This window comes from Ipomoea nil, unplaced genomic scaffold (genome assembly GCF_001879475.1).
Source record: "Ipomoea nil cultivar Tokyo-kokei standard unplaced genomic scaffold, Asagao_1.1 scaffold1574, whole genome shotgun sequence".
NCBI classification, from domain to species: domain Eukaryota; kingdom Viridiplantae; phylum Streptophyta; class Magnoliopsida; order Solanales; family Convolvulaceae; genus Ipomoea; species Ipomoea nil.
The window spans coordinates 401,079-473,167 of record NW_017618002.1 but is presented as its reverse complement, the minus strand read 5'-3'; the positions used below and the strand labels follow the sequence as shown (position 1 = coordinate 473,167).

Sequence of the window (72,089 nt, the reverse complement as noted above, 5' to 3'; positions counted from 1 at the left end):
TTAGTGTAAACAATTAACTCAATTGATACTATCTTGAATTTTGTCAAAAAAAAAAAATGATATATAGAGTCAATTTAGTGTAAACAATTAACTCAATTGATGCTATCTTGAATTTTGTCAAAAAAAAAAAAAATGATAGAGCTAGTGGAATGTTAATTTGATAATCATAAATTTTTAAGTTTGAGTTCATGTGGGAATTATTATATATTGACCTTATCGAGTTGTTTTGATTTACCTCATGGTGGCTTCATAAAGAGCACACTTTTAAATAGCGATTGCTAACATTTTTACAAATCAAGGCAAAAATGTGTGGTGATGTATTATATTTTAATTTGTACATTTAATTCCCTTTTAATCATATTGATGGATTTAATTAATTAACTTGAGTGGTCTGAATTATTAAACCCGATAAATAAAGAAAAATGATAAATGGAAAACGGATAATGTGATGAACAAAATAGATGTATATCACAGAGATAATCATGTATTGTTGATAAACTGGTTACAAGCAAGATGTAATGCTATTACAATGGTTGTGTGTTTAGGACATAGATGAAGATGTCCTTAATAGACATGCAAGGATTTTCATATTAGCCAAAACCCCTTAACCGCCCCCCTAAAGAGGAGGGGACGGTTGTAACAACCTTTGACTGTGCTAGGTTTCGTGATCGGGCCCCCGGGCTAGCCAACCGAGACCCCTAGTCGAGATTCCTGGCTGAGGGCTTTGGCCGAGGCCGAGCCCCCAGGCAAGGCCAAGCCCTAGGCCGAGCACGAGACTCTACCCTGGAGCCCAAGGTCCAACTCGATCCGTCTTGCTCCGCTCCACCAGGTCGAATTACTCTGGTCCAATTCCCAATATACCCATCATCAGTCTCCTACTCTCCAAGCTGCGAGAAGTCGTCAGTGAGAGAGTAGATCTAAGCCGTGTTCCGACCTGGTCTCTCAAAATTTTCCATTCCATTTAGCTTCATTGTTTTGCTTTCAAGGTACCCCCTCTCAAAGTTGGGACCTCTCCTTGGCTCGGGTTTTCCGCGACCAAGTTCCAACCCCACGCTTCAAACTGGTCAAGCTTGAACTCGGCATAGCTCGACTCCGTTGGGCCCGAGTTCGAGTCCCCCATGCCCTGTGTGGCCAAGATCGGTCTTGGCATATCTTGGTTTTGGCTTGCTCCCGAGTTTTGTTGGAGCACCTTCATTTCCTGGAGAACATGGATGAGCTCGTCGAGAAGGCCATGGCTGCTCCTGCTGCCTCCGAGATCACACGACCACCCACCCGGACCTCAATGAGTAGAGTTAAGTTGTAGCTTGTCTACATACTTGGAACTATTTGTTAGGAATATATTGTAATAGATTTTGATATGCCAAATTGTATTTTAGAATCCCCAATTTTATTTGTTAAGTTTAGGTTTGTCATAGACCATGAAAGGAAAATTAACAAACATAGAAAAAGCGAGAAATACGAAGAAGAAGATGTATGCATATGATATGTATACTTAAACAAGCCCGCGCGCCCCAACTCAAAGAAGAAGTCATACTGATAATCTCATACGAAAAAACAAGAAGCAAACGAGATTGCATGAAGTTATCTTGGAGATCAAGCATTTGTGGAAAGAAAGAAGTACATCAAGGAGAATGCTACAATGACCAATAATCCGTACAGACAAGATGGTTAGAAGCTTGATAAATAAACCTTAAGGTCATAAATCACTTCTATGAGATGAAGTATAAGCAGAGGTTTCGAAAGATGAAGTTAGAGATGAGGTCACAAGTCAAAGGCTATATATAAGATCCAAAATAGAAAGGGATTAGATTGGAGCACATATTCAGAAGATAAAAGTCTCAGAAGGCATGATCTACATCAGAATTATTTTAAGAGCCTCTTCACGTGGACTACTAGCTGGAAAGCATGATCTACATCAGAATTATTTTAAGAGCCTACCCACATTGGACCAAGAGCTAAAAGCAACGGCTAAAATATCTCAAATGTCAAAGACATTATTTCTGAGATAAGATCTTTTGAAAAAGCTACAGATCCTCTAAAAAGGCTACAAGAATTCAAATTTGAGATTGCCTTTTTCCAATGGACAAAATATCAAAACCATCTATAAAAAGATGAAGATTGAAGCAGAGAAAAAGCACTTCCACTTCCAACAACAAGAACATACGAATCCAATCTGCTAGAGAAAGCTTACAGAGAAAAATATTCAAGTGAGATAAACACTCAGAGATTCAAAGCTCACAGAGAAAATATTCAAGAGTGTTTTAAAATCTTCATCATTGAGAGACTTGCTGCATATTGAAGATCCATCAAGAAGTCTCAAAGTTGGAAGCAAGAGAAAACTTGTTTTTTCTACAAACAAGTAACATCCCTACGGGAGTATAGGAAGAAGATTGTCACACGGAGCTGTGAAGTATTGGAAGAAGGGAGGAAAGTAACACGGAGCTGTGAAATCCTGTGAAAGTAGCACGGAGTTGTGAAATCCGAAACAGCAGTGTTGGAGGCACTAGGCGTGATTAGTGTGGGCTTGGTGATCAAAGCACTAGAACACGTGATACGTCTACCGGAGCGTGGAAGACGGGGGGAAAATAACACGGAGTTGTGAAATTCGAAGCAGCAGTGTCGGAGGCACTGGGCGTGATTAGTGTTGGCTTAGTGATCAAATCACTAGATCACGGAATTCATTGTATCTAGAAACCAAGAAGTGGTGGATATAGTGAATTGCTCTTGGAGGATAAGAGCAAGTGGAGTAGGAGGATTACAACACCTTCGAACCACTATAAATTGCCTTGTGTCATCTACTACTTTATTTACTTACTGCTTCTTGTTTGCCCTCACATGGATATACCTGACACAATCACACAACACTTATTTATTTATTCCGCTGTGCACACGACTCTAACAATCTAGTTAAGAGTTTTGGTTTCTCTGTTGCCTCAACAATTGTTCTATTTGCGAAAACGGTTTAAAAGTCTATTCACACCCCCTCTAGACTTTTACCATACCTCTTTTGGGACCAACACTATTTGATTTTGAATGAAGTATTTCGCTCTTCTTGTCATTGCTTGAGCTTGTGTCTTTTTTTGTCTTTTCATCTCAAAGCACCTTCTGTATGTTTCGTCAATCCCATGCTCGGTGAAGAGAGGGGGGGGGGGGGTCGTGTCTGAGCTACTGGTAGGTTGGTCTTGATCGAGCTTGTAAGCATTGAAAATTTAAATGCTATTATTGGAAGTGGTGGATATTTAATTACTAAATTAATTACTTTGATTGGGCTAATTGGACTAATATTTATTTAATTGGGTTAATTAAATGGCCCATTGAATAATTAATTAGTTTAATTACTTAATTAAATGTAATTGGATGTTGGATTGTTCGGCCCGAGATGATGAAATATTTAATCGAGTTGGACCAGACTGCTTGGATGAATTGGGTTGCTTAATTAGTGGGCTTGACTTGGTCTTGGCCCACTAAAATTATATGTGGATTACATAATTTTGAGGAAATTGGATTATTTGATATTATTTGAAATTTAATGAAATGATGAACCTGGACACAATGGTGTCCCGATACGTTCCTTAATTTAATTAAAATAATTAAATTAAATTAGGAATTAAGAGTTGGTTGGAGATTTTCTCTCACCCTCACCACTATAAATAGTGGTTTCATTTTCAAAGAATGAGCTCTGGAAATTTGCATACTGAAGCTCTGCCGAAGTCTCGCCAGGATATCGTCTGGAACACGCCCGCAGTTGTACTGTGTATACCGCGCTGAGGAACACGCCACTTGAACACCGAAAGCCCTTCTTTGAAGATCAAGCTGCATATTAGCCCTTCATTGAGGAACAAGCTACCAACTCCGGAGGCCCTTCAGCAAGGAACTACTCCAGTTCGGCATACTCCCGAACTCGGCATACTTCCAGTTCGGCCATACTCCCGAACTTGACATACTTCCAGTTCAGCATACTCTGAACTCAGCACACTTCCAACAAGGAACTCAGCATACTTCCAGTTCGCCATACTCCCGAACTCGGCATACTTCAAGTTCAACATACTCTGGACTCGACACACTTCCAATTTGGCATATTCCAAATTTGGCACACATCTAATAGGCATACTTCTAGTAGAGAATCAGAGGACTTCTCATATACAGAGATTGTACCCCTTCTTGATTGATACATACTACTTGTAACCGATACTTTGAATTTTGAATATATACAATTTGAGTTTTTCGCGCTTACATATTTTGGCACGCCCAGTGGGACAACTCTGCCTCTCATCTCTCTACTACTATATCTCTACCTGCGCATCAAATGGCATCGAACAATCCCATGTTCAGGAGGACCTATGCCCAAGCTACCAAGTCCAAGTCTACGCCCGTAGCTAGCTCTGGCACTACCCAGAAAACGCAAGGTCCGCTGACAAGGAACCGCGCAAAGGATTTGGGGGTCCAAGTGCCTGAACCTCAGTCCATGGCACGACGGGTGGTTCGAAGGCTCGACATGGCCCCTGCTGCCTCAAAGGCAATTGCTTTTGCTAGAAGTCCACCCTCGCCCAAGGGAGCTACCAATGGGGGTAGTCCAACTTCTATGCAAGGGAACGCTAGTAGCGGGAGCACTTCCCCCGTAACTCCGCCACATCCATTATGGAAGGCTGCACCTGAGTGGTCGCATGTCTACAACGTCATGCCGGCCATGGCGACAAACACAGAGTCTGTGGAGGAGCAATTAGCTAGAATTGCTAAGTCTCTGGAAGGAATGGCTGTCACTCTCCAAAATCAAGAGAAACGGCTAAACACCCTCGATAATAGGGTAGGAAGCATCATGGAGGAGCAAGGAAGCCGTGCTCCAGGAAAGCAACCTGAAGGGCAAGAAGAGGTTGGTCAGCAATCACCACCACCTCATGTTAGCCATGTGGTAGGAGAAGCTGCTTCCCACTTACCTGCAACTGAGAAAACTATTCCAGTTACCGAAGGCATGATACCGGTGGATCAGTTGAAAGACTACATAATGGGGGTCATCAAAGGCAAGTTAGATGAAGGCCAACCTTCATATTCCTATGCTAAGCCCTACACACAAAGAATTGAGGAGTTGAAAATGCCCTACGGCTATCAACCTCCTAAGTTCCAGCAATTCAATGGTAAGGGAAATCCCCGACAGCACATTGCCCACTTTGTGGAGACATGCAATGATGCAGGGACTTATGGCGATCTGTTGGTAAAGCAGTTTGTCCGTTCATTAAAGGGAACTGCGTTTGATTGGTACACTGACCTTGCGCCCGGCTGCATTGATAGCTGGCATGATATGGAACGTGAGTTCTTAACTCGTTTCTATAGCACAAGGAGAACGGTCAGCTTCTTGGAACTCACCACTACTCGCCAATGGAAGGGTGAACGCGCCGGTACCTATATCGAAAGGTGGAGGGAACTATGCCTGAATTGCAAAGAAAGAATATCCCAAAGTTCTGCAATTGAGATGTGCATCCAAGGAATGCACTTTGAACTCTCCTATATCGTACAAGGGATTAAGCCAAAGTCCTTTGAGGAGTTATCCAGTCGTGCTCACGACATGGAATTGAACATCGAAGCCAGCGGAGGGCTCAACATATTGAACTTGCCTAGCTCCTCCAATGCACCTGGAAAAAAAGAAGTTAAAAAGTGGAACATACCTTTTCCAAAGCAGGAAAAGAAAGAAGTGATGAATGTGAAGGCTACTCCTATAACAGTCTTCACTAAGGCAACTGAAAGGCCTAGGTCAAGATCATTTTCTGGCCCATCAAGGGGTGGTAGAAGGCCGACAATTGAAGAAAGGCAGGAGAAGACTTATCCTTTCATGGATTCCGATGTATCTCCCATGTTTGATGAGCTACTCAAACTTAGACTCATTGAGTTACCAGAAATGAAACGTCCTGAGGAAGCTTCAAGGGTGGATGATCCACACTATTGCAAGTATCATCGTCTTCTTGGTCATCCGATTGAGAAGTGTTTTATCTTCAAAGACAAAGTAATGGCACTGGCCAGGGATGGAAAAATTGAGCTCGCTGATGCTAACGCGAGCTCGAATCAAATCTCAATTACACTCGGACGGTTCGCTCCACTATGTACTGGAAAGGAAGATGGAAAACAACGGAGGCGTCCACTCCCCTTCATTGTTAAGCATGTTGCTGGTCAAAGTTCAGAACCACGGCAGAATGATAACACATCCGAAGGAAAATGGGTGATTGTCACTCATAGAAAGAAGAAAGTTGAGCCTGTGAAGCGTCAAAAGCACATAGTGAAAAGTTGGCTTGAGAAAACCTCAAAAAATACTCATGCCCGCAAATCAAAGACGAAGGGCCATGTCAAACAGCCACGTGCACCAGTTCCTTTGGCTCAATATATGCCAAAGGGATTTGATCTTCAAGGGGCAGGCACTTCTAGCTCTTGCCTAAATACAAACGACAAGCCAGAAGATGGAGGTGAATGTTCGTCTCCTAAACACACCGAGGATGAGGAAGTGCTAATGCATAAGGGTACTTCCTATTCCACAGAAATTACCTTCAAGGATGAAGACTTGTTACTTGGAGGCACGCCACACAGTCGCCCATTGTTTGTTGAAGGCTACACCCGTGGGCAAAAACTCAAAAGAATTATGGTTGATCAAGGCTCAGCTGTCAACATCCTATCCCTCCGAGCTGTGAAGGACCTTGGTATATCTACAGATGAGCTTGCCCAAAGTCGTCTAATGATACAAGGCTTCAACCAGGGAGGGCAAAGATTAATCGACATCATCAGACTTGACTTAAGAATTGGGAGCCTAAGTTCAGGTGTCCTCTGCCATGTCATAGATGCGAGGACATCTTATAACTTGTTATTTGGAAGGCCGTGGATACATGAAAATGGGGTGGTACCCTCGTCTTGGCATCAATGCCTCATGTTTGAAAAGAACGGCGTAGTTGAAAAGGTTGTCGCCGATGAAAGCCCTTTCACAGAGGCTGAGTCTTACTTTGCGGATGCAAAGTTCTACATTAAAAGGCAAGTTATTGTTGAAGATATTGAGGAAAGCAATGACGATCCACCTTCCCAATCAAAGTCAAAGGGAAAACAAGTTGTAGAAGGAGATCAACACAACACAAAACTTATATTCCTGCTTGCAAGGATTGATACACTCAAAACAAATGCAGCAAAATCATCCGAAGAGAAATGTGGTGATAAAGTGGGCCAAATATTCCCCGCCAAACGTACCGAGGGTTTCGACCCTAACGCTTATAAGCTTCTAGCCAAGGCTGGCTATAACCCCAACGAGCCACAGAAGTTGGGAAAGCTTATCCCAGAAGCCAGTGGTAAAGGCAAGGCAAGTCATCAAGAACCTCAAACGCGTAAAGGGTTGGGCTATGTCCCCCCTAAACCAGTGCGAATTCTCATAAACAGGGCTGCAAGTAATTGTATCTCCACGGAGGGAAGCGAGTATGACCCAAAACTCACTCCTACCAGTGATAATGGGCAAGACAAAAAGAAGTCAGTCTTCGACCGAATTGGTAAGGCGGACTCTCGACGCTCAGTTTTTGATAGACTGGGGTCAAGTCCTAAAGCCCTAAAGAGAAGGTCAATGCATGATCGACTTGGGGCTGTCCAAGTTGTTAAAGACAGTGCCAATGTTCCTGCTGAAGTGGAGCCTCTCAAAAAGCTTAGAAGCATGATTCCTTCCCGGATGAGACGAGAAACATATATTCATGTTTCATGTGGTGAAGTGTTGAAAGTCAAACCGAAGACCATTGTACACACTCGTGTACATAAAGAAGAGAATGAGGAAAGCGTAGGCTCAAGTGATGACGTACTACCAACTACTCAGGAAGAGGTGGCATCGTCGTTCCATATCACGTTATGTGATGAAACCCCGATTGAGGGGGAAGATGCAGAAGATGCACCCCATGAGTTAGAAGAAGGGTTACGAGCCGCGGTGGACGAATTAAAAGAAGTTGATCTGGGAACGCCTAAAAATCCTCGTCCTATCTTCATTAGCGCACTCCTATCTGACGAAGATGAAGAAATCTATGTCACATTGCTGAAAGAATATATTGATGTCTTTGCATGGACATACAAGGAGATGCCAGGGTTAGACCCAAAGGTAGCTGTGCACCGCTTAGCAGTGAAGAAGGGGTGTCGCCCGGTTAAGCAAGCTCAACGACGCTTCCGCCCCGAGCTCATTCCCTCGAATGAAACAGAAGTTAATAAGCTTATTGAGGCTGGCTTCATTCGTGAAGTTAAATATCCAACCTGGATATCCAGTATTGTGCCTGTGCGCAAGAAGAATGGCCAGATCCGCGTCTGCGTAGATTTTCGGGACCTCAATGTGGCATGCCCGAAAGATGACTTCCCGCTTCCTATCACGGAGTTAATGATAGATGCCATGACTGGGCATGAGATCCTGTCATTCATGGACGGCTCCTCCGGTTACAATCAAATCCGCATGGCGCCGGAAGATGAAGACCTAACTGCATTCCGAACGCCGAAAGGCATTTACTGTTACAAAGTAATGCCCTTTGGTTTGAAAAATGCAGGTGCTACATACCAAAGGGCTATGCAAACAATATTTGATGATATGCTCCATAAAATGGTCGAATGCTACGTAGACGACCTGGTTGTGAAGTCGAAATTGCACACAAATCACTTGGTGCATTTAAGGCAAGTCTTCGACCGCCTACGAAAGTTTCAACTGAAAATGAACCCCCTGAAATGTTCTTTTGGGGTTGCTGCTGGAAAGTTCCTCGGGTTTACTGTTCGACACAGGGGCATCGAGATTGAACAAGCAAAGATTGACGCCATAATGAAGATGCCTGAACCAAGAAACCTTCATGAGCTTAAAAGCTTACAAGGGAAGTTGGCTTACATCCGAAGGTTCATATCAAACCTAGTAGGAAGATGTCAACCTTTTAGTCGGTTGATGGAAAAGGGCATCCCATTCATGTGGGATGAGGCATGCAAGAACGCATTTGAGAGTATCAAGTCATACTTGATGAAGCCGCCTGTGCTAACTGCTCCTGTTCACGGTCGCCCGCTGATCCTTTATATCTCCGCCCAGGATTGTTCTGTAGGCGCCTTGCTTGCTCAGGAAAACGACAAGGGGAAGAAGAATGCTCTTTACTATCTTAGTAGAATGATGACCCCGAACGAGTTAAATTACTCCCCAATTGAAAAGCTATGTTTGGCACTTGTGTTCGCCATCAAAAAACTTAAGCACTACTTTGAGGCTCATACAATCCGGCTTGTTTCCAAAGTGAACCCGGTGAAGTATGTTATGGCGAAGGTCGTGCTCTCTGACCGCCTTGCAAGGTGGTACTTATTGTTCCAACAATTTGAAATCATCTATGTGCCGCAGAAGTCTGTCAAGGGGCAAGCCTTAGCCGATTTCTTAGCAGACCATCCAATACCTGCTGAATGGGAGTTGTCGGACGATTTGCCTGATGAAGATGTGCTTGTCATTGAAGTCCTACCCCCATGGAAGATGTACTTTGATGGAGTTTCGCATAGAGACGGGGCAGGTGCTGGAGTTGTCTTCGTCACTCCAGAAGGCGAGGTGTTGCCATATTCATTCACCTTGACCGAGCAATGTTCAAACAATGTTGCTGAGTATCAAGCATTGATACTTGGGCTCGAAATAGCGGCTGACATGAACCAACTAAGAATTAACATTTATGGAGATTCAAAGTTGATCATAAACCAAGTGTTGGATCTATATGAAGTGAAAAAGGCGGAGTTAGTCCCATATAACAACTATGCAAAGGTACTCATGCAATGGTTAGGGGACGTCACAATTGAACATGTACCGAGGAAAGAAAACAAGCAAGCTGACGCCTTAGCCGCATTGGCTTCAACTATTGCTCATCCTGCAGCCCGAATACAAGTATGTCAAAGGTGGGTGGTTCCACCAATCTTTAATGAAGACGGCTCAGTTGATGAAACTGTTGAACTCCCTACTGCCTCAGTGTATGATATAGGTAAGGACGACTGGAGGCAACCACTGGTTGACTACCTCACTGATGGAAAGTTACCCGAGGATCCACGTAAGAGGGTGGATATAAAGCGTCGAGCTCCTCGCTTCATCTACTATAAAGAGACGTTGTATCGTCGTTCATTTGAAAGAGTCTTTCTCCGATGTTTAGGGGAAGAGGAAGCTTTACAAGCTATGCAAGAAGCTCATTCTGGGGTTTGCGGTGCACATCAATCCGGTCCCAAGTTGCATTTCCACATTAAGCGAATGGGATATTATTGGCCTACAATGGTAAAGGATTGCATAGACTATGCTCGAAGGTGCCAAGCTTGCCAATATCATGCAAACTTTATTCATCAGCCACCAGAACCTCTACACCCAACAGTTGCATCTTGGCCATTTGATGCTTGGGGACTTGATGTGGTTGGCCCAATTATGCCTAAGTCATCTGCAGGGCAGGCATATATACTAGCTGCCACTGACTACTTTTCAAAATGGGCTGAAGCCGTGGCATTGAAGGAGGTGAAGAAAGAAAATGTTGCAGACTTTCTCCGTGTTCACATCGTCTATCGATTTGGTATCCCGCGATATATCTTAACATATAACGGGAAGCCCTTTGACAATAAGTTGATGGACAAAATCTGCAAGCTTTTTGACTTTAAGCAGCGAAACTCATCAGCTTACTGTGCAGCTGCGAATGGGCTTGCTGAAGCTTTTAACAAGACCCTATGCAATTTGTTGAAGAAAGTGGTCTCAAAATCGAAAAGGGACTGGCATGACAGAATAGAAGAAGCTTTGTGGGCGTATAGAACCACATATCGCACACCTACTCAAAGCACTCCATATTCTTTGGTGTATGGTGTGGAAGCGGTCTTGCCTCTAGAGCGCCAAATACCTTCCTTAAGGTTGGCTATACAGGAGGGTCTTACTGATGAAGAGAATGCTAAGCTACGCTTGGCTGAGATAGAAGCCTTGGATGAAAAACGTCTGCAAGCGCAACAAAGCTTGGAGTGCTATCAAGCTCGTATGTCTAGAGCTTTTAACAAAAGGGTAAGGACCCGTTCCTTTCAAATTGGGGACAAAGTCCTAGCTGTTCGCAGGCCCATCATTGTCACGAGAAAAACTGGCCACAAGTTCAATTCAAGGTGGGATGGTCCCTACGTGATTTTGGAAGTTTACACAGGCGGGGCTTATAAGCTAATTAGTGAAGATGGTTTGAAGATCGGTCCGATTAATGGAAGGTTCCTAAAGCTTTACCACCCTTAAACTTGGGTGTCAACACAAGTCATGAAGATGTGATGAATGACTGATCCACAAAAAATGCAGCACGTGGTTAAACTGCTAATGCATCTCGCTTTGTCTATGGGTGGGCCCAAATCATAGACGCTCCTGGCCCTAGCACAGTCAAAACTGTCGCATAACACCCGCATATCCTCTAAGACTCCTTGGCACGAGTCGAAACTGTCGCATATCCTTAAAGACTCCCTAGCACGAGTCGAAATTGTCGCATATCTTTCAAGATTCCTTGGCACGAGTTGAAACTGCCTCATGGTGGCCTCCAAGAAGTTATGATGCATACTGAGTACGACCTCAGTCTGTTCCGGGTGTCCCTTGATGAAGTTGAACTCACTCTTAAAGCGAGGGTGTTAGTTACACGAGGTTTCACCTTCAAGTATTCATCTCCCTAAAGTTAGGGGTATATCTGAGTATTCCACGTGGTGTAGGCCAGACCGCCGAGTCCACGTCTTTGAGGGCTTGAACTTAAAAAAAAAACGAAAGGATTTGCTATCTGGGATGAATCTATTATTTCAATTTATCGAAAGTCTAGTCCTTCACTCAAAGTCATGCCAGAAAGTTTGCAAGGGAATCATAAAGCAAGGGAAAAAAAGTTCCAAAGTTAAAGCTCGAAGAAAATTATCATGAAAGTGTTCAAGAAAATTCTCATGTCACAATATGTACGCAAGGCAACCCATATAATATATATTATATTATATAATTTATATATATACACATACTACGTATATATATCATATATTATATGCGTGTGTACATATATTATATGGTAAAGCAATTATACACCCACAACTTATATAATGCAAGCATGGGTTATATATTATATACCCTCACATACCAGTGGCCCACGTACATATTATATGCATGTATGCATTACTACATAATAAAGTGGTAGTGTGCGAAGTGCAAAAATGAAAGCAATAGGCCCACAGCACATGCAAGTTGCCAGCTCATATGCATCTATTAAATGGACCAGTGGATAATGTATATTAGTATATATGTTATACATATTCACATGGACCAGTGGATAATATATTATGCATATGTATTGTAGTGGAGCAAAGTCAGCATGTTGTTATTTGTTAACATTCACACGCAATGAAGGAAAATGGAAATTGCTCTGTCCAAAGCATTGTGGCTCAAGGACCCTTTGGGCTTTGGATGCGTAGATTGAAAGCAGCCATGTGTAGTGTCTTGTAAATATATGTATATATTCTACAGAGACATAAAAAAGGCAGAAGTTGCGCACCTCTGAGTCTGGCTCCAACCAGTTTGCCGGCGACCTTGGAAGCTTCACAGCTTCCTTCAGCATGAGTCAAGTTGTGATTCTCTTTCTCCAAAGAGGTCGTAGAAGCCAGCAATGGCGGATATCCTCCGGCGACGTCGATGCAAAGTCAGACAATGGAAGAACACAACCCGAGAAAGTTAATTCTCAGTGGCTGGGGCAGGGCTTCGTCGAGCAAGTCGCCATGGAATCAAGTCCAAAGCTTGGCGAGATCTTCCCTTTCGACGGCATTGCTATACCGTAGGACGGCGGTAATGCGCCGGAGCACATACCCGGTGAAATCCCAGCATTGTGGCAATAACAGAGGCGTGCCGGAGCAACACCTTGCAGCGATGGCGTTCCGATGATGGTGTCATTGTCGACAGCCATGCGCATCCTCCTTCGACGAGCGCGTCGATGATAGCAACGTGCCGGAGCACGCGCTCAGTGACATCCAACCTTGTAACAGCGACGAAGACGTGCAGGAGCAACGTCCTAAGGCAACATCCAGTAGTAGCCTCCCCGATGACGGTGGCCGACGGTGAGAATTGACAATGGTGAAAACAGTCAGAGAAAATTAATTCTCAGAGTGCTTCCTGTCCAGTGTCTCTCACGTGTCTCTTCTTGTTCTTCCCCAATCAAAGTGGGTGGCGGCGAGTCCAAGCAGTTCCAAGTCCAGTGTTCGTGAAAATGACAAAATTCCAAGTAGTTTCTGATCCAGTGTTCGTGAAAACGGCAAGAGGTACGTCCAAGCAGTGGCGTGAAAGCCGGAAGGAAAATCGATTCCTAGGGAGTCCCATCCAATGCTCTCGATTCTTGCTTTGTTTGATTTATCAAATCCCATGGTAAATGACCTGCAAAATTAAAGACAGATACATGTATATAAATGGCGCAGAAATTAAAAGTTACCTGTGGTATCTCTCGGCTGGTTGAAGGTTTGGCTGAAGAATGAAGATGCAGAAGGATGAATGCATATTTATAGTGTTGTTGGGTGATATGGTTCACGGATTATATGCGGTATGTGGCTATCTTTAAGCATTTTGCGTGTGCAGTTGGAATTGGAGTATTATCTCGAAGTGAATTCAGTTTGAAATAGCAATCCTGATCATATTTGAAAATGCAATGCATGTTATGGACACCTCCATGTGAACTTTGACTTTGGTTTTGCTGGTTTAATGGGATTTTACAAAGGAAATGTGAATATTGGGAGGCCCATCATTTTTAATTAGAGTTTTTGTTCGTATTTCATATGGGAGCCCAAATGGACAAGGCAAAAAAAAAAAGATATACTGCACCTGTCCTAGTATCATTATTTGCAAGGTATCAAGACTTTCTAATCTTTGCAATCAATGACACAATTAGCAAGTTTTGAAGGGGCAATTTGTAAGCATTGAAAATTTAAATGCTATTATTGGACCGTGGTGGATATTTAATTACTAAATTAATTATTTTGATTGGGCTAATTGGACTAATATTTATTTAATTGAGTTAATTAAATGGCCCATTGAATAATTAATTAGTTTAATTACTTAATTAAATGTAATTGGATGTTGGATTGTTCGGCCCGAGATGATGAAATAATTAATCGAGTTGGACCAGACTGCTTGGATGAATTGGGTTGCTTAATTAGTGGGCTTGACTTGGTCTTGGCCCACTAAAATTATATGTGGATTACATAATTTTGAGGAAATTGGATTATTTGATATTATTTGAAATTTAATGAAATGATGAACCTGGACGCAATGGTGTCCCGATACGTTCCTTAATTTAATTAAAATAATTAAATTAAATTAGGAATTAAGAGTTGGTTGGAGATTTTCTCTCACCCTCACCACTATAAATAGTGGTTTAATTTTCAAAGAATGAGCTCTGGAAATCTGCATACTGAAGCTCTGCCGAAGTCGCGCCAGGATATCGTCTGGAACACGCCCGCAGTTGTACTGCGTATACCGCGCTGAGGAACACGCCACTTGAACACCGGAAGCCCTTCTTTGAAGATCAAACTGCATATTAGCCCTTCATTGAGGAACAAGCTACCAACTCCGGAGGCCCTTCAGCAAGGAACTACTCCAGTTCGGCATACTCCCGAACTCGGCATACTTCCAGTTCGGCCATACTCCCGAACTTGACATACTTCCAGTTCAGAATACTCTGAACTCCGCACACTTCCAACAAGGAACTCGACATACTTCCAGTTCGGCCATACTCCCGAACTCGGCATACTTCAAGTTCAGCATACTCTGGACTCGGCACACTTCCAATTTGGCATATTCCAAATTTGGCACACATCTAATAGGCATACTTCTAGTAGAGAATCAGAGGACTTCTCATATACAGAGATTGTACCCCTTCTTGATTGATACATACTACTTGTAACCGATACTTTGAATTTTGAATATATACAATTCAAGTTTTTCGCGTTTACAGAGCTCTTGACCGAGCCCCCGGTTGGTTGGCTTTGGACGAGCTCATGTTCGGTAGAGCCCCAGCTCAGTTCTAATACCTTGGCTGAGCCTGAGCTCGTTTCTCTTCGTGAAGATCTTGTTTATCGACCCAAGCCCGGGGCTTGGGTCCTATTTTGAGGTTGGACCTCCTGCTATGGACTTAATTTTTGTTGTTGTTGTAGCAATAGTAGGCTAGTTCTTTGGTTAAGGGTCTACCTTGGGCCAAAGATCTCTTCTGTCGGGCGATAGGTCAGGGCGGACCTCGTACTATCCTTAGGGTGATAGTCATCCGACTCGGGTCTTTCGACCCCGAGCCATTAGATTCTTCTGTCAAGCAATAGGCGAGGGCAGACCATGTATCAGCCTTATGGCAAAAGCCATCCGACCTCGACCTGGGTCATTCGACCCCAGGCCATTAGACTCTTCTGTTAGGCAAAAGGCGAGGGTGGACCCCTTATTGGCTTTAAGGCAATAGCCATCCGACCCGGTTCATTCAACCCCGAGCCATTAGACTCTTCTGTTAGGCAATAAGCGGGGGCAAACCCCGTATTGGCCTTATGTCAATAGCCATTTGACCCCAGGCCACTAGACTCTTCTGTCAAGCAATAGGCAAGGGCAGACCCCATATTGGCCTTAGGGCAATAGCCATTCGATCCGAGTTATTTGACCCCGGGCCATTAGACTCTTCCATCAGGCAATAAGTAGGGCCAGACCCCGTATTGGCCTTAGGGCAATAGCCATTCAACCCGGGTCATTTGACCACGAGCCATTAGATTATTCCGTCAGGCAATAGGCGGGGACAGACCCTGTATTGGCCTTACGGTATGGTTAGAGACAGGGACGGAGGTAGCCTGGGGGCAGCTGCCCCCACTGCCCAAAATCATACAGCCCCAAAACAACGTCGTTTTGGGGCTGTAATATATATATATATATATATATATATATATATATATATATATATATATATATATATATATATATATATATATTAATTTTTTTTATTTTTCTTATTCCTTCAGGCTTCAGTCATTCATGCGCAGAGCTCCTTTTCGTGCATCTCTCTCTACTGGTCTGGCGGTTTACGTCGCTGCCTCGATCCAGTGGAGTCGCCGCTTCTTACCGGCATCACCGCCTGTCCGCCTCACGGAGTCACGGCCTCAGCCCTTGGCCGCTCGGCCCCTCGCAGAGTCGCAGTTCTGTCACCGTCTCAGGTATCCTCTCATTCTCAGGTTTGAATATTGCCCTAATTTCTCTAATTTCCCTAAATCCTCTCATTTTAGTTTAATAAATTTAATGTATGTCAGGTATGTGCTTTGTTAGTTTGTTAATTGTTAATACTTGAATAGTTGAATTAGTTGAATACATGAATTTGTTTAGGGAAATTACTCAAATTAGGGTAAAAATAAGAACCTGACTACTGACTCAGTACTCAAGTTCTTATTTTTGCCCTAATTTGTCTAATTTTCCAAATTACTCTAATTTTATTTTGATCAATTTAATGTATGTGCTTTGTTGAATACATGAATATAGAATACATGAATTTGTTCATCAAATTATGAATTATCAATTATGATTATGAATGTGAATTGTGAGTTGCCGGCCATGAGTTTAGTGACTAGTGAGGCAGTGAATGGTAGAATTTCTATTAATTTTGAATATATAATTCAATTGATTATTTGATTTATGAATTATGATGAATTTCTATTAGTTTTGAATACATGATTTTAGACTTTTCCTAATTTTGTGAATTGTGAGGCATTGAAGGTTGTGAGGCAGTGAATACATGAGTAATGAGTTTATCAGTTTACAGTTTAGTGGAGGCAGTGAAATGGTTTTAGACTTTTCCTGATTTTATATTTGCCCTAATTTCCCTAAATCTTATTTATTGATTCACTTATGAAAAAAAAATTTCAAAAGAAAATCAACTTTTGGGGAAGGATTTTTTATCATGTTTCAAATGAAGCAATTATACATCGATTTCAAAAGATGAGAGAACGTAGAGGAGTATTATCCTGTAGTTCATCATAAACTTTGTTTTGTAATTTATAATGTATTTTGTATTTTAACAATCATATTAGTATTTGATATTTTGTATTTGGGCATTGTATTTGAACATTTTTGAACTTATTTTACCTTTGCTTCTTCGCCCCCCCTCACTAGAAATCCTGGCTCCGTCCCTGGTTAGAGAGGTCGGATGGGGTGCCCCCCTACCTCTCCTTATGAATATTGAAAATGAGTACTATGGCAAAATTTTTACTACTTTATTAAGGTATTAGTAAAGGGGACGGACCACATTACAAAAAATATTAAAAGTACTTCAACAAATGTTCAGAGTTCCAAATTCTATCCACCATTTTCCCTTTCGGGGTCTTGAGCTTGTAGCTACCTGGACGGACCATGACTGCTACTATGTACGGGCCTTCCCACTTTTTGGCGAACTTGCCCTTGGCCTGTGGCTGGCTTGCTTCATGTCTCCATAGTACATAGTTCCCCACCAAGAAATAGCGAGGTCGGACTCGTTTATCATGGAAGGCCTTGGCTTGTCGCTCGTAGCTCTCGGCATGGATCATGGCAGCATTTCTTCTCTCGTCCACCAGGTGGAGATCACCCCAGTGGTGCTGCTCGTTGATGTCGGGATCATGCTTCTCTGCTCGGCGGGGACCTGGGCTTCGAACCCATAAGATAGGGAGAAGGGGGTCTCACCCGTGGCCCGCCCAACTACGAGCATGGAGTCACACCGTATCCTCATATTCTCAGCTCTCATGTTTAGAGCAAGTTGGAGGTCTCCAAGGAGTGCCTTGTACTCAGTCTCCTTGTTGGATAATTTGAAGTTGAAAGCGGAGGGCATAGTAGGCTGGAATCCTTCCGGGTTATGAGGATGACCCCCCATCCGCACCCCCTGGAACTCATGAACCCGTCTGTAGAGAGGGTCCACCACTCTTCCTCCTCGTCTCGAGCTTGCTCCATGGCCTCCTGGGCGATGCACTCGACTATGAAATCAGCCAGCGCATACCCCTTAATAGCTGGTTTTGGCTTGAAGTGGATATCGTGCTAGCTCAAACGCATGGACCACCTGACCAGCCTGCTCGCCGACCCCGGGGCCCAACATCAAGTCTAGGGGCTGGTTGGTGAGGACGTGTATCGAGTGGGCTTGAAAATAGTGGTTGAGCTTCTTGGTTGTAGCATCAACTACAAATATAGCCTTCTCGGTTGGTGAGTACCTAACCTCCACCCCCCCCCCCCCCGAATGGCTCGGCGTATGTAGTAGACGAGCCATTGGACCTCCTCATCGTCTCAGACCAGCACAGAGTTGATCGTGACCTACGAGATACCAATGTATAGATACAAGGCCTCCCCCTTGACAGACTTGGCCATGGGGGAGTGACATCAGGTACGCTTTAAGGTCTTCAAAAGCCTTTTGGAATTTTAGGAACCATTCGAACCCTTTAGTCTTCTTGAGCACCCCGAAGAAGGGTAAGGACCTCTTAGTCGACATTGAAAGAAATCGGTCTAGGGATGCTAGTCGGCCATTGAGGCGCTAGACTTCCCAAAGGGACCTCGGAGCTTCCATGCCCAAGATGGCCTTGACTTTATTAGGGTTGGGCTCTATGCCTCTCTTTGAGACCATATACCCCAAAAATTTCCCTCCATGTATCCCGAAGGCGCACATATTGGGATTCAATCTTAAATTAAAATGTTTCATAATGAAAAATACCCCAGCTACGTCATCAACGTGGGCTCGACCTCAGTTCTCTTGACTATCATGTCATCTACGTCGGCCTCCATGTTGCGGCCGAGTACCTGTTTGAACAACTTAGCCACCATCCGTGTGTATGTAGCCCCTGAGTTCTTAAGCCCAAAGGCCATGACTAGGTAGTAGTAAACCCCCTCGGGTGTCGTGAAGGCCGTCTTCTCATTGTCATCTTCGTGCATGAAGATCTGGTGGTACCCCTGGAAGGCGTCTATGAAACTCATGCGGGCACAACTTGCTGTTTCGTCCACGGGCTGATCAACGTTGGGTAGGAGGAAGGGGTCCATGCGGCAGGCCTTGTTAAGGTCGGTGTAGTCCACGAACATCCTCCAAGTGGGAGGCTTGGGGTGAGGACTATATTGGAGAGCCACTCAGGATACATGACCTCCTTGATGTGCCCTATCTCAAGAAGGGTGTTGACCTCCTTTTTCTTGAATTCCCTTCTCTCGGTGGAGATATACCTCTTCCGTTGCTGCACCCGCCCGACCGCGAGGTCTACAACTTGTTTGTGGGTGATGACGTCTCTGCTGAGACCGAGCATGTCCTCGGGTCCCCACACGAATATCTCCTTGTAGCCCTTGACGGTGTCTATGATTTGAGTCCAGAGCTTGGATGGGAGGTCGGTCCCCACCTTCGCCACCCAGTCGGGTCGGCTGAGGTCTAGGATGACCTCCTCGGTCTCCATCACGGGCTCAGGCCATGGTCGGCTTTCCTCCTCCTATAGAGCCTTCTCGGTTATGGTATGGACCTGGCAGTCCCGTTTGCCTATTTGTCGGCACGGCCATAAGTAGCAGTTGCGGCTGACCTTCTTATCCCCCCGAGCAATCCCGACCCTTTTTGGTGTTGGAAATTTGAGGCACAGGTGCTCCATGGAGATCAAGCACCTGATGTCCTCTAAGGTGGGTCAACCTAGGATTATGTTGTGAGCACAATTGATCTTGACCACCACGAACTCCACCTCCTACCGCTTGACATGGGGTTGGTTGCCTATTTCCACTTCGAGATTGATTGATCCTTCTGTCTCAATAGAGTCCCCGTAAACCAAGATTGACCCCAAGATTGATTACCCAGCACCACCCCGTCCTCGTCTGTCCAACGGTCGCGGTGAGTTGACCTCCCCCTCGGCTTGAGTCCCCAGGTCTCAGGGTGGCCAGGTACTCGGTCCATCGCGCTCCCTCGAAGCGGGTGGAGTGGAGGTGGCACCCCTTGAGAGGCATCGGGGCCAAACGGGGGGCTCAGACATCTCCTTGGAGCCCCTCCACGGGGCAGGTCAATGCGGCGACGACTTGATGGATGGCAGCCACCACCTCTTGGAAGCCCGAGCCCGGAGGAGGGCTGGAGGAGCTAAGCCGCCGACCTCACGGAAAACATTTTGTTGCCGGTTAGCGGTCTTGATGAGACCGTTCCCGCTCGGCTGGCGCGAGTGTTGCCTGAACCGTTTGAATTGCGACGATTGGATCTTGATCTTGTCATAGCTAGTGAAAATAATAGCACACTCGAGCTTGTATTTCGAGGTCTCAAATGAAAGCACTAATAATATATTTAATTAACCCGAGTGGTCTGAATTATTAAACCCGATAAATAGAGGAAAATGATAAATGTATAAAATGGTTAATGTGATGATCGATGAACAAAATAGATGTATATCATGGAGATAACCTTGTATTGATGATAAAATGATTACAAGCAAGATGTAATGTTATTACAATGGTTGTGTGTTTATGACAAAGTAGATGAAGATGTCCAAAATAGACAAATGCAAGGATTTTCATACTAGCCAAAATCCCTTAACCGCCCCCCTAAAGAGGAGGGGACGATTGTAACAACCCTTAACAACCCTTGCGATCGAGCCCTCGGGCTAGCCGGTTGAGGCGTCTAGCCAATGCCTCTAGCCGAGGCCGAGCACGAGACTCGACCCCGGATCCAATCGAACTTGTCTTGCTCCGTTCCACCAGGTCGAATTGTTCTGGTCCTATTCCTATATTTGCCAATATATCCATCACATATGTTGTGTTGTGCAGTGGCGGAGCCACATGAGAGAAGCAATGGGCCTTATTATAATAATAAATTATCATTTTGCTACCAAAATCTTTAAATTTCTACTACATTAATCTTTGTCTATTTATTTATTTATTTATTTATTTATTTATTTTTTAGTTAATTGAATTGATATATCAAAAAATTAACAAGAAGATTGAGTTGAAATGAAAAAGACACAAATGATTGATCTTTTCTTTGAAAGAAAGAATTTTGAAAATTTAACATCTCAAATAAATCCATTTGCAAGTATTGATTATACCAAATTAAAAGATTATTGGCTCCCCGCACCAACAAATTAAATCCTGCCTCTGTCCCTAGTGGTGTGGTTATTTTTTTCTTCTTAGGGAATCTCTTACTTGACATGTTTTGAGACTTACTTGAATGGATGTATTGTTGATAAACACATTCGATTTAGGTGGTTATGGCAAAACTTGTACGGAGTATCAAAATGGATCAAGATAAACTATATAACCTAATCAAACATGCATGGCTAAGCTATGTTGAGCTAAATTTCTAAATTTCTATGGAGGTTTTTTTTTTCTTTTTCTTTTTTTTTTTCTTTTTTTTTTTCACTTTGAGTCCCTCAGATATCTTATCATTTTTAAATTTAATTCTAGACTATTAATTTTTCTAGGTGTGATTATATGATTATTAAATTCTTATCTCATTTGGTCCTTCAATTATGATCAATTTTTTCACCAATCATTTTTAATTTTTCATCATTCTAACCCCAAAACAACTATATTTAACTGTGTGGTCTACACATTGCTAAAATTCAAATAACGAAAATAACTTTTCAAATATCTCACATGATCGATTGTCATGTGGAAGATTCTGACTAAGGTTGTTGAAAATTTTATTGAAATGACAAAATGTAGCAGATATTTAGTTGTCATACACGAAATGTAGAAAACATTAATAGATATGAACCAAATGTGAAAAATATAAAAATTTGGGGACTAAAAATAGAAATAGCTCAATTTTTATGTATCTCTCTTTTTCTTGTGTAAATATTTTAAAATGACGTGTGCGAGATGATTTCTCATTTTCTCTACATCCACAGGACAAATCATCAAATACAATGTAGACCATTTAATTTTGATAAAAAAAAAATATAAATGAAATTTGACAATATCATTAGTAAAAATCAAATTGTAACTATTTATGTTTTACCAAAAGTATATAATTAAAGAGAGAAGTATTTTTTTTTGAAAAGTAAGGAGAGAAGTATAAGAGTATATAATTAAGGAGGGAAGTACAATTTGCAAAGCACAATATACAATTTGTAAACTACAAAAAATTGTATAATTTTCAGAATAAGAATATAAACATATTATTTAAAATAAAAAATGCTTATCTAAATTTGGTCCCAAATGAAACCAACCCCAAGTTCATGATGCTAAAATGTCTTAGCTTTCACTTGCCTTTTTCTATAAACCATTGGTATACATAAAGTTTATGATGCCAATATGATTCTACATTGTATGTGTCATACTAAGGTTGTTTTATTGTCTAACACACGTACAAAAAAAAAAAAAAGAAAAAAAAAAAGAAAAAAAAAAAAAAAAAAAAAGAAAAGATGAGGTCTATCTAGAATTTTATTGTCGAAGGAGAATCACAGACATTATGTTAAAAACAAAAATAAACTTACAATAAGTCTAGGAACAATATTTAGGTTATAATTTCTTTTTCTTTTTCCAACATTTGTTTCCTTAGTATATATCCTAGCTAGTACTTTAATTTGTAGGGGATATGGCACTATTATTGTAACATGGTGTACCATGATACAATATAAAAATTGTTTACAAGTTGCTTTTTTTTTTTCTAGAAAAATTATAATAAATTTGATATCTTAGTTATTAAACTTATTTTGTATATTTAAATCAGCACCCTTAATTATACAAAGAATTCATTTGCTCCTTTTAACTGTCTCTTTAGTTGTAGATCATATATATATGGCATTTTAATTATAAAGTGAACACATCTTATCCTTTAATCATCTCTTCAATTATACATATGATCATCCCACTTGCAACAAAAATTCATCTCGGTTTTAACCAGGGAGCAAGAATTGTTGCTCTACTACTTATACAAGTTAAATTATACTGAAGGAAAAAGATCGAAGTTTCATTATTGTGTCAAATATTCTCTTCCCCTTGTTGCTTGTGTACGTGATGTAAGTTAATTCTATGAATGCAAGACCTTTAGAACACATGATTTCACATACTGTATTCAATTGGCATTCAATGAACATACCTAGCTCCATTGTTATCCCGTGAATGCTTGAACTAGATACTTGTTTTCTCCCTCCAGATCTTTAGCATTCCTTAGTCTAACTCAGATGGAAAGAGTTTTGTTTCTTTTAGAAGATTGGGCAGAGGACCAGAGAATCAGTGTGGCTAATAATAATCTCTCGGTTCCATCAACCTAAGAGGTTATTATGTGATGAGCAGTTGAAACTGCCATTATCTTTAACTGGCCAATCATATAATTATATCATTATTAAATATAATTAAATGGTTATGAGCCATAAGATAATACAATGAGCAAATAGAATAATATTAATAATTATTCTAACATTCTCCCACTTGGCTCATAAGTCACTAAATTTAATAATGAACGTGAAACATAATATGCATGGTATAAGGTAATTCCTTCATTATATTGGTCAGAACATAAGTCATCGTTAAGTTAGAAGCTAATAAGAATCATGGTGGTAATACGTCACTTAATTTAGTGCAGTCCCTTCCATGTATCACAATATTAATTTCAAACTTAATATCATTCATAATGAACTTCTCCATGATGGTCCACGATAATGTCTTTGTCAAGGACAAATCCTGTTTATATTAACATAAACATTCATGTATACATACTTCAAAATTAAACAGGACACTGAATACAGAAACGAAACTATATTGAGCTCTAAGTATCAAATATATCAAAACACAAACTTAACATAATGTTAACAGTTTCCAATAACGCCCATTCTTTCAACATGCTCACAAAATGCCTTCGGTGGCAATGCTTTAGTTAATGGGTCTGCAATCATTAATCTAGTGCTAATGTGTTTAATTGATACTCTTCGTTCCCGGACATCTTCTTTAACGGCAAGATACTTCAAATAAATACGTTTAGCAGCATTTGTATACTTGTCATTTTTTAGAAAAGAAGACTGCTGCGGCATTATCACAATAAATTTTCAGCGGCTTGGCAATACTGTCGACAATTCCAAGTCCCAAAATAAAATTTCGCAGCCATAATCCATGATTTGTGACCATAAAACATGCCACAAACTCATCTTCCATAGTGGATACAGCAATGACAGTCTGCTTCACACTTTTCCAAGAAATAGCCCCCTCGGCTAAAAGGAAGCATAAGGAATATTTTCCATTTCCTTACGCTCCAATTCATTCTTACGGCATTACATAAGGCTGTACTTATCTCCCTTCTGAATTGGAGCAAATGATGCAGAGCATTTTTCCATTCTAAAACTTTGTTAATATATGCTTTCTGAGACAATCCTAGCACTCCCTGTGATCAATTATGAATTGAAATATTTCAATTTCAATCACAAAGGATGCCTCGCCCATATCTTTCATTTCAAAGTTTTTAGAAAGAAACTGCTTGGTCTCTTGCATTAAACCAAGATCATTAGTAGTAAGCAAAATGTCATCGACATACAGAATCAAAATATAAACTTGCTCCCACTGACCTTTAGATATATACACCGATCAACAATGTTTTCCTTAAATCCAAAGGTCGTTACAGTATCATTAAACTTAAGATACCATTGTCGGGAAGCTTGTTTAAGTCCGTATATCAATCTTTTAAATTTATACACCATGTGTTCCTTTCCTTCAATTGAAAAACCCTCAGGATACTTCATGTAAATTTCTTCCTCTAAATTTCCATACAGAAAGACAGTTTTCACATCCTTATGTTGTAGCTCTAAGTCATAATGAGCTACTAGTGCCATAACTATTCTAAATGAATCTTTCTTTGAAACAGGTGAAAATGTTCCATTGAAATCAATACCATCCTTTTGAGTAAAATCATTGGCAACAAGTCTGGCCTTGTATCGTTCAATATTGTCATTTGAGTCGTGTTTGGTCTTAACCCATTTACAGTCGACTGGCTTACAACCTTCAGCCAACTGGCTTACAACCAACTTTCCATTGATTTTAACTCATCTTTCATGACTTCGACCCATTTAGAAAAATTAGGACTATTTATAGCCTACGAGAATGAAACTAGATCTTCATCAATTCCAATATCAAAATCTGATTCTTGAAGATAAACCATATAATCATCAGATATAGCTGATCTTCTTTGTCTTTGAGATCTTCTTAATGCTATTTCTGAAGGAATATCATCTGTGGGTTCATTGCTAACTTCAACATGGACTGGTTGATCATTAATGTGTTGTTCCAGCATGTGATCAAATTGTTCAACCGTTGCAGGATGAGCAATGTGAGTAACTCAAAGCAGAGTAATTTGACGCATAGGAGGAACAACAAATTGAGAAGAAGATATAGGAAAATCTTGCACCACAACTTCTTTAAGTTCCACTTTTCTTGGTTCAACGCTCCCACTTATGTTATCATTCTCAATGAACTTAACATTTCCAGTTTCAACAATTCTAGTAGTATGGCTAGGACAAAATAGAATCTATACCCTTTAGATTTATCTGGATAACCAATGAAAAATCCACTAGTTATTCTTGAACCCAGTTTATTTCCATGTGGATTATAAATGCGTATCTCCGCTAGGCATCCCCAAACATGAAGGTGCCTTAAACTAGGTTTCCTTCCTGTCCACAGTTCAAATGGTGTTTTTGAAACTGCCTTACTAGGAACCCTGTTTAATAAATAAGCAGCGTTTTTTTTAAAGCATATGTCCATAATGATAAGGGTAAAGAAGAATAACGCATCATACTCCGCCCTAACCATTTCCATTAAGGTACCATTACGCTTGTATGCAACACCATTTTGTTGTGGCGTACCAGGCATTGTGTATTGAGCACAAATACCATGTCTTTCAAGAAATTTAGCAAATGGACTAGGGCATTGTCCACTTTCATTATACCTTCCGTAATATTCACCACCCCTATCAGATCTTATAATTTTCACCTTTTTGTCTAATTGTCTTTCAACCTCATCCACAAATACCTCTAAGGCATTTATTGATTGAGATTTTTCATGCAACAAATAGACATAACCATAACATGAAAAATCATCAATAAATGTGATGAAATATTTTTCTTTTCCAAAAGTTGGGATATCAAAAGGTCCACATATATCAGTGTGTATAATTTCAAGGATCTGTGTGCTTCTTGTGGCTGCATTCTTATTTGTGTGTGTAAACAAAGAAAATTGAATAAATATATTTAGAAATTCAAAATTCTGGGTTACATTGAGTATCAAATGCGGTGTGGATACAAGTCTCTGGATGGTCCTATGATTCTTCAATTGGATGCGTTGAACACTCCACCATTGAAGGGCCTCCGGGTTTCAAGTGGCTTGATCTTCAAAGAAGGGCTTGTATATATAGCCTGTTCTTCTTGAAGGGCCTCCGGGTTCAAATGGCTTGATCTTCAATGAAGGTTTGGATCAACAAGCATCAACATATGGAGGGGGAGGGGTTTTTACTTTCAGGATTACATTTTTATTGTGATCTCTGAATAAGCTTCAGAGTTCTTTCTATGATTTTTCCTAGGATGTTGTGATTACATAGAAATGAGGGCTCCTATTTATAGCGGTAGGATAGAAGAGTTTTGATACGTTCAAACTCTTTTGATATTATCTAATTAACAAATTAGATAATATCAATATTATCCATACAGAAATTCAAATATACGAATATTGATAAATAATCAATATTTATCAAAATTTAAGTGTCTACAAATGCCCCCTCGAGACTTGCTTATACACCACTTGAGAGTATATAACATTCAAAAGTATGTAGTGCAAGAAAGTCTCGACACTACAACTTAAAGATATAAGGTCGTTTCAACTCGTGCCAAGGAGCCATGAAAGATATGGGGCCGTTTAAACTCGTGCCAAGGAGTCTGAATATAAGACTGTTTAAACTCGTGCCAAGGAGTATCATTTAGCCTCCTCCATTTCAAATTTCATATGGGGGTTTCCCCCATACCAGTTGAATGGTATGTGCCTATGAAGAGATGAGAGGCAGAGCTGTCCTACTAGGTGTGCCAATTTGTAGACACTTAAATTTTGATAAATATTGGTTATTTATCAATATTAGTATATTTGAATTTATGTATGGATAATATTGATATTATATAATTTGTTAATTAGATAATATCAAAAGAGTTTGAGTTTATCAAAACTTTTCTATCCTACAGCTATAAATAGGACATCTTATTTCTATGTAATCACAAACACATCCTAGGAACAATTCATAGATACATCAAGTTTATTCAGAGATCTCCAAAAAAAATTGTGATCCTGAAAGTAAAAGCCCCTCCTCCATAATGATCATGCCTATGCCTATTGATCCAAACCACCATTGAAGATCAAGCCATTTGAACTCGGAGGCCCTTAAAGAAGAACAAGCTATATATACGAGCCCTTCTTTGAAGATCAAGCCACTTGAAACACGGAGGCCCTTCAATGGTGGAGTGTTCAAGGCATCAAATTGAAGAATCAGAGGACCATCCAGAGACTTGTTGTAACACCCCGTGTTACAACCCCTAAACCAAATTAATTAATTAATTACTCACCCTAAAAATGGAATTAAAATTCATTAATTAGCTAAAAGGGGGCCCACCATAGTCCATGGGCCCTTATCCCTAAAACCAATCCCTTAGTCCTATAGGAAATAGAATTAGCTAATCCATACCACTTAGACCCTAATTGGGACTCTTAGATATATAAATAGGGACATAGGAGGCACCTAGAACTCACACCACAATAACTTTCACCACAAAGAAAGAAGAAATCTTAAAGAAAGATCCTTCATAACCAAGGAATTTAATTAAGGCTAAAAGGTAACCCATGTCTCAACAAAACCTATTTTCCTTGATATATTCTCCTTCTTTGGCTCCCTCTATATGCTTGTGTCTTGATGAATTCCTTTATGATATTCGTGATATAATTTTGTTGATTGATGTGATGATCTTATGTGTGATCTTGATGTTAAAAAGAGGTTCTTGATATTTATGTGATGATTCTTGATAATCTTGATAAATCTTGATGATTCTTGATGATAAAGATAAAATATGATTTTGATGATTTGGATGGGATTAGAGCCCTAGGTTGGGTTGGGAATTTGTATTAGGATGTTCTTGATTTAAACTTGGGCGGGAATTCGCATGTTCGGGCGTTATTTATGTTTAGAAGTCATGTTAGGATGTGTTCGATATGATTCTTGCTTTTGATCCAATAATTGCCTACGTGGTGTCGTTATTTACGTTTAAAAGTGTCTAAGCATGGTTTCGGGTTCCATAAAGGATCCCAGGACGCGTATTTGATGAAAGAGTCATTGGGGGGTAGGGGTACCCGCCACCTACCCGCTGCCCGAGAATCATCGCCAGCCAGTGGGTAGCCGGCGGGCAGACGTCTGCCCGCCGGCCACCCGTTGCCCGGAAGACCATCGCCGACGGGTAGCCTGCGGGTGACCCACACCCACCGGCTACCCGCTAGGCTATTACCCACCCCGGGTCCTCGGCTTCCCCGTTTGATGTTCCCCATTCCCCGTGGTGTCCCAACGGACCCTGTTAGTCGTGCTTGAGTCTAGTTTGATGTTTCGGGTGCCATTCGTAGGATAAAAGAGTCTTAGGAATTGCATGCTAGTGAATCGGTAACCCGTTGGCCTAGGAGAAGAATGCATGAACCCCTTAGGACTACTCTTTGTATGTGAATGATCACACGTAAGTTTATTTTTACATCTCCCCCCTTTCCCAATGTGCTATTATGTGCTACAATGTGTTATGTGATGCATGATTCCCCAATTCGGTTGCGATCAAATTGGTTGTTCCTGAGCTGCGGTTTAGAAGTTGGCTGCGGTCAAATTGGTTGTTTATGAGCTGCGGTTCATTTTCCTGGCTGCGGTCAGTGATTCACTTCTTGGGCTACAGCCCACGGGCCTCGTGTGCGGATGGTCCACCGACTGGACGCGGCAGCGGTGTGTAGGGCCACCAGCCTGAGGAAGACCATAGTCCACCGAATGAGTGATCAAGCGGTGTGTAGGGCTACGGTCGGCTACGATCTACCGAGTGAAGGGCCAGCGGTGTGTAGGGTCGTAGTCTCCGAGGATCTTCGCCCACCGACTGAGTCCCTCAGCAGTGTGTAGGGCTTGATTCGCTTCGATCCACCGACTGTGCTCATCAACGGTGTGTAGGGTCGTAGTCCCCAGAAGAGGATCGCAGTCCACCGACTGAGCGCGTCAGCGGTGTGTAGGGCTGTGATCCGCCGTCGAGCTATCGGCGGTCTGTATGGTTGGTTGCAATCAACCCCTTCATGCTGCGGTATGAGGTAGGGTGCTGCGGGGCCATGTTAGTGCTATATGCACTAACCCTCATGTTCGGGACATGTGATTGGTCCCGTGGCGCCATCAAGGTGTGCTTGTCTGATTTGAATGATGATGTGGATGATTTGAAAGTAAACTGTGACCTTAGATACATGTTCTTTATGATGTTGTCTCTATATAACTGTTTATCATGGTTGAATGTGCTTACCCCTACTTGCCGAGTCTATCCCTGATTTTAAAGCTAGAGTCCCCTAAGTATATCTCTTCCTGCTTCAAAATGGTTTTCGTATATCTATCTATCTATATATGTATATATATATATATATATATATATATATATATATATATATATATATATATATATATATATACCTATATTGTATTTCAACGCGTTGGAGTGGGTTACCAGCATCAATCGCTGAAAAGATATATTTGGCTCTCAAGCACAGATGAGTAGACACCGGAGCGCTCTAGAGATCCGGAGTGTAGATTAGTTAGTTTCCCTTTCGGCCTGCGTGCCATGATTATGTATTGACATTGATTTAAGGTTGTTTAGTTAGTTTAGCCTGTGCATCTGAGTTTTCCAGCTCAGATGTGGTATAGCACCCCGCACTCTTATGTTGATTTTGGGATTTAATGAGAATTCACCATTATTATATAAGCTTTAAAAGTTTAAAAATTTCGGGGTGTTACACTTGTACCCACACAGCATTGATACTTGACATGTAACTTGAATTTTGAATATTACTAAATTTTATTCAATTTTCTTTGTTCACAAATTGGCACGCCCAGTGGGACAGCTCTGCCTCTCATCTCTTCATAGGCACTTTCAACCGATATGGGGGCAAACCCTGTATGAAATTTGAAACGGAGGAGGCTAAATGATACTCCTTGGCATGAGTTTAAACGGCCTTATATTCAGACTCCTTGGCACGAGTTTAAATGGCCTTATATCTTTCAAGGCTCCTTGGCACGAGTTGAAACGGCCTTATATCTTTAAGTTGTAGTGTTGAGACTTTCTTGCACTACATACTTTTGAGTGTTATATGGTCTAAAGTGGTGTACAAGCAAGTCTCGAGGGGGCATTTGTAGACACTTAAATTTTGATAAATATTGGTTATTTATCAATATTAGTATATTTGAATTTATGTATGGATAATATTGATATTATCTAATTTGTTAATTAGATAATATCAAAAGAGTTTGAATTTATCAAAACGCTTCTATTATATTAGAAGGCGGTTATTTAAAAAACCTCCTTATATTATATGTTGTTATACTACGACACATAATAGATGGCGGTTTTCTAAATAACCGTCTTCTATTATATACTACGGCACATAATAGACGGCGGTCTATAAATTGCTGCCTTCTATTATATACTACCGCACTTAATAGACGGCGGTCTTTAAATAACCATCGTCTATTATATACGGCGTCACTTAATAGACGGCGGTTGTTAAATAACCGCCTTCTAATATATATTTACGTCACTTAATAGACGACGGTTTTAAATAACCACCTTCTAATATATATTTACGCAACTTAATAGACGGCAGTTTTAAATAACCGCCGTCTAATATATATTTACGTCAATTAATAGACGGCGGTTCTTAAATAACCGCCGTCTAATATATATTTACGTCACTTAATAGACGGTGGTTGTAAATAACCGCCTTCTAATATATATTTACGTCACTTAATAGATGGCGGTTTTAAATAACCACCTTCTAATATATATTTACGTCACTTAATAGACGACGGTTCTTAAATAACCGCCTTCTAATATATATTTACGTCACTTAATAGACGGCGGTTTTAAATAACCGCCGTGTAAAGGTGTGATACCCCATATTGTTTTGGGCATTGTACGAGGACCGTATGTGCATACGACTAATTTTATTAAATTTTCCTAAATCAATATTATTCATTAAGCTTAATAGTTTCTTAATCCAAGAAAACCTAGTATTTTCTAATTATATACATGTGCACATATATTATGTTCCTACATAGCATAATTATATAATATATGTACCTACGTCTATTAACATATATATATATATATATATATATATATATATATATATATATATATATATATATTATATAATAGTGTTCCAATTATATATTGTATGTAGCTACACTGAATAATTCTATATAATTATATTATTTCCAAATATATATATTCCCTTCAAAGTTAACCCTAATCCCTTCCTAAACCTAATAGTCTCCTACTCTCTCTTCCTTCTCCCTATCTCTATTCTTCTTTTCCGTTAAAAAGTAGATTGTTCGTTGATGATGAACGGTACGGTGTTCGGCGGTGTGGACTAGCGGTGGTGTACCACCCCGTGTTACGATCCCTAAACCCCAAATTAATTAATTAAGTACTCAGCCCAAAAAGGGAGCTAAAATCTACTAATTAGCTAAAAAGGGGGTCCACCATGGTCCGTGGGTCTTTATCCCTAAAGCCAACCCCTTAGTCCTATAAGAAATAGAATTAGTAAACCCATGCCACCTAGACCCTAATTAGGTCTTAATTATATAAATAGAGGCATAGGAGGCACCTAGAATTCACACCACAAATAATCTCTCACCACACAAGAAGTTCCAAGAATTCCCTTAGGAGAAATCAAGAAAGGACAAATCTTAAAGAAAGACCCTTCACAGCCAAGGAAATTAATTAAGGCTAAGAGGTAACCCATGTCTCAACAAAACCTATTTTCTTCGCTATAATCTCCTTCCTTGGCCTCCATCTATATTCTTGTGTCTTGATTGAATTCTTCTGTGATAATTATGTTATGTTCTTGATGATTGATAAGATGACTTATATGCGTTCTTGAGAATCTTGATGACCTTGATGATAAAAAGAAGTTCTTGATTATGATGTGATAATTCTTGACGAATCTTGATATTTTCTTGATGTTGAAAATAAAATATATTCTTGATGATTTGGGTGGGATTAGAGCCCTAGGTTGGGTTGGGAATTTGTATTGATGACATTCTAGATTTATATTTGGATAGGAACTCGCATGATCGGGTGTTGATTATATATAGGATAAGTCCTACATGATTCTTGCTTTTGATCCGTTAATTGCTTATGTAATGTCGTTATTTGCGTTTAAAAGTGTCTAAGCATGGTTTCGGGTTCCACAAAAGGTCCCGAGACGAATTTGTGATGAATGAGTCAGTGGGGGGTAGGTGGGGGTGGGGGAACCCACCACCTACCCACTGCCCAAAGGGTACTGCCCGGCAGCGGGCAGCCGGCTGCCCGCCGGCTACCCGCTTCCCGGAACAGTGCCCACCGGCGGGCAGCCGGCGGGTGACCCCCACCCACCGGCTACCTGCGGGTCCATACCCCACCCCGGGTCCCCAGCTTCCCCGTTTGATGTTCCCCGTTCCCCCATGGTGTCCCAACGGACCGCGTTTGTCGTGCCCGAGTCTAGTTCGGAATTTCGGGTACCATTCGTAGGTTTAACGAGTCTTAGGAATTGCATGCTAGTTGAATTGGTAACCCGTGGACCTAGGTGGAAGTTATATGAGCCCCTAGGAATTATTCTTAGTATGTGAATGATCACAAGTAAGCTTAATTATATGTCTCCCCCTCCCTATGTGAATTATGTGTCATTACGTGCTATTGTGCGTTACGTGATGCATGACCCCAACTTGGTTAAGATCAATTGGGCTATACGGGCAGTTGAATGGGTTGAGAACCATCCCAACTGTTGACCAGGCCGATTTAGATCGGTTAGGGATATTGATATGATATAGGACTGAGGTCCACTATACGGGCAGTTGAATGGGCTGAGAACCATCCCAACTGTTAACCAGGCCGGTAGAGACCGATCAGGTATATAAAGATTATGTATAGGACTAAAGGTCCACATGGGCCTCGGTGATATGACCCACCGACCTGGACGCGCCAGGCGGTGTGTAGGGCCAACAAGCCGAGGAAGGCTGTAGTCCACCGACCTGAGTAATCAGGCGGTTTGTAAGGCTATGGCTGGCTGCGATCCACCGAGTGGTGGGACATCGGTATTTAGGACCGTAGTCTCCGAGGATCTTTGCCCACCGACTGAGTTTAGCTCAACGGTGTGTCGGGCTTGATCCGCTACGGCCCACCGATTGTGCGCATCAACGGTATGTAGGGTCGTAAGTCCCCCCTTGTAAAGGGGATCGCGGTCCACCGACTGGGCGCGTCAGCAGTGTGTCGGATCGTGGTCCAACGTTGAGTTCGCCAGCGGTTCTCAAAGGGTTGGTTGCGATCAACTCCCCTCATACCGCGGTACTGAGGTAGGGTGCTGCGGGGCCGGTTTAATGCTATAAGCATTATCCCTCATGTTCGGGGCATGCGATTGGTCCCGTGACGCCATCAATGATTATGTGATATGGATGATGATTGGTTGATGATGTGGTTTGAAATTGAGGAGTGGCTGGTGACCGTAAATGCATATTCCTTATGATATTCCTATTTTACTGCTTATTGTGTCTGATGTGCTTGTCCCTAATTGCTGAGTCTATTCCTGGTTTTAAAACTAGTGTCTCTTAAGTATATATCTTCGTGCTTCGAAATGATTTTGTATATCTATATATATATATACTATATTTCAACGCGTTGGAGTGTGTTACCAGCATCTCTCGCTGAACAGATATATTTGGCTTTCAGGCACAGAGGAGTAGACACCGGAGCGCGCTAGAGATTTGGAGTGTAGAGTAGATAGTTTCCCTTTTGTCCTGCGTGTCATGCTTATGTATTTACATTATTGAGCATATTAGTTAGTTAGGCTGTGCACCTGAGTTCTCTAGCTCAGGTGTGGCATAACACCCCGTACTCTATTATATTATGTTTTGGGATTTAATGAGAATTTATCTTTATTATTTAAGTCTTAAAGGTTGAAAAATTTCGGGGTGTTACAGTTGTATCAGAGCCTAAGTTGACCCTAGGATAAGACCCTTAAGACCAAACCTTAGGACATTAGGCTTAAAAGCACTAGGAGATCAGTAAGATAGGATTTAGTTATTTAAGGACACAGGAACTAGGGGCCTTAAGACACGCGGTGAGATTGTGAGCCTACCTATCATCACGTAACCTCCCCTCACTTTATCTCTCACAAATTTAAAAGACTCCCCTTTCGCTTATCACACCAAGGTAAGGGTACAGCGCTCTGACTCAAACGTTACTATAAATATTGGCTCTATAGATCAGCATCATGGCACCAACCAGAAGACAATCAAGGACTCCGGAACCCGCTACTCAAGACCCCCTGGCTCAAACCCTACAACAACTAACCCAAGTCGCCCAAGCACTAAGCAACATAGCTCTCCGCAACAACTGACCACCACCACCTCCACCAAATACAAACTCAGAAATCGCCCGACAAGTTTCAAACCACAGACCACCCACTTTCTCAGGAGAGGAAGATCCCGCCATCCTTGAGGAATGGATTCGGACCTTCGAAAAAATCCTGGGTCTAGTAGAATGTCCAGAGGAACGTCGCGTAGAGGTAGCCTCATTCTATTTCGGACACGAGGCAGACCTTTGGTGGATCCACGAGGGACCCACTTACAGACGAGAACCAGGATTCAACTGGGAAAGTCTGAAAACAGACTACGAGAACGATTCTACCCAGCCCACATAAAAGCATCTATGCACGAAGAGTTCCTTCACCTAAAACAAGGAACGGCTACCATCATGGAATACCATAAACGATTCCTCGAACTGGCACGCTTCGCGCCAGAACTAGTCCCCACAGAGACAACCAAAATAGAGAGATTTGTATCAGGCCTCAACTTGGAAGCCCGAAAAGCCCTAATAGTAAGCGGACCCCGGACCCTCAACGAGACCTACTCCAGTGCCGCCAATCTCTACCGAATCCAACTACTACAGTGTGGGGTTCAAGAACAGATTCGAAAAAGGAACACAGGAGGTGGGGCGCCACCCATGAAAAGAACAAGAAACGACGCTAACGCAAGGCCAAGCAATCCAGCGGGACAGAGGCCACCCCCAAGAAACAGCGAAACTAATACAGGGGGCTTCCCCTGCCCAAAATGCCACCAAAGCCATAGGGGCAAGGACTTCATGGGGAACCCCTTACGATGCTTCAATTGCGGGAAAGAAGGGCACAAGGCATTCCTCTGCCCTCAACCCTCAAACTCACGCCCTATGGCCATAAGCCAACACGGGGGCACGAACAATCAAGGAAACTATGGTGCCCCCGGAAAAGTATTTGTCATGAACCGCACGCAAGCCAAACTCGAGGACGAGCCGACCCAGACGGGGGAAATATAACCCCAGAGAACGAAGATCACGCAAACCCGCCAGAAGGAAACCAGGAAGATGAATTTTGTTTAGGATAATGTAACAAAACCCTTTTTTTTTGTAACTACCCCCGTAGTAGAATCGCGTGTTTAGACTAGTCACTTTGAAATTATTATGAATAAAAGCTAGCTCGAAATAATAGCTTAAAGAAAACAAGACTACCCACAAAACAACAACGACCAACATCTTCTCCCACTAGGAGACAAAAGAAGGAAAAGACAAAGAAATACTCCACAAGGAAAACTAATGTCACCAATGGGAATTGAACCCTAAACCTCTCCCTTGAAAACTCAAACCCTTAACCACTAAGCCATGAGTATTTCTTGGAAACTTAAGGGAACACTCCCTTCTTAAACCCCTACAAATCCCTAAAAAACCCCAAAACCCCCAAATCAAAAACCCTTCTTCTGCCTCACCATCTTCTTCCCACAATCTCTCTCTCTCTCCCTCACCCCACTCATTCCGCCGCCACCCGACACCCACCCCAACGAGTCGCCCCAACCGCCACCGCCAGCCGACGGTGCCGTCCCCGACGCTCGCCGCCGCCACACCGGGAGCGACCCGCGACGCCACCGTCGACCGCCCGGATCCCACCCGCTGCCACACGCCGCCACGCTCACGTCGCACGCCAAGCTCCATCGCGAGCCACCGTTGCCTCGCCGGACATCCTCGCCGCCGCGCCGAGAGCTGACGAAGCCGTACCGCCGTAGCCCTCGTCGAAATCCCACCGGAAGCTCGCCGGAGTCCGCCGGAAAATGCTATCCAGAAGAAAATTCCAAAAAATGCCGAAAAAACCCCTCGGAGTCCGCACCCCGGAATGGAGCAACGCCGACTACACCGTGATCGGAGGTAAAGCCCTCGAACCCGATCAATTTTCTCCGGAATTGGTCGACATGCTCAATCACCAAGGGCTTTTGGATACGTACCTCACCATAAAAGTGGATACGTACCCCGAATTGGTGAAGGAGTTCTATCGACATTTGGTGGCCGCCAAACGCGGTGATAAACTAGAAATCACCACTAAGGTCCGGGGCAAGGAAATCATACTTTCCGAGGGCCGCTTGGCCAAGCTCTTAAAATTGACCACCACAGGTGTGTCAGACTACGACCGAAAAGGATGGATTGGTACTCAAAACACGGGGTACAAAGACTACCTCGGATACCTACTCGGAAAGGAGGAAGGTTTCACTTCGCCCACCCGGCCAAACAGGAAATGGCTAACCGCGGAGCAAAAGATATTGGTTATGATTGTGACTGACAGCCTATTGCCCACAAATAATAAAAGCAAGGATGTGGAAATTTTGGAGTGTACTTTTTCCTATCTCTTAAAACACAAAATTAAGTTCAATCTGCCGGCCCTCATGTTGAAACACATGGAATTTTGTAAAACTAGCAACCGACTTAGCCTACCCTACGGGATGATCCTGAGTTGGATCATGGAGAAAAAGGGGGTAGACCTAAGCCACACAGAGGTCAAGACCGCAAACGGCATGGCTTTCAATGCTCCGGATCTTCGTCGCAATGACATCTACTACACCGAAGGGGGACAATACATCACCCTCGAAGAGATTTGCCTTAAGCCCGAAGAGGAACGAAGGGAATTGGTCGATCAACTAAATATCTCCAACAAGAAACTCAAGCGGGCAATGCAAGACTGCGGGGAACCAGGGGAAAATGAGGAGCAAGAAGAAGATAGCGAGCCTAATCCACCGGCACCCACGCGAGCGAGGGGAAACCCAAGGGTCCTAAATGAAGAATCAGTCAACGAACGCATCCTCGCACAGCTCACCCGACAGAACAAATCATGGACGAGGGATTCTCATCCCTAATTCGCGCAACACGCGCTTTGGACCAGAGGGTGGCAACCATCGAGGCCATGTTGGGCACTCGCGGTGCATCCAGCTCGGGAGCAGGAAACCAAGGTAGACCCGAACTTTTCAATCACAACTTCACCAAAAATCCAGTCCACCAGAACAAAGACAAACGCGCGGGGCCACACTTCCTGATCAGGAGGCCAAATTACGCGACGTCCAGGGGTGAAAGAGCGGACCCACACACCGGCTTCGGGGACGAAACTTCTTGTAAGGGAGGGGGGGGGGGAGAGTGTAACACCCCGTGTTACGATCCCTAAACCCCAAATTAATTAATTAAGTACTCGGCCCAAAAAGGGAGCTAAAATCTACTAATTAGCTAAAAGGGGGTCCACCATGGTCCGTGGGCCTTTATCCCTAAAGCCAACCCCTTAGTCATATAAGAAATAGAATTAGTAAACCCGTGCCACCTAGACCCTAATTAGGACTCTTAATTATATAAATAGAGGCATAGGAGGCACCTAGAATTCACACCACAAATAATCTCTCACCACACAAGAAGTTCCAAGAATTCCCTTAGGAGAAATCAAGAAAGGAGAAATCTTAAAGAAAGACCCTTCACAGCCAAGGAAATTAATTAAGTCTAAGAGGTAACCCATGTCTCAACAAAACCTATTTTCTTCGCTATAATCTCCTTCCTTGGCCTCCCTCTATATTCTTGTGTCTTGATTGAATTCTTCTGTGATAATTATGTTATGTTCTTGATGATTGATAAGATGACTTATATGCGTTCTTGAGAATCTTGATGACCTTGATGATAAAAAGAAGTTCTTGATTATGATATGATAATTCTTGACGAATCTTGATATTTCCTTAGTATGTGAATGAGCACAAGTAAGCTTAATTATATGTCTCCCCCTCCCTATGTGAATTATGTGTCATTACGTGCTATTGTGTGTTACATGATGCATGACCCCAACTTGGTTAAGATCAATTGGGCTATACGGGCACTTGAATTGGTTGAGAACCATCCCAACTGTTAACCGGACCGGTTAAGATCGGTCAGGGATATTGATATGATATAGGACTGAGGTCCACTATACGGGCAGTTGAATGGGCTGAGAACCATCCTAACTGTTAACTAGGCCGGTAGAGACCGGTCAGGTATATAAAGATTATGTATAGGACTGAAGGTCCACATGGGCCTCGGTGATATAACCCACCGACCTGGACGCGCCAGGCGGTGTGTAGGGCCAACAAGCCGAGGAAGGCTGTAGTCCACCGACTTGAGTAATCAGGCGGTGTGTAGGGCTATGGCTGGCTGCGATCCACCGAGTGGTGGGACATCGGTATGTAGGACCGTAGTCTTCGAGGATCTTTGCCCACCGACTGAGTTTAGCTCAGCGGTGTGTCGGGCTTGATCCGCTACGGCCCACCGATTGTGCGCATCAACGGTGTGTAGGGTCGTAAGTCCCTCCTTGTAAAGGGGATCGCGGTCCACCGACTGGGCGCGTCAGCAGTGTGTCGGATCGTGGTCCGACGTTGAGTTCGTCAGCGATTCTCAAAGGGTTGGTTGCGATCAACTCCCCTCGTACCACGGTACTGAGGTAGGGTGCTGCGGGGCTGTGTTAATTCTATAAGCATTAACCTTCATGTTCGGGGCATGCGATTGGTCCCGTGGCACCATCAATGATTATGTGATATGGATGATGATTGGTTGATGATGTGGTTTGAAATTGAGGAGTGGCTGGTGACCGTAAATGCGTATTCCTTATGATGTTATTCCTACTTTACTGCTTATTGTGTCTGATGTGCTTGTCCGTAATTGCTGAGTCTATTCCTGGTTTTAAAACTAGTGTCTCTTAAGTATATATCTTCCTGTTTCGAAATGATTATATATATATATATATATATATATATATATATATATATATATATATATATATATATATATATATATATATATATATATATATATATACTATATTTCAACGCGTTGGAGTGGGTTACCAGCATCTCTCGCTGAACATATATATTTGGCTTTCAGGCATAGTGGAGTAGACACCGGAGCGCGTTAGAGATTTGGAGCGTAGAGTAGATAGTTTCCCTATTAGCCTGCGTGCCATGCTTATGTATTTACATTATTGAGGATATTAGTTAGTTAGCCTGTGCACCTGAGTTCTCTAGCTCAAGTGTGGCATAGCACCCCGTACTCTATTATATTATGTTTTGGGATTTAATGAGAATTTATCTTTATTATATAAGTCTTAAAGGTTGAAAAATTTCGGGGTGTTACAGGTGGGGTCTGTGAACTAGAAGGATGATAAGCTTGAAGAAATTATGCACGATGGTGATATTCTGATGATAAGGCAATGATTAGTATAATAATGATTAGATGATTGTGGATTAATGATGTTCTGTTGATTACAAGATGATGATGATGATGTTAGGGGTATGATTGATTATAATAATAATGGATTATGATGTAATGATTAATTGGTAGTGTTTATATGGAGGATCTAAATGTGATTACATTAGTGTTGGTGATTAAAAGATGATGTTAATGCTGATAATGTCGTTGGGCATAATGATGATGATGATGATGAACTGGTTCCGCAAATAGAAATAAAATTCAGATGGTGGCGTGATACTGTTAGTAAGTTGAGGAAAAGGGTGATGTTGATTATATTAATAATAATAACAGTAAGTAATAATAATATTATTAAGTTTGATGGATTCACAGGTTCCCTATCGAGATGGCTAGAATGGTATTAAGTGTTGATAGGAATTTTGGTCTTCCGAGGTAACACTTCATGTTCACTAAAACTATTATTTTCCCCGAGTATTATATGTAGTGCTATTATATGATATATGCTATTAATGTGGACACGAGTGCATTTATCGATAAATGGTACTATTGTGTGGTGATTCTCGAAATATCGAGAATGGGTTTCGACGTGTCGAACCCGCGTATTGGTGTAAATCTGTGGCTTGGCCGGAATTTTTAGGGTTACATATAGTGAAATTTGCATTACATCCTTATTGTGGATTAAAAATTATGTTTTTGAGAAATTATTATATGTGGAGGAAATTGAAATTTGAGAAATTATATTTTTGAGGAATTGTATTGGACAAAATTATATATTTTGGAAAATATTATTTTTTTGGAGAAAAGAATCTATATATGGAGAAATGATGAAAATTTGAGAAACCATTATATTGTGTGCTGTTCAGTAAAGAGAATTACTGTTCACTTGGGCTAATTACTACTCATTGAAGGTAAATAGAGTCAAACCGTCGACTTGGATTCCATGCAAAGTAAGTACTTCATATTTATACAAAATGCATGTTTTGTTTAGTTTTATATTATTATATTAATTTTATATTTTATATTCTAAATTTGATGTAGTGCCCTTCAAAATGTGGATATTATGTGATGAAATATATGTTTGATATTTTACAAATGGAATTGGATGACGATGGATTAGACAAGGTAAGTAATGATCACTTCAATATATTTTCTACGGCCATACTTATTAGATTTAGTTATTTTCATTATACTAACTTTCTAACTTGAGTTTAAATTTGTAGATGTTCGATATTACTGAAAGCTATTCACTAGAAGAAATTGATGAGATGAGAAATTTATGGTGCCAAAGTTTTGTTGATTATTGGATTAGAGCTACATAATTATGACAATGAATTAGTATTTAGTTATTAGTATTGGTTGTGATTGATAATATATATCATGTTGATGTATTGTATGCATTTTGATGCAATTGAATAGCTTTTTATTACCTATGAAATTTGAGATTTACAAATTTGTAATACTGGTATTATTGTATGCATTTTGATCAAATTGTGCAGCTTTTTATTGTATTTGATATTACAGATTTACAAACTGGAAAATAAAAAGAAAATTGAAATAATTTTTCAAAAAAAAAATTTTAAATAGTAAAAAATATATGTATAGACGGCGGTTCTTACATTGAACCGTCGTCTATTCATATGTATAGACGGCAGTTCTTACATTGAACCACCGTCTATACATATGAATAGACGGCGGTTCATCAAGAAAAGCCCCATCTATACATATAATTGTTGAGATTACACGACATACATCGTGAGATTAGACGGCGGTTAGCAACCGCCGTGTTTTAGAAGTATACACAGCGGTTCAAATAACCGCCGTAGAAAGTTTTTATTTACAAAGGCGGTCACTTACACAGCACTTCAAGAACCGTCGTGTATTTATAAAAATAACCGCCGTGGTAAGTGTGTTTTGTAGTAGTGAGGGTTAATAGAGTTTCAGCAAAAAGATTGTCAAGCTTTAGTTTGTACAAACCATCGGAAAGAATACCAGAACTAATAAAATGATTTTGTTTGAATAAACTAAAACATTCATTTCCAAATTTAAAGGAAAAACCATAAGAGTCTAGTTTTGACAAAGAAATTAAATTCCTAGAAACTGAAGGAACATAAAGAGTTTCAAACAAATCCAAATGATTTCCAGTATCTAAAATTGAACGGTAAGTTCCAACGGCTTCTACCGGAGCTTTGACTCGATTCCCCATGAACACAATTTTTCATTTGGCTTTATGGTTTGGTTCATAAGGAATCATTGCATAGTATTCGACACATTGAGTAGTGGAACCAGAATCTATCCACCAAGTATTGTAAGGAACTTCAGTTAAATTTGATTCGAAACATACTGATATATTATATATACCTTTCTTTTCGAACCATGCCTTACACTTAATGCAATCTTTATGAAAATGTCCAGATTTCTTGCAGATTAGTCATTCTTGTGTTCCTTTCGTGGATTAAAGAAGAGGACTCATTAGTCTTTATTGGTCCTTTCTTACCCTTATGATTCTTCTTTCAAAACGTCTTACAAGCCCTTGACTGACTCATGAGATTAATTAAGTGAATCCCTTGTCACTTAAGCCTTGTTTCCTCTTGAGTTAGCATTTTATGCAATTCGAACACATTCCACTTATCTTTAATAGAATTGTAATTCACTTGGAATGTCTCATACTCGAGAGGCAAAGGGTTTAAAATATATTGTGCAAGGAAAGTATCACTCACGTCCATTTTCATGGACCTTAATTTTGCTGCTAATAAGCTCAACATAATCATAAACAGTCAAATACATTGAAGGTCTCATTTGGGTGATCCAACAACATATAACTTTAAACATAATACGATGCTAAAAAAAAATTTCATATAATTAGTCATTAAGTATATTAAGACTAGACTTGTTTGCTATCTTTGGATATGCTAAACAACTCAATAAAATATAAATAATTAACCACTAGCATGTTTATAATTATGAAATAATTGATCACCTTTGGGCGACTCATAAATATTTCAAAATTATTAAACTTCAATTTACCCAATATAATGAAGAAAAAAAATTATGTCACCTCATTATAAGCATCACATAATAATGGGTAATTGAATTTTATTTAAATTTGATATCTATTCAAACTTTATAATTTGGCCACTTTCGTGACTAACAAATCAATCATAATTAGATACCAAGTTAAGTAGATATAATATAATAAATAATATCATTATAAAAATATCCACATACATAATTATATAATATACAATCATTCACATGGATGGGGATTGAACCCTACACCTCAATCTTATAAAGGATAAGGTTCTACACCACCACACAAACCATGCTTACATACTATAAAGAATCAGAATTAATCTACATACTTAATTAACACATAATTAATTAACAAATTAATCTGCATGCAGTAATATAGCGAAAGCGATAATACAAATAATTGTGAACGCATATGCTATAACAGATACGGTAAACATATTACATACAACTAGAATAAGATACATTCAACAAATTACATATAGTGCGTACAAACAACAAATCCAACCCATACTGTCATAAACATACGAAATACATAAAGATATAAACATATATATTTATGCAGTACTGTAGCAATCCATAAGAAGTAGTTTAAGAATGGCTTGCAAGAATTCATCAGAACCATATACATAAATTAATAGTACACACATACTTAAATATATGGATAAACAACTGATTGTGATGCAGCAGCAAAAATAACCTTCACGCTATCAAAAGTACGTACTACATACAATATATATGTATATATGTCATATATAAACAATACATACGCAGTAATACATATATAAAGAATTTATACATATATAAACAGTTTATACATACATACGCAATTTTATATACATATATAAACAGTGAGATGAAACCAGTTTATTCATACAATTTCTTTGTGTGTGTGTGTGTGTGTGTATATATATATATATATATATATATATATATATATATATATATATATATAGAATAAAGTTCAAATGCGGCGGAGTCTTCCCGTGCGGCGGTGCGGCGGAATTCCAGAATACACCAACAGTGTTGACAATATGCACCAACAGTGTAATAAAACCACACCACAATGAAATGTAATAAAACATCACAAAATACACAACATACTCAAAAAAAAATACACCATATAACTCACCACCCCCAATGGTGTATTTCTGAACAGTGTATGGTGTTTTTACTCACACCTAATGGTGTGTGTTTGGTGATGCAGGGCTCTGTTTTCTCTGTTTTGTGTGGTGTATTTTCCTAACATTGATGGTGCATATTTGTTGAACTATTGGTGTTGCCGCACCGTAAGAAATCGCCGCACCTGAACACGCATTTGCAAATATTCAAACAAAAGCATTTGCAATTATTGATGTTCATTTCAATTCATATTGCATCATCAACCAGTTATATAATATATAAGCAGTTATATATTATATCGTACAGCATATTAAATAATCTTCACTTAATCATACAGTACAGTTGCAGCAATAAAAGCTTAAAGAAAGCATATGTATGGCTTGCACATGTTATACGCAGAAGTATATTCATAACAATGAAGAATCATAGGTTCATACAAATTGAAGCATGTGCTCCATCTCAACTAAAACCTTAAAAGCTGATAGTTGAATACACATTAACGGATATATACTCACACGCCCCCTCACGTGTACGGTGGATTCCAACCAACACGTGGACCGGTAAACCATAGTCGCTTACGAGTGGCGTTGAGATTCGAACCCATGACCTTTGGTCTGGCTCTGATACCAAATTGAAGCATGTGCTCCATCTCAATTAAAAGCTTAAGCTGATAGTTGGATACACATTAACGGATATATGCTCACAATACAAAATGATATACATACCCAGAATTCAACAGTACATACAATCAACCTTATATAGCAATGCTTTTAAATCATAATATATGGAAAAACATATGTTCTACAACCTGGCTCATGATACCACATGTAAGTTAATTCTATGAATGCAAGACCTTTAGAACACATGATTTCACATACTGCATTCAATTGGCATTCAGTGAACATACCTGACTCCATTGTTATCCCGTGAATGCTTGAACTAGATACTTGGTTTCTCCTTCCAGATCTTTAGCATTCCTTAGTCTAACTCAGATGGAGAGAGTTTAGTTTCTTTTAGAAGATTGGGGAGAGGACCAGAGAATCAGTGTGGCTAATAATAATCTCTCGGTTCCATCAACGTGAGAGGTTATTATCTGATGACCAGTTGAAACTGCCATTATCTTTAACTGGCCAATCATATAATTATATCATTATTAAATATAACTAGTAACTTACCCGTGCGATGCACGGTAAATAATTTATAGAATATTTAATTTACGTTTTATATATTATAAATTAAGAAATTGTCATTTGAGCGTATCTTCTTGTAAATAATTTCATTTTGAAATGTAAGCAAAGTAAAAAGTAATAACTGTTAAAGAAATAAAATGGGAACGAAATATAAATTACAGGTTGTTAAATACCTCCTTATAAACTACATTAGTAGTTGAACTACATGTATGATCTAAATCACCACAAATCAAAAATTTGAGACCTTTAGGATTACTTACTCTAGATGCCGCTACATATAATTGTCCATGCACGAATACAGACTTCTTGAGCAACAAACCAACATGAGATAACGTTTGTCCCAGTCTTTTATTGATGGTCATTGCATATGAGAGCATTAATGGAAATTGTCTTCTTTTAAACTTGAATGACAATCTTGGATCTAAGGGTGTCATAGTCATTCGAGGAATCAACACCCTAGTATCTACATGATCTCCAGTTGATATTTTTGCTTCTATAACGTGTTCTGCCAACTTGGTGACTATCAATGTAACACCCCGTGTTACGACCCCTAAGATCAATAAATCATTTAACCAATTATCCAAAGAAAGAATTAAATTACAATAATTAATTAGGAAAAGGCCCACCATAGTCCGTGGGCCCTCACATCTAAACCCAACCCCTAGTCCTAAAAGGAATAGAGTTAGCAAGCCTATAGTATTTGGGCCCTAATTAGGACTCTTAGATATATAAATAGGGGACATAGGAGGCACCTAGAAACCCCACCACAATAATCTATCACCACACAAGGAGTTCCAAGAATTACTCTAAGAGAAATCAAGAAAGAAGAAAGACTTACAGAAACACCCTTCATAGCCAAGGAAATCAATTAAGGCTAAGAGGTAACACATGTCTCAACAAAACCTATTTTCTTAGCTATGATCTCCATCTTAGGCATCCCCCCCTATATTCTTGTGTCTTGATGAATTGTTTATGATATTGATGATGTGATCTTGATAATTGGTGATATGGTTTTATCTTGATAATCTTGATGATGATAAGGGTTTCTTGATTGTTTGATATTCTTGGGGAATTCGGATTCTTGATGATTACGTGATATTCTTGATAAATTGTATTGGTTCCTGATTGTAAAGGATGAATTACGTTCTTGATGATTTAAATATAATTAGAGCCCTAGGATGTATCGTGAAATTCGTGTGGTGTTATTCTTGATATATTGGGTGGGAATTCGCATGTTTGGGCGTTAATTGTATTTTGGAAGCATAATAGGATACGTGCCATATGTTTCTTGCTTTTGATCCGTTAATTGTCTACGTGGTGTCATCGATTGCGTTAAAAATGTCTAAGCATGGCTTCGGGTTCCACGACGGATTCCGGGTCGTTTTATTGTGAAAAGGAGTCAGTGGGGGGTAGGTGGGGGTAGGGGACCCGCCACCTACCCGCGGCCGGAATTAGCGTCGCCGGCGGGCGACTCTTCACCCACCGGCTACCCGCTGGAAACTCCCCCACTTCGGGATCCCGGCTTCCCCGTTTGATGTTCTCCCGTCCCCCGTGGTGTCCCAACGGACTCCGTCTATCATGCCTATGTCTGGTTTGATGTTTCGGGTACCGTTCGTAGGATAAACGAGTCTTATATATTGCATGCTAGCTGAATTGGTATCCCGTTGACCTAGGTGAAAGAAGTATGAACCCCTTAGGATTATTCCTAGTATGTGATTGATCACGCATAGGTTTCTTTATACGATTTCTCCCCCTTCCCAATGTGTTAATATGAGTTGCATGTGCTTGCTATGTGTTATGTGTGCATGATACCCCAATTTGGTTGCGATCAAATTGGTTATTCCTGAGCTGCGGTTCAGAAGCTGGCTGCGGTCAGATTTACACTCTCGGGCTGCGGTCCACCGTTTGGTTGCGATCAAACGTTTCACATGAGCTGCGGTTCATATTCCTGGCTGCGGTCAGATGACTACTCTTGGGCTGCGGTCCACTGTTTGGTTGCGATCAAACATTATGATGAGCTGCGGTTCATCGGTCGGTTGCGATCGTCCCCTTCGTGTTGCGATACGAGGCAGGGTGCTGCGGGGCCGTGTCAGAGCTATATGCGCTGACCCTCATGTATGGGCATGCGATTGGTCCTGTGGCGCCATCAAAGTGTGCTATGTGATGAGATATGGATGGTTTGATGTTATGAATGTTATGATGTGAAAGTGTGACCATAGGATACATGCTAGTAACCCGTATATGCTTGGCTGTGCTTATCTATATCTGTCGAAGTCTGTCCCCTATACTAGTGAATTGTATATGCTTGGTTATGATTGTTGACTATGCTTATCTCTGTCCGTCGAGTCTATTCCCTGTTTTAAAGCTAGAGTCTCTTAGGATATATCTTCATGCTTCGAAAAGGTTTTTCTTATATCTATATATATGCCTATATGTATTGTATTTCAACGCGTTGGAGTGGGTTACCAGCATCTCTCGCTGAACAGATATATTTGGCTTTCAGGCACTAACGAGTAGACACTGGAGCGCGCTAGAGATCCGAAGCGTAGAGTAGATAGTTTCCCTATCGGCCTGCGTGCCACACTTATGTATTGATATTGTTGAGGATTTTAGTTAGTGAGCCTGTGCACCTGAGTTCTCTAGCTCAGGTGTCGCCTAGCACCCAGTACCCTTTTATTATACTTTGGGATTTAATGAGAATTTACCTTTGTTATATAAGTTTCAAAAGTTCAAAAATTTTGGGGTGTTACAGTTGGTATCAGAGCCTAAGTTTGACCCTAGGATAAGACTCTTAAGACTAGACTTTAAGACAATAGGCTTGAGCTCTAGGTATTTAGGAGCATAGGACTCAGGAGCCTTAGGACGCGCAGTGAGACTGTGAAACCTACACATAACTCTCCCTCACTTTACCCTTCACTTATCTAAAGGGAACTTTCCCTCCACTTATCACGCCAAAGTAAGGATACAGGACTCTCACCTAACATCCCTATAAACATTGACCCAGAAGGACGACGACATGTCACCAAACAGAAGACGATCAAGGACACTGGAACCCGACACCCACGACCCTCTGACCCAAATCCTGCAGCAACTGACACAAGTCGCCCAAGCACTAAGCGATGTAGCTCTCCACAACAACAGACCCCCACCACCTCCATCGAATACAAACTCAGACGTCGCCCGTCAAGTTTCGAATCATCAACCCCCCACGTTTTCAGGAGAAGAAGACCCCGTAATCCTTGAGGAATGGATCCGGACCCTCGACAAAATTCTAGGGCTGGTAGAATGTCCAGAAGAACGCCGCGTGGAGATAGCCTCGTTCTACTTCGGACACGAGGCAGACCTTTGGTGGATCCACGAGGGACCCGCTTACCGACAAGAACCAGGATTCGATTGGGAAAACCTCAAAACACATCTACGAGAGCGATTCTATCCAACACACGTAAAAACATCTATGCACGAAGAGTTCCTCCATTTGAAACAAGGAACGGCCATCGTCATGGAATACCATAAACGATTCCTAGAACTAGCACGCTTCGCACCAGAACTAGTCCCCACTGAGGTAACCAAAATAGAGAGGTTCGTATCGGGCCTCAACTTCGAAGCCCGAAAAGCACTAGTGGTAAGCAGACCCCGGACCCTCAACGAGGCTTACTCCAGTGCCGCAAATCTCTATCGAATCCAACTACTACAACGTGGGGTTTAAGAACATATACGGAAAAGAAACACCGGAGGTGGGACACCACCCGTAAAAAGGACAAGAAACGACACCAACACAAGACCAAGTAACCTGACCAGCCAAAGGCCACCCCTAGGGAGCCATGAAGCTAACACAAGAAGCTTCCCTTACCCAAAATGCAACAAAAGCCATAGGGGCAAAGACTGCATGGGCAATCCCTGGCGATGCTTCAACTGTGGGGAAGAAGGACACAAGGCCTTCCAGTGCACTCAACCCCAAAGGCCACGCACCACCACCATGGGTCAACACGGGGGCACCACTCACCAAGGAAACTACGGCACTCCCGGAAAGATATTCGTCATGAGCCGCGTCCAGGCCGAACTCGGGAACGAGAACAACCTCGAGGAGGGGAACCTAACCCCAGAAGACGAGGACCACGCAAACCCCACGGAAGAAAACCAAGAAGACGAGTTCTGTCTAGGATAAACCGGCAAATTCCTTGTAACCACCTTCGTAGTGGAACTACTTACTTAGCTTAATTACTTTGTAATTATTATAAATAAAAGACTAGACTGAAATTCGACCCTACTTACGGGGGTGGAACTAAAATTATACATAGGGAAAACAAGCCAAGCCTCCCACCACTAAAAGACAAAAGAAGGAAAAAGACAGGGACCACACAATCAAAAAACCTAATATCACCAATGGGAATTAAACCCTTGACCTCCCACATACAAGACCAAGATCTTAACCACTAGGCCAAGGGTGTTTCTTAAAATCTTAAGGGAACACTCCCTTCTTAAATCTCCCGCAAATCCCTAAAACCCACAAATCCCCAAATCAAAAACCCTTCTTCTTCTCCTTCTTCTTCCTCTTCTCCCACACTCTGTCTCCCTCACCCCTCCTTCCCATCTCACCTCTCCGCCTCCTAAAACGCCGGACCAACAGCCCCAGCCGGACGCCGTCGACGACCGAAGCTGCCGCCGACCGCCCAGACGACGCCCCACCGCACACCGCCGTCGCCGCCCGGAAGCAAACCGCGACGCCTTCGCCACCCACCACTCGCCTGAAGCACCCCCACTGCCACGCTCGCCACCACTGCCCAGCCCTGTCCAAGAGCCACCGCCCCCTCGCCAAGCCGTCGCCAGAGCCGAGCTCGCAGCCGCCCTCCTCACCGACGAGGAAACCGCGCTGCCGGAAACTCGCCGGAGACACACCGGAAGTTCACCGGAAAAATACCACCTCCCCAAAAATGCCGAAAAAGCCCCTCAGAGTCCGCACCCTGGAATGGAGCAACGCCGACTACACCGTAATTGGAGGTAAAGCCCTCGAACTTGACCAATTTTCTCCGGAATTGGTCGATATGCTTAATCAGCAAGGGCTTTTGGATACATACCTCACCATCAAAGGGGATACGTACCCCGAATTGGTGAAAGAATTCTACCAACACCTAGTAGCCACCACACGAGGTGATAAACTAGAAATCACCACCAAGGTCCGCGGCAAGGAAATCATACTCTCCGAAGGCCGCTTGGCCAAGCTCTTGAAATTGACCACCACGGGTGTGTCAAATTACGACCGAAAGGGGTGGATTGATACCCAAAATACGGGGTACAAAGAATACCTCGGATACTTACTCGGGAAAGAGGAAGGGTTCACCTCGGCCACGCGACCAAATAGGAAGTGGCTAACGGCGGAGCAAAAGATATTGGTTATGATTGTAACTGACAGCCTCTTGCCCACAAATAATAAGAGCAAAGACGTGGGGAGCTTAGAGTGCACTTTTGCCTACCTCTTGAAACACAAAATCAAGTTCAACCTACCGGCCCTCATGCTAAAACACATGGAATTTTGCAAGACAAGCAACCGACTTAGCCTGCCCTACGGGATGATCCTAAGTTGGATCATAGAGAAAAAGGGGGTGGATCTAAGCCACACTGAGGTCAAGACTGTAAGCGGCATGATCTTTAACGCCCAGAACCTCCGCCGCAATGTTATCTACTACACCGAAGGGGGACGATACATCACCCTCGAAGAAATTTGCCTAAAACCCGAGGAGGAGCGAAGAGAATTGGTAGACCAATTGGACATCTCCAACAAAAAGCTTAAACGAGCAATGCAAGATTTTGGAGGCCTAGAGGAAGGTGGGGATCAGGAAGAGGATAGCGAGCCTAACCCACCGGCACACACACGATCGGGAGGAAACCCAAGGGGACAAAACGAAGACTCGGTCAATGAGCGCATCCTAGCACAACTCACCCGGCAAAACCAAATCATGGAAGAAGGGTTCTCGTCCTTAATCCACACGACACGCGCATTAGAATAGAGGGTGGCAGCAATCGAGACCACCTTGGCGCTCGCAATGCATCCAGCTCTAGAGCAGGAAACCAAGGTAGACCCAAACTTTCCTATCACCAAGACACCAGAAGTCCAGTCTACCCCAGCAAGGACAAAACATGGGGCCACGTTCCTAACCAGGAGGCCGAAATACGGGATGTCCAGGAGTGAAAGAATGGATTAACACACCAAGCTTCGGGGACGAAACTTCCCGTTAAGGGGGGGAGAGTGTAACACCCCGTGTTACGACCCCTAAAATCAATTAATCATTTAACCAATTATCCAAAGAAAGAATTAAATTACAATAATTAATTAGGAAAAGGCCCACCATAGTCCGTGGGCCCTCACCTCTAAACCCAACCCCTAGTCCTAAAAGGAATAGAGTTAGCAAGCCTATAGTATTTGGGCCCTAATTAGGACTCTTAGATATATAAATAGGGGACATAGGAGGCACCTAGAACCCCCACCACAATAATCTCTCACCACACAAGGAGTTCCAAGAATTCCCCTAGGAGAAATCAAGAAAGAAGAAAGACTTAGAGAAAGACCCTTCATAGCCAAGGAAATCAATTAAGGCTAAGAGGTAACCCATGTCTCAACAAAACCTATTTTCTTAGCTATGATCTCCATCTTAGGCATTCCCCCCCCCCCCCCCCCCCCCCCTATATTCTTGTGCCTTGATAAATTGTGTATGATATTGATGATGTGATCTTGATAATTGGTGATATGGTTTTATCTTGATAATCTTGATGATGATAAGGGTTTCTTGATTGTGCGATATTCTTGGGGAATTCGGATTCTTGATGATTACGTGATATTCTTGATAAATTGTATTGGTTCCTGATGTTAAAGGATGAATTACGTTCTTGATGATTTAAATATAATTAGAGCCCTAGGATGTATCGTGAAATTCGTGTGGTGTTATTCTTGATATATTGGGTGGGAATTCGCATGTTTGGGCGTTAATTGTATTTAGGAAGCATGATAGGATACGTGCCATATGTTTCTTGCTTTTGATTCGTTAATTGTCTACGTGGTGTCATCGATTGCATTAAAAATGTCTAAGCATGGCTTCGGGTTCCACGATGGATTCCGGGGCGTTTTATTGTGAAAAGGAGTCAGTGGGGGGTAGGTGGGGCAGGCAACTGCCCGGAGACTCGTCGCCGGCGGGTGACTCTTCACCCACCGGCTACCCGCTGGACACTCCCCCACTTCGGGATCCCGGCTTCCCCGTTTGATGTTCCCCCGACCCCCGTGGTGTCCCAACGGACTCTGTCTATCGTGCCTATGTCTGGTTTGATGTTTCGGGTACCGTTCGTAGGATAAACGAGTCTTATATATTGCATGCTAGCTGAATTGGTATCCCGTTGACCTAGGTGAAAGAAGTATGAACCCCTTAGGATTATTCCTAGTATGTGATTGATCACGCATAGGTTTCTTTATACGATTTCTCCCCCTTCCCAATGTGCTAATATGAGTTGCATGTGCTTGCTATGTGTTATGTGTGCATGATACCCCAATTTGGTTGCGATCAAATTGGTTATTCCTGAGCTGCGGTTCAGAAGCTGGCTGCGGTCAGATTTACACTCTCGGGCTGCGGTCCACCGTTTGGTTGCGATCAAATGTTTCACATGAGCTGCGGTTCATATTCCTGGCTGCGGTCAGATGACTACTCTTGGGCTGCGGTCCACTGTTTGGTTGCGATCAAACATTATGATGAGCTGCGGTTCATCGGTCGATTGCGATCGACCCCTTCGTGTTGCCATACGAGGCAGGGTGCTGCGGGGCCGTGTCAGAGCTATATGCGCTGACCCTCATGTATGGGCATGCGATTGGTCCTGTGGCGCCATCAAAGTGTGCTATGTGATGAGATATGGATGGTTTGATGTTATGAATGTTATAATGTGAAAGCGTGACCATAGGATACATGCTAGTAACCCGTATATGATTGGCTGTGCTTATCTCTATCTGTCGAAGTCTGTCCCCTATACTAGTGAATTGTATATGCTTGGTTATGATTGTTGACTATGCTTATCTCTGTCCGTCGAGTCTATTCCCTGTTTTAAAGCTAGAGTCTCTTAGGATATATCTTCATGCTTCGAAATGGTTTTTCTTATATCTATATATATGCCTATATGTATTGTATTTCAACGCGTTGGAGTTGGTTACCAGCATCTCTCGCTGAACAGATATATTTGGCTTTCAGGCACTGACGAGTAGACACTGGAGCGCGCTAGAGATCCGAAGCGTAGAGTAGATAGTTTCCCTTTCGGCCTGCGTGCCACAGTTATGTATTGATATTGTTGAGGATTTTAGTTAGTGAGCCTGTGCACCTGAGTTCTCTAGCTCAGGTATGGCCTAGCACCCCGTACCCTTTTATTATGCTTTGGGATTTATGAGAATTTACCTTTGTTATATAAGTTTCAAAAGTTCAAAAATTTCGGGGTGTTACAATCAACCTAGTACTATTACACAACCCTAGAGAGTGATCTATATTTCTCAACAACATCACAGGTGAGTCAACCTTCAAGGTAAGGGAGTGATTAGGTATGCCAGAAGTGCGTATGCCATTAAGAAATTCAGGTTTGTGGACGTCTGTCAAAATGCCATCGTTCGATTCAGAACTACAGACCATGTCACAACTCGAATAATCCTTGCTCTCAGCAACATGCATATCACTCATATATTGGTTAATAGCATTGACCACATCTAGAGTTGTTGCTAGAATAGCACGGTTTTCTAAAAAGCCATTGTCACTGTTGTTAGTCGAAAACATCGGGAATGTGTTCTCCACTACAGTTGCAATGGGATCTCCAGAACTCGGTAACAACATGTCTGGTGGGATATCAACTTCTACTAACCCATCATTTAGACATCCAATAGTCCCGTCACCAATTCCTGCGATCCATTTCGCAAAGTTTTCTAGCCATTGCAATTTAGTGCCGGCGCTCATACTTTTCAAGCGAAGATTCTTAGTCAACCTTAAAACCTTGCAATTATCCCACAGGTACGATGCATTTATGGTGGCAGCAACTATGTCTTCCCTTGTGCCTTTTGGTACTACGGGTAATATTTGGCAGAAATCACCACCTAACACCACTATTTTCACGCCGAAAGTTTGATGTGCACTCCTCGGGTTAACAAACTGTAACAAATCTCTCATCGTTCTATCTAACGCTTCAAAGCAATGCTTGTGCATCATTGGTGCCTCATCCCAAATTATTAATCTCGTTTTAAGAATCAATTCAGCCAAGTCACTACCGGGTGTAATGTTGCATGTTGAATCCTCAGTAATATTGATAGGTATTGCAAACCTAGAGTGTGCAGTCCTTCCACCCGGTAGGAGTAATGATGCTATACCGCTCGAAGCAATATTAAGAACTATTTCACCTTTAGATCGCACGCAGATAATGCTCGCCAAAGGAAAGTTTTACCTGTTCCACCATATCCGTATACCAAAAAAAGCCCCCCATTATTTGTCAACGCATCTTCAACAATGGTGTCGTATACAATCTTCTATTCATCAGTTAATCTGCTTGTCAATTGAGCACTCTCTTCAGAAAGGGCTGCACGATCATACGATAACTCCTCAAGTAATAAACGGTTCCCATTTAACGTTGATTGCTCCAAATCTGGAAAAGGCATAGGTGAAAACTCTTTCAATGATTTATTGTGCATCTGTAGCAACTTTTCCAACTCAATCAGAGCAATGTTCTTCTTCTCATCATCACTAAAGATAAGATCTGCGACATGTATATATTGAATGTAAGGCTGTTAACTATATCAAAGGAAATATTTAACAAACATAAGATGTATCAAATAACATACCTGGTTTTTGAAGCAACCTACGTTGGTTGAATTGTGCATCTTCCGCTAGATGGTGCCATACTTCATTCCAAACATTCTCCGGTCTATTCAATGAATTGGTGATCAACAATGTCACGAAAATTTTCCGCATCGAATGAGCTGATGACCAATGACTTGCTTCGTCAATCGCATCCATGTATTCTTTATCATTAACTAACAAACCCCGTGCATAGCATGCATCTCTAAATGTGATGTACTCAACCCCGTTAAATGTACGAATGTCTTTAAAACATGTAGGGCCACGTACTATATTCAAAAGGCATCTAAGATAATATATTTCACCACACCCAGGAGGAACATAAAAAATACGACCGATTGAAAATCCCCTTTTCCTAGGATGCCACTCTCGAATATCCTTCTTCCATACAAACTTATTTGGCATCTCAATGTAAGTCAACACCTTGGCATCCCCATATGTTTTATTTGCTTCGAACCATCCTAAAAACATACTTTGCCCGACAGTGTGCCTGTTCAAAACTTCTGTAACGCTATCGTCGTCATTGAACACTACGGACTGACAATCCGGCAGATAGAAGCTTAACCTTTCAACCGGTGGTGTCCTATACTGAACGTCAAATCTGAGTAGGCGCCATGTCGCTTCACATGCAGAAACATAGCGACAGTCGTAGTACATATTTATCTCATCTACTACTTCGTTCCCATCTGTATCCACAGTACTTCTATAGAATTCAGCTGTTACATGATCATTACCTTTGTTAACATACTTGAAAAGGTATTTTATGGACCTAGATTGGTTACACCACTCAACATTCATGTGTGCTCGGTACTTTAAAAGCAAGGCTCTATTGTGTGGCACGACATATCTACTGTCCAATTGCATACCTTTTTTGTTACGGTCATACCATCATCACGTCGCCTATAAATTGGGTAGCCATCTTCATCTAAACTTGAACATTCAACAAATCTTTTTGGGAAATGCTTAGAACAACGCCCATTGACCATGCAAGGTAATTTTTTCCGTGCAGCCCCACATGGTCCATGAATCATGAATTCTTCAACAACATTGTAATATTCTCTGTCACGTTCCTTGTATGGGATTTCAGCTGATATGATAGTGTCCATGAAGCTAGCTGCACTGTTGACCTCATCTCTCGCCAAAAAGAGCAAGATGTGTGCATGAGGAAGGCCCAGTTTTTGAAATTCAATAGTGTATATGACTGGACAAAATGGAAAATCCAATTAGTGATACTGAATTATATTAAGTAATATATTTCTCACCAAATTCACTCAGGTTTTCTGAATAAAAAGTATTAATCAATAACATATGTTTACCTGTTCTAACTACACCAAATATCCCTCTAGATTTGAACTCTTTTATTAGGCAATCCAATTTCATTTTAAATATTCGGCACACAATATCAGGTCTATCTTCTGCCTTTAAGTTTCGCTTGACAACATACCATTGAATTTCTAGCCACTTTGGATTACATGTAAATGTAATGAAAAGATTCGGATAACCTATCCACCTACAAATGGCCACCGCATCTTGATAATTTTGTACCATGTACCTAGCCCCACCTGTAAAGCTAGATGGTAAAATTATACGTTTCCCAAAAGTGCTAGGATCAACCTCTCCCCTTGTCAGTGCATCTGAGAGTCCTTTGTAAGCCTCCCACCTTAGTGCGTTCTGGTTGGTCCTAATGTAGATTAGCCTCCCAGATTCAACCATTGTATACGCATCTACTAAGAACGGTTGAAACAATCTCCTGGAGTAAAGTATAGTTGATACTTTCGTTGTCCATTCATGGATTCGAAATGCGAAGTATTTTCTAGGAGATACACGGTGCCTGCCACCCTGAGGACGATTAGATGTCCCCGCAAACTGAATGTCCTCTCTATACCCGTCCTCGCCATAAGGGAATAAGAGAGGATATTGCATTGGTAAGTAACATGGATTCAACTCACTTATACGTTTTAGTAAACCACTCTTTGACTCAACCAGAATGTCCCGATTGCCTATTGATGGATCTAGATCACCAACGATTAAGGCTGCGACTTCTGACGCTGTCGGTAAGTTATACGTTCTAGCGTCAGTAGTTCTGTTCCCAATTAGCCTCAGTTTAATCTCTACACGTGGATTTGCTTCAATCTCTGCCCTAGCATTGCGGAATGATTTGACCAAAACATTGTTTACATCTAGAACCTCCTTAATGTCAGCAACCACATCGAGGTGTATGTTAGATTTCTCGTCTTATTGCCTACAAAAAAGATTAGGTTAGCGTACATAAATATTTTACATAATATTTTAAAATATTGAGTTTCAATAATAAACCTACCTCACCGATTCTATGCGGTTGATAATCTCATTTTGGGTGTCATGTATATATAATTGTGCAAATTTCAGCTTGCTACCATCGGGGGGGGGGGGGGGGGGGGGGGGGGGGAATAAACTGCCTATTAGATGAAAATTTTGACCATACATTCTGAAAATGGGTGCTGCATTACCATTGTTTATGGAATTCTCAATCTTACCTCCCATTGATGTGAAACAAAACATGTTGTTGTAAGATCTAATATTTTTTAAAAAACATTTCCGCTTTTCACCAATGGTAAACAAATCAAACAACTTTTTAGGTGGTGTAGTAGTTGGTGGTAAGCTAATCTTCCCATGAACACAACACCCTGAATATCTTGGAGAACCATTGACCTTGACTTTATTTATACGTTCCTCAAACCAAAATGGCGCACTACAATGCTCACATATATTTATTGGATCCCCAAGATCTGCATAGTCCTCTGTACAAATAACATTTTTCCGTTACATCGTGTATACCAATGAGCTTACAAATATTTAAATAAAATATAAAACTACTAAATATATTATCATATTATCATGAACTATAGTCGTTTCTAATACATCTTCAAAATCAGCACTCAAGTTTCGAGTAGGTGTATCTATCCGAATTAAATTTTGAGCATTAGCATTCGATGATGAACCACATAAAATGGAACTATTGTTTAATATAATTTAAATTTTTTAATATAATAACAATTACAATTTAATATAACAAATAATCTATATGTATATATTATATATAATAATAATTATTAAATTAAATTAAAAATTAAAAATATATACTAATATGATGTGTGTGCACGTGTAACCTCTAAATAGAGGGAATATTGAGGTGCAATGCTCACACACACACACACACACACACACACACACACACACACACACACACACACACACACACATATATATATATATATATATATATATATATATATATATATATATATATATATATGTATGTATATATATGTATGTATATATATGTATATATGTATGTATATATATATATATATATATATGTATATATATATATATATATATATATATATATGTATATATATATACTATATATATACATACATATATATATATATATATATATATATATATATATATATATATATATATATATATATATATATACATATATACATATATATACATATATATATACATATATACATATATATACATATATACATATATATGTATATATATAATATATATATATATATATATATATATATATATATATATATATATATATATATATATATATATAACCAAACAAAAACAAATGAAAGATCTAGAATGCTTATCCTTATCCTCTCTTTGAGATTTCCGAAATTGGTTTCTATGTATCCTCACCATCGTTCTCTTTCTGTCTGCTTCTCTCTATCTCTCTATTATAGTATTACCAGATATTTGTTGCAGCCACTCTCAATCTATCACAGATTTGGCAATCATACTACCTTAAATCTATGCTATAGTGAAGACGAAGGCTGCTGCCATCATCATTGTAAGTATAATCCATCTATGAAATCTATCTAATTCGTTTAATTTAGGTATGATATTAAATTTGTAGATTATCTTTATGAATTTCTTCAATTTAAAGTCTGTGATAGATTAATTTATGAAGATTTTAAACAATCTGTGCATTAGGTTCACTTAATCGTCTATTTAGGGTTTTCTTTTCTTAATATTTAGCAATGCATGCGTTGGTAGGCTAATCTATTTCACTCTTCCAGTACTTGGATAGGGATTATTTTTCTTGTGTTTTCTGATCAAAACATTTATTTTTTATTTTTATTTTTTTGCAGAATGAGTAGCAGATCAAGGCTTAATCTTTTTCCCTTCTCACTGTACCCTCTGGCTAAATCGGTGAAAAATCCATCTTAATCTCTTAATCTTTTTGTTGGATGTGTTCATTTTACTGTATGTAGTTAGTTTTTAACAATTCTACTCTAAAATCAAAGGTCTGCATGTTGATTTCTAGAAAAGAATATCATAGGCTATCATATGGTATCAGTGAGAAATTCATCTTAATCTCCTTCCTATTTTGCAGATTTAGGCTTAATCTTTTTCTTGGATGTTTTCATTTTACTGTGTGTATTTAGTTTTTAACAATTTGTGTTCTGTAATTTCTCTATGTATATAGAAAAAATAAAAATATTTTAAATTATTTAATATAATAACAATTTTTTTTCTAATCTGTTTTGGTGCGAGGTGTACTATAAAATCTGGTTGTAAACTGAGAGCACTATTTCTGGAAATCCTGGGATACTTACAGGTAAGGTAGTCAAATGCCTAAACTTTTATTTAGTTTTTATAGCACTAAGATTACAATATGTGATACTTACAGTAAGGTAGTCAAATACTTAATTTTAATAGCAGATAAAAGATGAACCAACCTTTATTCTCTTGTTGTTGTTTCCTCTTCTTCCCAATCACGGTTGAAGATGTGATTTTTTTCATATTACTGCACCTCAATGTGGAAGTAGCATAATGTAAAGTATTTTTCATCAACTAATAAGGTTTATATATACAGTTCTGATATGGAATCAGTTATATATACAGTTCTGATATGGAATCAGAACAGTTTTATAATATTTATATGCAATAAATAGTTGTGTGTATTATTGTATTATTGGAAGTCTAAAAGATGTTATTAAGTGGTTCAAAATTTTCCTATGCACTCAATTTGTGATAAAGTAGATGATGAAGAAAGGACATGTACCTGAGTTCTCTTTATTCTCAATTTTGGCGGTAAGGCTTTTCTCTTTAGCCAGAGAGGAGGCTATAGTTAAGTTCATTGTCATAATCATGAAGGAAGCAGAGTTCTCAAACGATGAGGATGGCAGGATCAGGGGTTTGCTTAAAATTCGTAAATTTAATGATGCATTGGCCACTCTTAGATGTGTCTTAAATAGACAACATTATTGCTAGAGGAATTAGTGAAGGAAAGAATAGGAGTTGTTGATTAGCACTGTACCAAACTGTTTCCTTCTTCATGAGTGAACTTATGATATGCAAATGGATGAGAAATTTGTCAGTAGGGAGGGGAGAAGAGGCTCTGCTTATATAGTATCTCCAGTTTTGAAGTATCGCTATACCTTTTAGCATATCATAAGTTCAGTTAGAAAATAGACGTTTGAGGTGCTGCCTTTGTTCTGTGAAACTTACTTCATTCTTACCTTATGGCTGCCTTTGTTCTTTGAAACTTACTTCATTCTTACCTTATGCACTGCCGATTTGGATGTTGTGCATCATATTTTAATTGTATGTGGCAAAGCAAGCAAGATAGGCTGATGAAACCAGTATGTATTCAATTTAACTTTTTTACAGAACATTATGTTGATACATAAGATTTATTAAAGAAGTTATATAGGTTTTTACAGATAGAGATTGTCATATCAAGCTTGCAAAATGGGAATATGGACTGTAAACTGATCCAAACGTTCCCATATAACATCCTTCAAAGGGAACAAAAGAATTTTTGTACCATTTGAGCTTATTAACAAATCTTTAAAATTGATTATCATTTTGGTTCCCGTATTTTAGTGATAGAGATTGTCATATCAAGCTTGAAAGATGGGAATAAGGACTGTAAACTGATCCAAACGTTCCCATATAGCATCCTTCAAAGGGCACAAAAGAATTTTTGTACCATTTGAGCTTATTAACGAATCTTTATAATTGATTATCATTTTGGTTCCCCTATTTTAGTGACATTTTTATTTTTAGTCCCTGACAAAACAATTTTTTATATTTAGATCTCACATATTATAATAGTACCACTTTTAGTCCTACTTTTAGTCTTACATAATTTAATACTTTGGTTGTTAATATGTAAGATTAACTATTTTTTTTAATCTTAACTACATACAGGTTAAGAGAATGGACAACCATGTTCTGTTAAAGATCTTATGATGGATCAGCCAAGAAGATTGCTATGGATCCATAGGTAATTCGATCCAGCCTAATTAATATATGAATCACTACATTTAAGGCAAGTGGTCTTGCCTTACAAATTATAGAAACATAGATGCTTTTATTTATCATAATCTTAGCTTAGTACATCACATAGCTAGGAACTTAGGTATATTCCTTGATACCCCATAGTAAACCAAAAGTCTATCTAAGTTTGGTTGTTGAAGATTCTTCCAGCAATAGGTCTTGGTCAGTCAACCTAACCTGCATAGAAATATGTTATGTTTATAATAGATCATAAAGTTAATTAGATGCCAAACAGCCAACCACAAAACCTTAAAAACCATGCCATTTTTGGCGTAAAAGTCAAAGATAGAAATTCAGTTTGGCACAAAGACATAGTGTGCCATTATTGGAATCAACCTACATATACCCAAAACATCAGGACACAAAGAGTTCAAAATGTTTACAAACATAAAACGACACATTAAGCCAGCTTTTCTTTCTTGAAAGTTATATCCCTTGTCTTTTTAGAGCTTTCTGTGGATGAGAATTCATCCAACAAACTTCTCTTCAATGATCTGCTACCTGTGTCGGTGAACTCCTTGGGAGATCCTTGGTGACAGACTGAGCTCTCCACTTCGTTTTTAGAAACAAAATCCTATTACCAAAACGTATACATTAGTATAAATATTATAAGCACTTTTATTTTAAAATTAAAAATGTCTATTTTATTTACCTCATCGTCCCCCTCCGCTATGAGCTCTTCCTTATCATGGTCACCATTCTCAAGTAGATCAGGGGAGTATGCATCAATCAACGCATGATCATTTATAATCTTCATAACTGCGAAAGCATTATGAAGATTGTCGAATTGCTCTTTGCGTGCTGCTATTTTGAAAACCATAACGACACCACGAATGGCCAGGATTTCATCGGGCAAAGTGGGCCTAACCTAAAATAACAAAACAGTTTGTTAAAATGAAAAAAATTAAGAAGGTTGCATGCTTTGCAATTAGAGAATAATCATTAGAGGTTAATTATTAATACCTGAGGATATTTTTCAAACAGTTCGGCTGTTGTTATTCCGATGAGTTCAGTACATTCCCTATCCCATATAATGAACGGCGCATTTCCTGCCCTATCGACTACTCTAACCTTCAATCTATAGCGCAACACTCCATCCCCCCTGTTTTTTTTACACTTATAGCATTCTAAAATGCCTTTCTCATTGAGTGCCAGTTTCTTATTACAACCACGGGTTTTGCAGGATCTATAGCACCAATCTCTATTACTTTCGATCTCAACAATTCTGGCCACAACCCAGAAGTCACCGCACTAACATAAGAAAAATAGCGTAAGATTTTAGTTAATAACTATTGACCCACTCTAAAAATTTTTGAATATTTAATTATTCAAAATATTACCTGACGCAACGAATAAACCTCAGAAATAGTATAAATAACCATTGACCCACTCGTAAATTCATCAAATGTATTTTTTTGTGACGGACTTGAAATAGTGTTTACACTCCTCAATGGAGTGTGCACATCACCGAGTCTAAAAGAAAAGACTGTACATCAGTATAAAAACTAAAAAAAAAAAAAAGTAAAAGAGGTTTTCAAATCTACCTCTCCTTAAACTCAATGATCTCGGGTATATCTTCGTTGACCAATATATTAGGTGCATCATATGAACTTGAGAGCTTAATCTCCCCACCTGCATAACAAACTATACTTAAGATTACGTATCTTGATGATGATACGTAATAATACATAAGAATAATACTGACTGTTCAGGTTCCGCTTGGCTCGGCAAAACTGCATGATAACAATAACATGACCATTGTAGTTCCGATTAAACCATGGCTCCATCTTTGAGACATGGTTGTCCCAAACTATACACTGCATTTGTCCACCCCTAGATACACAGTGTTTCTATGTGTTAATAAGCAAATAAATAGTATGTTATACATATAATGTATATATTTGCTCACTTATCCTCTTCAAGCACGAAGTCTATAAATCTGGAAGGTTTTCCACCAACCAATTTCTCCATAGGAGAACTGATCTCAACCAAGCGACCTATTATGTCTAATAAACCAAGAATATGAAGATATTTAGAAATTGTTAAATAGGCAAAATATTAAAAAATAAACAGAGAAATAAAAATTACCAATAAGTTCTTTGTCGTCAAAACCTTGATCAGATTTGAATTTAGAAAACAAAATAGGTCAGTACATAACTCTAGGGAATGTTATTTGCTTATACTCCTTTACTTCTGTGTAATACATGAATTTGATCATAAGATCGTTTGCACATGTCTTGTAGGTGTAGAAGCTAGTTATGACCAAGAAGTTCCTTATGCAATACACTCTGCCCTCCCTGAAAGTATTTTGAAACTTGCTAATGTATTCTTTAGGTATATGTCAATGCAAATATCTTCCCTGCAAATCATTATAAACATTAGAGACCATTACATATGCCTTGAAACTTGATAATAATATTATAACATTATAGAAAACAATACTTCCTTGTCGTGAAAAACGACTTCTTTGCATTTGATACACTCTCCCTTCCTTTTCGGTTAGGGATTTCATATGTTCGAATACACCTTAGCTTGATGGCATTGGAAGTTCTCTAAGGTGCAAGTTGGCTGGCCGTGACAAACAGAGGAGCCATGATATGATACTTGTAGTTCTGATGATGCGTAATCTTGGAATTTGTGTTGGATGTAATTTCTTCTTCTTTCCATCGGTTTATATAGATCTTCTGTTGACTGTTCATTCTAGGATTTAGGAATGGGAATTCATAAATGCCCCAGTCGAAAGGTTGTAAGCTTATAATTTATAATTAATAGTGTAATAATTATCAGATCGCTACAATTCGTAAAAGCAGTTACCTTATGCGCCAATCGATGTAAGCCAATCGTTCACAGCTCCATTATGTTAAAACCAACCAAAACGGTGTCGTAATATTTGGCATTTATTTTTCCCCAGACCATACAGCTTTATTATAGTAGAGATTAAATGGTTATATATGTAACACCCCAGATTTTCAAAACTTTTAAAACTTATATAATAAAGGTAAATTCTCATTAAATCCCAAGCAGAGCAGTACTAAACATAAGAATATGGGGTGTTATGCCACATCTGGGTTAGAGAACTCAGATGCACATGCTAAACTATCTAATCATCCTTAAACAATATCATTACATCATCATGGCACGCATGCCGAACAAGAACTACCTATCTAAGTCTTGGTTCCTGTAGCGCGCTCCGAAGCTAATCGTCTGTGCCTGAAAGCCAAATATATCTGTTCAGCGAATAATGCTGGTAACCCACTCTAACGCGTTGAAATACCGTATAAGTATATATATATATATATATATATATATATATATATATATATATATATATATATATATATATATATATATATATATATATAAAAGAAAAGTCATTTTGATGTAGGAAGATATATCCTAGGAAACTCTAGTTTCAAAACCGGAATAGACTCGACAAATAGGGATGAGCACATTCAACGGTTATAACCAAGCATGTAAAAATACTAGCATATATCCTATGGGATAAGCACATTCAACAGTTGTACCCAAGCATGTAAAGATACTAGCATATATCCTATAGTCATGGATTCACTTCATCTTATTTATATCATCATTCAACTCATCACACAAGCACACTTTGTTGTCACCACAGGACCAATCGCATGCCCATACATGAGGGTCACCGCATATAGCTCTGACACGGCCCCGCAGCACCCTGCCTCGTATCGCAATACGAAGGGGTCGATCGCAACCGACCGATGAACCGCAACTCATCATAATGTTTGATCACAACCAAACAGTGGACCGTAGCCCAAGAGTGATCATCTGACCGCAGCCAGGAATACGAACCGCAGCTCATGTAAAATATTTGATCGCAACCAAACGGTGGACCACATCCCGAGAGTGTAATTCTGACCGCAGCCAGCTTTTGAACCGCAGCTCAGGAATAATTAATTTGATCGCAACCAAATTGGGGTATCATGCACACATAACACATAGCAAGCACATGCAACCCATATTAACATATTGGGAAAGGGGAGAAAACGTATAATGAAACCTATGCGTGGTCATCCACATACTAGGAATAATCCTAAGGGGTTCATACTTCCTTTACCTAGGCCAACGGGATACCAATTCAACTAGCATGCGATATATATATATATATATATATATATATATATATATATATATATATATATATATATATATATATATATATATATATATATATATATATATATATATATATATATATATATATATATATATAAGACTCATTTATCCTACGAATGGTACCCGAAACATCAAACTAGACTTTAGGCACGATAAACGGAGTCCTTTGGGACACCACGAGGGTCGGGGAAACATCAAACGGAGGAAACCAACATCCCGACGTGGGAAAACCAGAGGGTGGCTTGCGGGTGGAAGACCACCCGCCGGCTACCCACCGGCGGCGAGGCTACTGGGCAGCGGGTGCCCGGCGGGCAGTCGCCTGCCCGCCGGCTGCCCGCTGCCGGCGACGCCCTTAGGGGCAGCGGGTAGGTGGCGGGTTTCCCCTACCCCCCACTGACTCTTTATCAAAATAACCGTCTCGGGATCCTTTGTGGAACTCGAAACCATGCTTAGACACTTTTAAACGCAATTGATGACACCAAGTAGACAATTAACGGATCAAAAGCAAGAATCAAATAGCACATATCCTATCATGACTTCTAGCATAATTATCACCCGAACATGTGAATCCCCACCCAAATATATCAAGAATACCACAATATGAATTTCACGATTCATCCTAGGGCTCTAATCATATTTAAATAATCAAGATCATAGTTCATCTTTTAACAACAAGAAACTTCAAGAATTATCAAGAACATCACATAATCATCAAGAACTTCCTATCATCATCAAGATCATCAAGATCACTCATAAATTCATCTCATCAATCATTAAGATCATATCATCAATATCACAACCGATTTATCAAGACATGAGTAAAGATGAGTAGTCAAAGAAGGAGATTATAGCAAAGAAAATAGGTTTTGTTAAGACATGGGTTACCTCTTAGCCTTAATTAGTTTTCTTGGCTATGAAGGGTCTTTCTTTAAGATTTCTCCTTTCTTGATTTCTCCTAGGGGAATTCTTGGAACTTCTTGTGTGGTGAGAGATTATTCGTAGTGTGGGTTCTAGGTGCCTCCTATGCCCCCTATTTATATACCTAAGAGTCCCAATTAGGGTCCAAATACTATGGGCTTGCTAATTCTATTCCTTATAGGACTAGGGGATTGGTTTTAGGGATAAGGGCCCACGGACTATGGTGGGCCTTTTCCTAATTAATTACTGGAATTTAATTCTTTCTTTTGGGTAAATGATTAAATGATTAATTGGTTTTTGGGATCGTAACACGGGGTGTACACTCTCCCCCCCTTACAAGAGGCTTCGTCCCCGAAGCCGGTGCGTTGATCCATTCTTTCACCCCTGGACATTCCGTATTTTGGCCTCCTGGTTAGGAACGTGGCCCCACGCGTTGTCCTTGCTGGGGTAGACTGGATTTCTGGTGACGTGGTGATTGGAAAGTTCGGGTCTACCTTGGTTTTCTGCTCCTGAACTGGATGCCCCGCGAGTGCCCAAGATGGTCTTGATTGCTGCCACCCTCTGATCTAAAGCCCGTGTCGCGTGTATTAAAGACGAGAACCCTTCGTCCATGATTTGGTTTTGCCGGGTGAGCTGTGCGAGGATGCGCTCATTGACAGATTCTTCATTTTGTCCCATTGGGTTTCCTCCTGTTCGTGCAGGTGCCGGTGGATCAAGCTCGCTATCCTCTTCCTGTTCCTCATTTCCCTCTAGTCCCCCACAATCTTGCATTGCCCGTTTAAGCTTTTTGTTGGAGATTTCCAATCGGTCAACCAACTCTCTTCGCTCCTCTTCGGGTTTAAGGCAAATCTCCTCGAGGGTAATATACTGTCCCCCTTCGGTGTAGAAGATATCATTGCGACGGAGGTTCTGGGCATTGAAAACCATGCCGCTTGCGGGCTTGACCTCTGTGTGGCTCAGGTCCACTCCTTCTTTTCCATGATCCAACTCAGGATCATTCCGTAAGGTAGACTAAGCCGGTTGCTACTCTTGCAAAACTCCATGTGTTTTAACATAAGGGCCGGTAGGTTGAACTTGATTTTGTGTTTTAGAAGGTAAGCAAAAGTACACTCCAAACTTCCCACATCCTTGCTCTTGTTATTTGTAGGCAACAGGCTATCAGTTACAATCATGACTAGTATCTTTTGTTCTGCAGTTTGCCATTTCCTGTTCGGCCGAGTGGCCGAGGTGAAGCCTTCTCCCTTTCCAAGTAGGTATTCGAGGTAGTCCTTGTACCTCATGTTTTGGGTACCAATCCACCCCTTCCGATCGTATTCTGACACACCTGTGGTGGTCAGTCTCAAGAGCTTGGCCAAGCGGCCTTCGGAAAGTATGATTTCCTTGCCTCGGACCTTAGCGATGATTTCCAATTTATCACCCCGCTTGACAGCCACCAAGTGATGATAGAACTCTTTCACCAATTTGGGGTATGTATCCCCTTTAATGGTGAGATACGTATCCAAGAGCCCTTGGAAGTTAAGCATGTCAACCAACTCCGGCGAGAATTGGTCTGGTTCGAGAGCTTTACCTCTGATTACGGTGTAGTCGGCGTTGCTCCATTCCGGGGTGCAGATTCCGAGGGGCTTTTTCGGCATTTTGGGTTTTTGTTTAGGTGGCTGTTTCCGGTGAATTTCCTGTGTGCTTCCGACGAGGGTTCCGGCGCGACTCCGGTGAGCTTCCGGCGACTCGGTTCTCTCGACAGCGAGAAGGGCGACGGCTTGGCTTGGCTTCGGCCATGGCTCGGCGAGGTGGCGGTGGGCTTGGGTGGAGCTGGGGCAGCGGCGGCGTGTGATGCAGCGGGTGGCGTTCGGGCGAGCGACGGGCGGTGGCGGCGTCGCGGGCTGCTTCTGGGCGGTGATGATGGCATACGGTGGGGTGTCGCCTGGGTGGTCGTCGGCGATTCGGTTGGTGGCGGTAGCCGGTGGGATGGTTGTTGGGGTGTTGGGTCGGCAGAGAGGCGAGAGGGAGAGGAAGAGAGAGAGGGGGGGAATGTGGAAGAAGAAGAAGGGTTTTTGATTTGGGGATTTTGTGGGGTTTAGGGATTTGTAAGAAGGGAGTGTTCCCTTGAAATTTTAAGAAACACTTATGGCTTAGTGGTTAGGTGCTTGGGCTTACAAATGGGAGGTTTAGAGTTCAATTATCCTTGGTGACATTAGTTTTTCCTTATTATGTGATCCTTGTCTTTTTCCTTCTTTTGTCTTCTAGTGGTAGAAGACTTGGTTTGGTCCCTTTTTGTTGTTGACGTGCATAATCTAGTCTTTTTCCCCCATGCCAAAATTATTTTGATTTAGCTCTTTATTTATAATAATTCTGAAGTAGCTAATCTAAGCAAGTAATTCTACTACGAGGGTGGTTACAAGGGATTTGCTAGTTATCCTAAACAGAATTCATCTCCTTGGTTTTCTTCTGGTGGGTTTGCGTGGTCCTCGTCCCCTGGAGCCATGTTTCCTTCCTCGAGGTTGCTTTCATTCTCGAGTTCGGCCTGGGTGCGGCTTATGACGAACACCTTTCCGGGGGCACCGTAGTTTCTTTGATAGTTCGTGCCCCCGTGTTGGCCCATGGTTGTGGGGCGTGATTTCTGGGGTCGAGTGCATTGGAAGGCCTTGTGCCCTTCTCCCCCGCAGTTGAAGCATCGCCAGGGGTTGCCCATGCAATCTTTGCCTCTATGGTCCTTGTTGCATTTTGGGCAAGGGAAGCTCCTTGTATTAGTTTCGTTGTTTCCTAGGGGTGGCCTCTGGCCAACTGGATTGCTTGGTCTCGTGTTGGCGTCATTTCTCGTTCTTTTTATAGGTGGTGCTCCACCTCCTGTGTTCCTTTTTCGAATCTGTTCCTGAACCCCATGTTGCAGCAATTGGATCCGATAGAGATTTGCGGCACTGGAGTAAGCCTCGTTGAGGGTCCGGGGTCTGCTTACTACTAGTGCTTTTCGGGCTTCGAAGTTGAGACCCGATACAAACCTTTCTATTTTGGTTGCCTCAGTGGGGACTAGTTCTGGTGCGAAGCGTGCTAGCTCGAGGAACCGTTTATGGTATTCCATGACGGTAGTCGTTCCTTGTTTTAAGTGGATGAACTCTTTGTGCATGGATGCTTTTACGTGTGTTGGATAGAACCGTTCTCGTAGTCGTGTTTTGAGGTTTTCCCAGTTGAACCCTGGTTCCTGTCTATAAGTGGGCCCCTCGTGGATCCACCAAAGGTCTTCCTCATGTCCGAAATAGAATGAGGCTATCTCTACACGACGTTCCTCTGGGCATTCTACCAACCCTAGAATCTTGTCGAAGGTCCGGATCCATTTCTCAGGGATTACGGGATCTTCTTCTCCCGAGAACGTGGGTGGTCGATGATTTGAAACTTGTCGGGCGACTTCCGAGTTCGTGTTTGATGGAGGTGGTGGGGGTCTGTTGTTGCGAAGAGCTACGTCGCTTAGTGTTTGGGTGACTTGTGTTAGTTGCTGTAGGGTTTGAGTCAGGGGATCGTGTGCGGTGGGTTCCAGAGTCCTTGATTGTCTTCTGTTTGGTGCCATGCTGCTGTTTTACTGGGCCAATGTTTATAGTAATGTCGAGTTAGAGTTTTGTACCCTTACCTTGGTGCGATAAGCGGAGGGGGAGTTCTTTTAATTTAAACAAGAGTGAGGGGGGATATGTGATCGTGGGTATACTCACAATCTTACCACGCGTCTTAAGTCTCCTGAGTCCTATGTACATAAATACCTAGAGTTCAAGCCTAATGTCTTAAAGTCCGGTCTTAAAGGTCTTATCCTAGGGTCAAACTTAGGCTCTGATACCAACTGTAACACCCTAGATTTTCAAGACTTTTAAAACTTATATAATAAAGGTAAATTCTCATTAAGTCCCAAGCAGAGCAGTACTAAACATAAGAATACGGGTGTTATGCCACATCTGGGTTAGAAAACTCAGATGCACAGGCTAAACTATCTAATCATCCTTAAACTATATCATTACATCATCATGGCACAAAGGCCGAACAAGAACTACCTATATAAGTCTTAGGTCCTCTAGCGCGCTCCGGAGCTAATCGTCTGTGCCTGAAAGCCAAATATATCTGTTCAGCGAATAATGTTGTTAACACACTCTAACGCGTCTTAATACCGTATAAGTATATATATATATATATATATATATATATATATATATATATATATATATATATATATATATATATATATATATATATATATAAGAAAAGTCATTTTGAAGCAGGAAGATATATCCTATGAAACTCTAGTTTCAAAACCGGAATAGACTCGACAAATAGGGATGAGCACATTCAACGGTTATAACCAAGCATGTAAAGATACTAGCATATATCCTATGGTATAAGCACATTCAACAGTTCTAACCAAGCATGTAAAGATACTAGCATATATCCTATAGTCATGGATTCACTTCATCTAATTTATATCATCATTCAACTCATCACACAAGCACACTTTGTTAGCACCACAGGACCAATCGCATGCCCATACATGAGGGTCAGCGCATATAGCTCTGACACGGCCCCGCAGCACCCTGCCTCGTATCGCAACACGAAGGGGTCGATCGCAACCGACCGATGAACCGCAGCTCATCATAATGTTTGATCGCAACCAAACAGTGGACCGCAGCCCAAGAGTGATCATCTGACCGCAGCCAGGAATATGAATAGCAGCTCATGTAAAACGTTTGATCGCAACCAAACGGTGGACCGCAGCCCGAGAGTGTAATTCTGACCGCAGCCAGCTTCTGAACCGCAGCTCAGGAATAACCAATTTGATCGCAACCAAATTGGGGTATCATGCACACATAACACGTAGCAAGCACATGCAACCCATATTAACATATTGGGAAAGGGGAGAAAACCTATAATGAAACCTATGCGTGGTCATCCACATACTAGGAATAATCCTAAGGGGTTCATACTTCCTTCACCTAGGCCAACGGGATACCAATTCAACTAGCATGCGATATATATATATATAAATATCTATATATATATATATATATATATATATATATATATATATATATATATATATATATATATATATATATATATATATATATATATATATAAGACTCATTTATCCTACGAATGGTACCCGAAACATCAAACTAGACTTTAGGCACGATAAACGGAGTCCGTTGAGAAACCACGACGGTCGGGGAAACATCAAACGGGGGAAACCACCATCCCGACGTGGGAAAACCAGCGGGTGGCCGGCGGGTGGAAGACCACCCGCCGGCTACCCGCCGACGGCGAGGCTACTGGGCAGCGGGTGCCCGGCAGGCAGTCGCCTGCCCGCCGGCTGCCCGCTGCCGGCGACGCCCTTAGGGGCAGCAGGTAGGTGGCGGGTTTCCCCTACCCCCCACTGACTCTTTATCAAAATAACCGTCTCGGGATCCTTTGTGGAACCCGATACCATGCTTAGACAATTTTAAACCCAATTGATGATACCAAGTAGACAATTAACGGATCAAAAGCAAGAATCAAATAGCACATATCCTATCATGACTTCTAGCATAATTAACACCCGAACATGCGAATCCCCACCCAAATATATCAAGAATACCACAATATGAATTTCACGATTCATCCTAAGGCTCTAATCATATTTAAATAATCAAGATCATAGTTCATCTTTTAACAACAAGAAAATTCAAGAATTATCAAGAACATCACATAA

General features: G+C 40.9%; 3 protein-coding genes and 1 long non-coding RNA gene across 4 annotated transcripts; all 4 read right to left on the bottom strand.

Moving 5' to 3' along the window:
- Positions 1-24,446: 24,446 nt before the first annotated feature.
- Positions 24,447-44,425, bottom strand: LOC109190196. The gene is made up of 3 exons (XR_002055670.1): positions 44,331-44,425; positions 40,935-40,937; positions 24,447-24,457 (listed from the first exon to the last, which is right to left on the bottom strand). It is a non-coding gene; the product is annotated as an uncharacterized LOC109190196 (long non-coding RNA).
- A 9,105-nt stretch (positions 44,426-53,530) lies between these two features.
- Positions 53,531-54,262, bottom strand: LOC109190188. Its single transcript, XM_019340638.1, has one exon. It carries the CDS (start codon positions 54,260-54,262, stop codon positions 53,531-53,533), a length of 732 nt encoding a protein of 243 aa, XP_019196183.1.
- A 353-nt stretch (positions 54,263-54,615) lies between these two features.
- LOC109190186 lies at positions 54,616-57,466 on the bottom strand. Its single transcript, XM_019340637.1, has 5 exons — positions 57,460-57,466; positions 56,260-57,177; positions 55,830-56,144; positions 54,928-55,659; positions 54,616-54,842 (listed from the first exon to the last, which is right to left on the bottom strand). Exons 1-5 carry the CDS (start codon positions 57,464-57,466, stop codon positions 54,616-54,618), a joined length of 2,199 nt encoding a protein of 732 aa, XP_019196182.1.
- A 4,234-nt stretch (positions 57,467-61,700) lies between these two features.
- Positions 61,701-63,087, bottom strand: LOC109190185. Its single transcript, XM_019340636.1, has 6 exons — positions 63,006-63,087; positions 62,845-62,932; positions 62,641-62,773; positions 62,264-62,551; positions 61,953-62,168; positions 61,701-61,874 (listed from the first exon to the last, which is right to left on the bottom strand). The coding sequence occupies exons 1-6, from the start codon at positions 63,085-63,087 to the stop codon at positions 61,701-61,703; spliced, it is 981 nt and encodes a 326-aa protein (XP_019196181.1).
- Between the last annotated feature and the right edge of the window lie 9,002 nt (positions 63,088-72,089).

Bases quoted from the DNA above. Each gene is read 5' to 3' on its own strand.
- LOC109190188 (XM_019340638.1), bottom strand. From the start codon at position 54,262: ATGAGAGATTTGTTACAGTTTGTTAACCCGAGGAGTGCACATCAAACT.
- LOC109190186 (XM_019340637.1), bottom strand. The intron at 55,660-55,829 runs GTATGACCGTAA...ATCATGTAACAG, and splicing joins TTATAGGCGACGTGATGATG to CTGAATTCTATAGAAGTACT. The intron at 54,843-54,927 runs GTATGTTATTTG...TACATGTCGCAG, and splicing joins TAGGTTGCTTCAAAAACCAG to ATCTTATCTTTAGTGATGAT.
- LOC109190185 (XM_019340636.1), bottom strand. From the start codon at position 63,087: ATGGAGCCATGGTTTAATCGGAACTACAATGGTCATGTTATTGTTATC. The intron at 62,933-63,005 runs GTCAGTATTATT...TTTGTTATGCAG, and splicing joins AGCCAAGCGGAACCTGAACA to GTGGGGAGATTAAGCTCTCA. The intron at 62,169-62,263 runs GTATTAATAATT...TTGTTATTTTAG, and splicing joins TGTTTGAAAAATATCCTCAG to GTTAGGCCCACTTTGCCCGA.